We start from the raw sequence: 72,089 nt of genomic DNA, 5'->3' as shown, positions 1-72,089 counted from the left end.
GCACCTTTCATTAAAAAGATGCTATCAACGAAATACTATAAATTAAAATTATACAAGTTATCACTGTTTTGATTTATGTAGTAAAATGTAAATGAAGAGTGTAAACTAAATTATTGTGTGCTAAATGAATTGGATTATGAGGACTTCAACTTATTACCTTAAATCATTATCACCTTAAACAAGGTTACACAGAATTTATTTTTCCATCCAAGGCTTTCATGCTACTGCAGGATACCTCCAGAATCAAGCAAAAATGGGAAACTATCTGTTAAGTCTTTAGTTCATAATGTATTTTGGACTATATCTTGAATGACAATTTTTATTACATACGTAATCAATAACCTGAATAACAGTAAATAATTATTCGAGTCTATCTGGTGTAAAGCTCTATCCTCCACCCCTCATTTTCAACTGGGGCCTCAATAAACATGACCATTGGAGCCATGTGACATACAGTATTATAACTAAAAGCACAATGCAGAGCTCTTCCAATGCATCCAGCAATTAAACTTCCTCGGACAAAGTCAGAGACCAATCCATATAATACTGTACAACAAATTTCACACTTGAAGGTTTACATGATTAAAACTCGGAATCTCTACCTCTTAAACTGTCCTGGTTCTCTAAATCAAACATCTTTAGGTCAGAGACACCACCTCACCCCCCATCTCAGATATATTTACTGGCAATTACACAGAGAACTACCCAATACATCATCCTTCAACAGGTCTTTCACTTAGTTATGTATCTCCCCCCAAATTTGAAACAAACTAGAGTAAATACACTTTCATCAGGTTATATCAAGCAAAGGAATGCTGCAATTTAGTCACTTTAACTCACATACAGGGTGAGGGAAAAGTAGGAAAATACAATAATTAATAACAATAGGAGAATAAATTGTTTTGCGTATTCACAACTGTAAACATACTTTTGCCCCACCCTGTACTGAACAACACATAAACTCTACTCATTTTTTTCATTAAAACGGATCCAAAAAACTCAAGGTTTTGTTTTTGTGAATTGCAAGTAACATTTCAATCCGAGGACTTGACGATACTGACGATAAAGAATTTACAAAACCAAGATTTCGATTTTTTCATGGTTCCATATGCACTTATCAAAGTACAGTATTAATGAAGAGCCTAAGAGCGGCCCAATTATTAAAGCACAAAATCAAAAGGCAAAAGATTTCACAAGGTTCCCCATTCCTGCGCCCCTCAGTCCTGTATTAAACTATTTCCTCTGAACAGAAAGCTCTGAGTTTGCAAACCAGAGTAAAATCACTTCGCGGATATAATGGGCGGAAACGTATTTTTAAAAAAGATCGCGGAAACCAGGGTGCTCCGGCGCAGAGCCCGCACGTCGCCGGACCCCGGATGCCAGGAGTAAGTAAGCATGTGCTGACGACTGCCGGACGCGCGGCCCTCCCGGGGGTGCAGGGCCTGGCCCGGCCTCGCTCTCCCGGTTCATTCATTCTGAAGCTGGGCTGGCGCACCCCTGCGCTCTCGCCCGTGCCGAGATGGGGATCCCGGACCGAGAGACCGTGTCAGGCCACAACCTCCGCCCAGAGTCCGGGCCCCGCGGCGATTCCCGCGCGCCCGCGGTCTCCACCCGTGGGCGGTCTGAGAGACCGCGGAGGCCCGCACCCAAGACCAGAACCCAGCAACGCCACCCTCCACCTGGGCGCAGGTCAGACCTTCCCCGCTCTTAGGGGACCGCCTGGAAGGCCAAGATCTCCGCCGACTGGCTGCCACACCGCGCCCGGAAGTCTCCCCGAGCCCCCTCCCCAGCGCCAGACTTCCCTCGCTGCCGTGGCCAGACCCTCTCCGCGTTGCCTCCGGCCTCCTAGCGCGGGGCGGCGGAAGCGAGAGGCTGCGCTGCCATATCCGCCAAGCGGTAAAGAGCAGAGGAGGGAGCCGGAGGCCGGCCTGGGCGGTTACCTTAATAATCCTGCGGGGCAGCCCGGCCATCTTGTCAGATCCCAACTTCGGCCATATATATATGTATGTATATATATATATATATATATATATACATACATATATATGTATATATATAGACATATATATATAAGTATACTAAAAATAAAAATAATTTGAAAATTATTCACAATAAATATTGAGATGTAATATGTGCATAGATTAGAAAGTTAGATATTATTGATATAAAGTGTCCACAATTTATCTATTGATTTAATACAATTTCAATTAAAATCTTAGCCAAATTTATTGTAAAAATATACAAAGATATACTAAAACAAAATTATATATTCTGGCTCTGTGGAAGGCACTGTCAATAGAATAAAAAGATAAGCTACAAAAGAGAAAGCTTAAAAAGTGCATGTATACAAAATATGTAAAGACCTCTCAAAGTAAAAAAATAAGAAAATATAAAATATATTCAAAAAATATTTTGTTTTTGTTTTTTTGAGAGGGGAAAAGAGAGGGAGAGAAACATCAATGTGAGAAACTTCAATTGGTTGCCTCTCATACTCTTGTACATGCCTTGACTGGGGATTGAACCTGTAACCTAGGCATGTGCCCTGACCTGGAATCAAACTGGTGAACTTTTGTTTTGCAAGATGATGCCCAACCGAGTCACACTGGTCAAGGCCACAATCCAATTTTTTAAATGAGCAAAAATCTTGAGCATATACTCCTCCTAGGATATACAGCTGGTTTAAAGAATGTTCAATTATCAACCACTAAAGAAGTTCAAATCAAGACCACATTGTAGCACCACTATATACCTACTGAAATAGGTAAATTAAAAAAAAAAAAAAAAGAGAGAGAGAAAGAAACAGACAATACCAACTATTGACAAAGATGTGTAGCAACTAGAATTCTCATATATTTTCAGCAAGGATGTAAAAATGACATGGTCCTTCTGAGGACAGTTTGGCAGTTCTTTGTGAAGTTAAGCTTATACTTACCATATAACCCAGAAATCTTAAGTTAAGTATTATCTCTAGAGAAGATGAAACTCATGTTCACACAAAAATGTGTACACAAATTTCAACAGCAGTTTTATTCATAATTGCCAAGCAATTTAAATAACTCAAATGTCCTTTAATGGATGCATTTTCCTTAAATCAATTGATTATGACAAATCCACACAATAGAAAGCTGCTCAGCCTTAAGAAGTAATCAACTATTAGTACATACAAGAACTTCAATGAATCTCAACATCATTGTGTTAGGTGAAAGAAGCTAATCTTATCAAGGATATGTGGTGCATGGTTGTATCTATAGGACATTTTGGAAAATTATGAAAATATAAGGTAAGAGAATATACCAAAATTCATAAAAATAGAAACAAAGAGTGAAGTTTACTGTATATGAATTTAAGATTAAATTAAAGCATACGTAAGTTAACCAATTAATATTTCTCATATCAATGCCATCCCTTCCTTCCCTCTTTCCTTTCCTCTCTCTCTAAAAGCAGTGAAAAAATGTCCTTGGGTGAGGATATTTTAGAAAGATTAAATTTAAAATGAAAGCAAGTTAAATATAAAAATTAAATAAGATGGCATGAATAATGTCATGCATATATATGAACACACTTATGTAGGTTTACCCTCTTAAAAGTAAAAATTAAAAAAAGAAAGGGAAAAACTCATTTTGTTAAAAACAAGAGCAAGAAAGGATGAAAGAAGGCAAAGAATGATTAAGAATATAATCAAATTAATATTGTAAAAATTGATTGTCAAAAATAGAAAAGGAAAAATGAAGCTATTTCATTTAATACAAGATGTACTAAGAAAAATGACAGAAATACAAGAGAAATGGATACATCTCTTAATATTTTGGGATAACATAAAACATCATCCAAGAAACTCATATCAAAGGAACAAGGTTATGAAGTTAATTCTAATATATTTTCAATGCCACAAGTTAAGACAAGTATCTTTTTGATCATGTAAGTAAACTATTTTTCAAAAGCAGAAATCATACACTGCATTACCTATCTACAGTCAAATGAAGCATAGAGACTGACAAAATAAAGCAAAGCAATCCAAATTACTTTCATAGAAATGAAAGTTAATGACATCACTACCTAATAAAACACATGGGAAGCAATCAAAGTGGTGCTTTAAGAAATTTTACTTATAAATGCATTTATTTGGAAAGCACAAAGAATAAATTTAACATTAAAATACAGAACCTAAAAAAAGAAAAACATAACAAATAAAGAAAGTAGAAATAGTTATAAATATAAAAGGAGACATTAGTAATATTTTTAAAACATGAAATTGATCAAAAGCAACACAATTAATTTTTAAATAGTTTTGAAATAATCTATCTATTCCTTGACAAATTTGATGTCAAGACCCATAAGAAGACTTAAATAGACAATCAGGAATTTTAAAAAATTTAAGTGATGAAGAAAATGTACGATTATGAGAAAGTTCAAAATAGAATTTTACAACAATGAATCTGAATATTTTGATGAAATTAGATACTTTAGGAATATAAATATATATTTAAATGACTCAAGAAAATATAAAAAGCTGGACTAAACAATGTAGAATACATTTAAATTGCATTTAAAGTTCTATTCTAAGAAACTGTCTTAAGTAATTGCTAGTAGAGTTTTTATATTTTTTAACTATTGCCAAGAACACAAAAATATAGAAAATCTCTAACTCATTTTTTGAGGCAAGCAGAATATTGAGAGAAAATTCATGAAATGTTAACAAATACACAGCCATACTAAATTTTGTAATCTCACTTTTTTATATGTACAAGGCCCTACATACCCTTATTTAGGTTCTCAAAATATACTAAAAGAATATTTCAAAATAATTAAGTTGGGCTTCGTTAAATGATAAAGAGAAGTGGATGTTTTTAGTAGGTTCTTTGTTGTATATTTAAATTTATATAAAATGTTATGTTTTCCATATTCAATTTTTCTACTCAGAATTAAATTTAGAAACTTTTATATTCTCAAACTTAAATATTTTAGTCTTAAAATTTTAATTTATCTTCATATTGTAGAAAAATGTTTACTTCTTAATAAACGTATGCTGTACCTTCACCAAATATTTGGAATTTCTATCTCAGAAATGAATTCAAACTAGAGTGTTACTTAAAGAGAATTTATGGGGAGCCCAGGATCTTTTATTAAAGGCAAAAATATTAAAACTTACTGTTTTGGTAGTGGCACATCCTTTTCAGTAAAATGTATGAGTCATGTGTTTAAATAGGATTCTTTAAGGCACAGGTTTTAATTTTTGCTTGGAAATAAGACTAGAGAAAAAAAGTATTTCTAATATTATTCAGTGATGTCAAAATTATGTTAATGTAAAAAATAAAATAGTAAATAATCAAAATTGAGAAAATATTTCAGTAAACGTTTATGTGCACTTACCGAGACAAACATTTCACTCATCTCATTTAATACATGTAAAATATATACAGACAGTGTTACTATGTGATCTAAACCTTGATAGACATCATTTCTTAAACTATTTTATATTTTATTGGAAGCACATATAAGGTAAGTGCATAAAAATCACAAACAATAAGAATTAAACGTAAAAATGTTGGGTGGTGTCATGAGCCACATAACATTGAAAATCAAATTGGCAATTTGTTGCAAAGTGGGTATTTAGATACACTGTTTTCCGTTCCTGGAAATCACTGGAAAACTGAAACAAAGTTAATGAAGCTGTTCATGCAGAAGGGTTACTGGAGGGGTCAGAGCTCTGAAGCCCATTCTCCTGGATGAAGACAAAGGACAAATTCTGAATGGTAGAAAGTGGTGTGGTCATTCCACAAAAATCAGTGTTTTAGATGAGTAAGATGGATTGGACAGCTCAGATCTTAAGAGAGCAAGTAAGTACCCATGACAAGATGCATTACTTTGTTTGCATGGTTAGATCTTTCTTTCAAGCAATTTTAAAAGCATTCTTGTTGTGAGGGGTGTTCTTTTTAAAAATTTTTAATTTTTACTTGTATTTTTCCATGACCATTTATGCCCCTACACCCTCTTCCCCCACTATCACCACACTGTTGTCCGTGCCCATGAGTCTTCATTCCTTTTTGATCAATTTCTCCATCCTCTAACTCCCCTCTCCACGGCAGCTGTCATCCTGCTCTCCATCTATGAGCCTGTCTCCATTTTGCTTGTTAGTTCAGTTTGTTCATTAGATTCCGTCGTCGTCGGCAGCCGTCCGTCTCGAGAGACGATGGTGTAGCTTCTTAAGAGTCTATCTGCACCGCTGAGAATGGCTGTGCAGTCCGACTCGGGAGTGACACGGTATCTGTCTCCTCCCGTGTTGAATCGACGTCTTGCGATGACGCTGGAGTGTCCTCTCCAGTGGAGCTGAAGCTACAGAGCCTGGGCAGGGTGATATGGAGGGTCTGCTGTTGCCCATGCAGCAGACCCCCCCTCTCTTCGCAGCTGAAGGGTCCAAGGGAAAGACGGAGTCGATACAGCTTGGCTTCAGGTGCGCCGCAGGAGTTGCCGGTGTTGACTACAACGTCGAACCGCCTTAGGGACTCCGGCTCCGGATTTTCTGTCGGGGTTTACTCCCTTAGCCTTTCCCCTGAAGAGGTATGCCGCAAGGCAGCAGAGGTTTTTTGGAGTCAGAGTTTTCCTTCTCTGATGTGCCCTGACTGGAAGATCGAACCAGCGACACTTAGCTCGCAGGCCGACGCTCAATCCACTGAGCCAAACCAGCCAGGGTCATTAGATTCCACAGATGAATGAAATCATATGGTATTTGTCTTCATTTGACTGGCTTATTTAACTAAGTATAACGTTCTCCAGGCCCATCCATGTTGTTGCAAAGGGTAAAATTTGCTTCTTTTTTTATGCCCAAGGAGTATTCCATTGTGTAAATATCTCATAGTGGTTTTATTCACTCATCTACAGATGGGCACTTGGGCTGCTTCCATATCTTGGTTATTATAAATAACTCTGCAATGAACATAGGGGTGCCTATGTTCTTTAGAATTTGTGTTTTAAGTTTATTCAGATATATTTTCAGAAGTGGGATCACTGGGTCAAAAGACAGATCCTTTTTTTTGAAGTATCTCATGCCTGTTCTTAGTTGGTGGATCCCTTTTTCTAGTTAAGTGTGATAAAAGATGAGATTCTGGCATGATAACTAGTTACATGCCCCCGAGAATGTTCTGTTTTATCTGGCAACCAACTGAAAATAGAATTTTTGCCCCTCTCCAAATTTATGGCTTCATTATATTATCAAGCAAGCTCTGGGATGACATTATGCCTTGTACTGAAGGATTTTGTTAAATACCATCCTCACTATACCATCAATCTCTGTGAATGGTTTATTGAAAATTTTCTTCAAGGAAAACACCCATTTTATTTATTTTGCTTACTAGGGTTCCAAGGGAATATAAATATGTGTGTAAATATATATTTACCACCATTTTGTATACTTTAAATAATAAATTTGATTAATTTTGTTGTATTTCTTATAGATCTTCTCTTTACTCAGTGTGTATTATTAAACCATGGCTATGACAAACAGTTATATTGAGTATTTTGCTGAATAAATGCATGAATGATGAATGAATGGAAAGGAGATCAAATATTTGAATTACATAAAACTGCAGTAGACACTGACAGCCTAAATAATGATTATTTATTATAGCTAGGGAACTTATTCTTAATTTAAAGGAAATTTTCACTGTACCTATTAATGATGTAACATTGCAGTAAATAAAATTATTTTGTTACAGGACTCACGAATTAAATTCAATAACAGTAAATATTTCAGTTTATAGTCTCTCCTTCTCTCTCCCCTCCATAACTGTATATAACTGTATACATAGTATGAATATATTATACATATCATATAATGTGGGGTGAGTATTTATATATATGCATATCTATAACCACAATGTCTTTTACATAGAGCATGTATGTATATATCTATTTTACTTATATATGCATACATATGCACACACACTTTTTAAATAAAATTATAACAGTAGAGGTTGGAAACATGTTTTCATGTATATTATAATCTATAATATATCATTAAGCATTTTTATACATTGATTATATTAAAACTGATCACATAATGGTTGCATTATATTTAATCATAGAATTATAAAATTATTTGACTGGACACAGACTTTCTCTATTTTTTCTCTGATAAACTATTGTATGACTTCTGTAATATATTTAAATTCTAAATGTCTCTTTATTCAGTGTTAAATTTTGAGGGGTTTATATAGAATTTAACTTGGCCACTATTAAATATGTGTTAGAGATTTTTCCCCTTTTGTTATAAACAAACACTTTTCTCTCAGACTTTTTAATAAAATTTTTAAAAATTTATTCAACTCTTTTAGCATGTTCAATTCATCCCTCCCATTTAAACACAATTCTTGTAAACTAATCAAAACTCTTTTTGTTTTGACATAACTCTATAAAGTCAAATTAATTGTATTTAGATTCAAATCCATGTGGCTGAAGTTATAAGTAATTTAATTTTTAGGATTAAAATCATTGTTATTAAATCACTTACATTAGTATTTAGAGGACAGAAGCATCATATGAATATATTGACAAATTGACATATGCATACCTCCTGTCCCCATCTCATCTCTGCTAATTGATCTTCGTTTTCACCTTCCTACCCAGCTTGAGGGTTTAAAGCTTTCCATACTTTTTTTCATGCCAAACTGTCAGTATGACTGAATAACTAAGTCAAGATCTAGCCTCTTTCACAAATTATTTGACTAAAGGGAATAAATTTCACACTTTCACAGGTATTTTGGGCTCAGAATGGGACAAAATAATTACAGGTAATTTAAGAAAATTGTTTAGAGATTTTAAACTATCAAAACATAAAACATATTGTCAACTTAATTTTCCATAACAAAAATATGATAAAAGGAAAACAAGTCAGGATCATTTATTGGACATTAGTGGACGCTCTGTTTTGCCTGGATGTTGAAGAGCTACAAAGCATGAAATATGCTTTTGCTTCCAGTTAAATCTTAAAAGAAGAAAGTCTCTGAGAGAAGTGCCTTAAATAGAAAAAAAAAAAATTAATGCACTGTACTGACAACCAGTGGCATAAAAGTCAAGGATTGGAGAGATTCAAGTAACTCATTTCATCTTACCAAAAAATCATTTGAAAGGCTTAATATACATGTAATCCTCTCAAATTGTGATTAACAAATGAATATTTATGGAATATATATAACTAAATGTTACATTTTTCACTTTTTTCATTTTTTAAAATTTAACATTGGTTAGACATTCTTAAAGAATACATGATATTTATATTATAACATACTCTAATAAAATAAAAGCGCATTTTTGCAATTTAAAAAAATTTATTCTAGATAAAGCACATAAAATTCACTGAGTTATGTGGTAAATCTTTATTTTTTGGTATTTAATTAATGATAGTGGCTTTATTCACCTATTTACTATTTTCTAAATCAAGCACATTACATATGTTTTTTTCCACAGAATTTTTTATGATTGAGCATACCCAGTCTGAGATCATATAATTTACACAAGTTCGTTTGTTAGGTTGCTAAATCAACATTGCATTAAACATGTATAACCCCAAGTCTTTTCCTTAAAAATAATGTTATACTGTAATTATTCCACATACATTCATGTTTTTTATGAGAAAATACTTCATTACTTTATGGTTACTATATTCCTTTCATGTTATAATCCTAGGAATATTATTTCTAACAATGCTAGATAGGATTATAAATCATATTACAGAGATTAACTAAGACTCACCAATCACTCTGTGCCTTAGAGCTGTTATTTGACTGTGGATAAGATCTTTCGAGTAACAAGACTTACTGTGTTGTTATGTAGATATATGATGCTCCACATTTTCATACAGAATAAGGCAAGTGGCAGATGTTCCCTCTATACGTGATGATATCAACATGACAAAATCCATATCAGCACAACTCATCTAAAATTCCATTACCTTAGTATTGATGAATTATTTTGACTTTAAATTCACTTGAGATAAACTTGACTTATATGTCAACTTTATTTATTTATTTCAGAATGTTCTACTGTCAAAAAGAAGGAATCTGATGATGTTCTTTCAATAAGAAGAGTACTTATATTTGCACATTTGCTATTGATAATAACACAAATAGTAATATCTTATTCTAAAAAATATACATTATGCATGTAATAATTAAGCATGTGATTATTTCCCTGTAAGTAAAATAATAGAAGTACTTTAAACTCCATAAATGTGTTTGATGCCCTTATTCTATTTTCTATTTATTTATTTGTTGGTTGGTTCATTTATTTTGGTTTAAACAAAAAAACTATAAGGAGTAAAAACCACTGTGCCTTAAATTTTGTAAGCATTTTGAAAATTCCTCAAGAAAGATACTAAAATACCTGTAAGCTATGTTGTAACAGTACTGACATGGAATAGTAATAGTCATTTGACTTTTTAGTTTATAGCTTGAAAAAATACAACTATATATCCTTTTCTATGATTCCAAAATTATTAGATTTATCTATGTAAATATAGAATTCTAAGTGTTTTGCATTGTCTTACATATGCATCTATTGATGCATTTCTCAATAAATTTTAGGTTACTTATTGTCTTAACTTAATGAATGATAAAGTCCTAAGTGATTGAAAAATTATATTGGTTAGACACTTATTTATCAAAAATATTCTTTTTTTGAGGGATGAAGAAAGACTGAAACGTAATAAAAAGTTTAGTATACTTTAAAAACATGTTAATCAGGAAGTTACCCATGAGGAACTAGAATGTCTCAGCAAGGTGAATTACTTATTTAAAGTGTGATGTTCAGAAAATAATAAAAAAGCATGTTCAAAGGAAGACATACATATATATGATCCAGTGTTACTGAAGAAGAGAATTTCACTTGGCTAGAAGGGGCATGTCACACAAACTTAGAAAGTAAAATAGTAAATTAGGTCAGTGGCTGTGAAAACAAAATAACACATTCAAGCAATACTTGTTATATGTTCACTTTGCTCAATGCATTTCTAATTATTTAACACTTTAGCTAATTTAATCCTATAGGGATCATACTAACTAAGAGCCACATAACCCCATTTCACAAAGGAGGAGGTAGAGACAACCATCATTGTTTATACTACCACTGACTGCTATTACCTTATTCCACCGCCCCTACCACTCCCCCTACTGCACTATCCAAGACTACTACCACTGTCTCTTCCACTGCCACCCTAGCCCACCGTCCTCACTGCTACCAGTCTAACCTGAGCCATCATCAACTTTTCATCCAGCTACAACAACCTTATCACAGTTGGTATTCCACTGCTACTAACACACTCCTACAAGTTTATTTTCTATACAGTAGCCAGTCTTTTTAAATATAAATTTGATCATAAACTTCCTTATTTAAAAATTACTGTCTTCCAATTCTATTTAATAACAGAGCCAAATTTGTCACCATGTGATGTTATACCCTATACAATCTATCTTTTCAAAAATATGTCCCTCAACAGTCTCCTTCTTTTATTTTATCAAGTAATTTAGCTTTTCTGCTTTTTCTCAAATATACAAAGCTCACCTTATCTCAGCAACTTTTTAATCAATACTGCTTTTTCCTATAATAATTTCTCCCCACTTTTTTATAATTAATTTTCCCAATTTATCCAAGGGCCTGCTAACGACTTATTTATGACAAAATTCTTCTCTAAAGAAATGCTAAAATAATCCCGTTGTCCCAGAACATGTCACCCTTCTTCCCTTTAATCCTTGACCTGCTTTAATTTTCTTTAGAGCACTTATAATACTATGATTTAAACAACTAAGTTGTGGATAATTACTGCACTATAAGAGGTATCCTAGACTGGAGACACAGCAATCAACAACTGAAAGAAAAATCAAAAGAAAAAGAGTATGAAAGTCTATCTCCAGGAAACATATATTCTAGTTTCCTGAGAGAAGAAAATAAGTAGAAAAAAATATATAATTTGCCTTATGTTAGAAATGAAATTAGTATTATTTTTGTCTACCTGTGTCATTAAAATACAAGCATCATGAAGCTGTTTACATGCAACATTGTGATGGCAATGTAAATGTCAAGTTTTCTTGGACTTCCTGAGTCACTAGGGCAAGATCACAGAACTGTTTGCATTGTTTGAAAGCTGAGTTTGTTGAATTAACTCATGTTTTGTTGGAGGCCCACTCATTCCTGACTGAATTTCTCAGGCTATAGACCAAAGCAGAACATCCCAATTGGCTTGTGTTGCTTTCAGTTTCCAAAAAGGTTCATCAAACAACGGCTTTTTTAAAAAATTAACTTTATTTTTTCAGTGGAGGTGTAATTAACATGCAAAAAAAAGGTTATACACATTTAATGTACACATCATGGTAGTTTGAAGGTGAGTATATACTTGTGAAAGTGTCATTATATGTAATGCCTTAAACTTATCCATCACCTCTAAAATTTATTTTTCTTTTTCTTGATTTAGCAAATAGCAGAACTGCTATATTTTGTTAGTTACAGGGGCTATAAAAAACAAGAAATTACCTTTATTTGATGAGGATACCCTAAAACAGTGACTTTCAATCTTTTTTTTATTTTATGGTACACATAAATAAATTACTAAAATTATGCCATATAGAAGCAAATTATTTTTAAAATTTTGATTATGACAATGTTTAAAAAACATTTTTTTCAGATAAATAACTATCAAATTCCAGTTATATTTGTTCAAGTTAAACATACACAAACATACACATACCCAAACACATGAAGAAGAGTAGCTGAATATGTTTATGATAATCCATTGCAATTACCTAAAAGTATCCGTCTTATTCAAAGGCAAAAACAAAGTAATAACAAATGGCATACATTTTTTCCGACCAGTCACATCTGATATTGGAACTAATTTTTACAACTTCTGTAAAACGCATAAGTTTTGATTTACTATTTAGGTAGGAAAAGAGAAATCCCAGGGCTTCCACTTGACTCTCCCTAACCAGGAACTGTGAAAAAAAATTTGGAGTTTCTGTTCGTTGGTGGACTCAATAATTATAGGTTTACAATTAGAAACTGGGTAAATAATTACAGCTAATGTTCAGCGTTCAGGTGGATACACTTTGAGTTGGACTCGATTAAAACTTAAATTAAATGCCTGAACCCTAGTAAATGTTTATGTTGCTTGATTGACAGTAGCATGTTTTGTTCCCATATATTTCTGTTAACTAAAGAGAGTCTCTGATAATGACTGATTTTTCTAAATAGTTCCCAGTCTCCTGACATAATTATTCTGGCAATTTGCCATAAATGTCTTTAAAGAAGGGTAGAAGGAAATTTACAGCATATACCTCTGATGTTCTCACAGAGCTCTTTCTAAAGATAATAGCTTTACGTACATTCAAGAAGCTTTAAGACTGTATAATAATTTAAATCTGAGAACTGGGAAAGAGGCCATGATGATAATTCAAGTGTGGACTACCTTCACTGTTTTTGCAACACATGAATCCCCTTCCTCGATTATACATCCAGTACACAGTAGGAGCTTGGTAGATAGCTTGGTAGTTTCAGAGATTCTGTGGCCAATTCATCTCTAACCAAGTCCTTGAATTTCTTCTTTTATCATTTCAAAGTCATTTACCTTTTGCTTATTTTGGAGGAAAGATTTCAGTCAACCACGTGAAAAAAATATTTACAATTACAGATAATATATAAGCTAGGACAAGGGTCAGTAAACTATAGCTTGTAGATCAAACCCAGCCTACTTCCAATTTATATATATATTTAATTGGAACACAGTAGCTTCTGTTCATTTACATATCATCTATGGCTATCTTCTTCATGTAGTGGCAAAGTTGAGTAGTCATGACAGAAATAATGGTGTTCATATAGCTTAAAATATTTGCTATCTTGTGTTTTACAGTAAAATAGTTTGTCCATCCCCCTAAACTAGTACATTGAATTCAGAATCTCTGGTATGAATGTGTTTATTAGTTCTCATTTTATGTTATATTCTCAAAACCTTTAAATTGTCAGAATTCATTCCCACGTGTATTGTGTATATGCTTGGTAATATCTTCTGGCAAAAATCTTTAAATTGTTTTGCCAGGAAAACTTTATTCCAGGCTTCCGAACCTCATCCACTCTCAAACATATAGGTTTTGACTTGATTATAAAACTAGAGGCATTGCAATGAGGCCATGGGTGAGGACTGAAGAATATTCACATTTCCGATAAGGCGCTTGCCTGAAACAGATTATTTTAGGATATTTAAGAAAAATAGAAACAGACACATGAAAGAGAAAAAAAATAACTATTGCTGACAATGGAAAGTCAGTAGATCTATGCTGCCTGGTACTACAATCAGGCCAGATAACCAGGCCTGGATTTTCATTTCCTTAAAGTTTTATTGCCTGTAACTATGTTGGCCATTAACTTCTGATATAATGAAAACTTTTAGGTTAAAAAAAGGAAAAGAGGAAAAAGAAAAAGAAAAAAAATAAGCCAATTGAAGTGTAAATGAAATTTATTAAAAGATATTTGGATCTTTGTGTGGGTTATCAAGTCAGGCATAAAGATTACTACATGGCCACATATTTCAACATGGGAACATTCTAAAAGAAAACCTTACAACTAGCAGGGTTGGACAGAGTCACTATATCTTAGATTGTTGATGTCAGCCCTGTATGCTATAAATCTTTTTTAAATTCTGGCTCTAAAATAATCCAGGTGATTTGGAGATTATTCTTGCCAGACATGAATAATGCCTGGGTTTTGCTGTCTTTGTTGCTCCTTTTCAGGATTGGAAGTGTTATATTTAGAATGGAGAAGATGAAGATGGAACCACTGGGAAGTATTCTAGCTGTATGAGAAGCTAGAAGGGAAAAACTCTGATTTTACCTTGGCGAGAAATAAGTAGTGGTATATGAATTTAGTTAAACCTAAATAAGAGCCTTCCAAGCTTCCTGTGTGATGAAAAGCATGGCAAATCATTACTACGCCTATGAAAAAAGATGAAGCAATGAAACGTAATTTTGACATCTTTATCATTGTTTCAGAACATGCACTCTAGAAACAACAATGTGCTTACTACTCTTGAGTGAACCATAAAACCTGCACATCTGTTACTAAAAGGACTTGACAGGATGGATCTGGCTCAGTAATTTTTGCACAGTGATTGTTGTTGTTCTTCAAAACACCAGCCAATACATTGTAATGCACAAGGTACTGAATGTCTATGTCTGTACTATCTATGGAGGCACTTAATTTGATTTCACATTGATTACAGATAGAAGCTGCATTTCAAATTTCAGTAACAGAGAGTGTTTACATCCATATGGCTTAAGGACTAATTAAAAAGCTTTTTTGTAAATCTTATGCAAATTTCTTAAACTCACAACCAATTATCTAATATTCTGTGTGTGTGTGTGTGTGTGTGTGTATTTCTACCTCTCAATTTTATGGCCTGCTAAAATGTGTGCTAGTAATAAATATTTTTTAACACTTGACTTTGGGTTTAACTAATTATAATAAAGAATATAAAAATATTACAGAAGAATTGAAAATGTGGATGAGGAGACTCGTCAATTCAGAAGGAACACATTTTCTTTTCAAGAAATGTTCCTCATAATGGGCTTACTGGGTAATAAAATATAAATAAATTAGGGTATCTTTGACTAATTATTGGATTATTATTTCTCTTTTTTAAATTTAATGTACACTTTAGTATCTCATGGATTGTCATTCTCAACATACAGCAATGTTTTGTTAGAAAGTAATGTGATATATTTTAGAAAGAAAAGTAAAGTTTTTAGTTGCAATTTTTGAATATATATATTTTTTAAAGCACTGGCTATGTATGAGCTTCAGCTTAAAATTTCAGTTTTGACTTATGAATGGGAAAGAACAAGGATATAGGGCTTTTGCTTGTAAGTAACTATTTCTATGTAGAACATATTTTCTTATCTCATGCCTTTATTTTTCACCTGACAAAGAAACGACAGTTGTTCAAATAAGTATAGGGCAAGTGTAATTGCTTAAAGTTAAAATCAAATGTCAACATTTTTTAGTATTATGATACATTTTATCAGATCATTAGATTTAAAGATAGAAGTGCCCTGTCAGCTTATTTATAAGCAATGTTGTGGCTGGACTGGCCCTGTGGCTCTTTGTATGACTGAAAGATGCCCTTCAGCAATGACCTGTGGAAAACTTTGAAATGATCATGTTTATTACTACACGTCCTGAACCATAGGAGAGAAGCCTAGGGGCAAACTGTCAGGTCCTGGGGGGAGGGAAGGTGGAGGGAGAGCTCAGGGGTGTGACGGTCTACTTTTATTGGACCTAAGGTGGTGCTGCCACAGCCTTTATTGGTTAATTTAACACATATAAGAATGGAGATTTAAAGCATGAGAAGAGATAATGCAAGGGGCCCATATGGTCAGTTGTGAAAATCAATCAAGTTTTCTAAAATGGAGAAGCCTTGGTGGGGGGAGGGGGAGGGAAGGTCTACTGGCTCTTCTTTACCTGGGCCTGAGACTGCCATCTTTGAAGCGGATGTTTCCACCATCAAAGCTGAAACCAGTCTGATAGTCATCAAATTGGACAAAAGAGAGTCCTAGTCCTAAAAGGAGACAATAAAGTCAGCGTCACCCACCCCTATCCCATACACATACCTGCATCTAAGTCATTGAGTGGAAGTTCTTTTATATTGAGCTGTTAAAAATGACTGGTTTTTCATTTTAACATAAATAAACATTGATATACTATGGATCAATTTAATAAATCTAAAACCATGATTTTCTCATAGCAATATGATAATCATTATTCCAAATTAGAAGCTATCTTTACATACTGAAACTATGGCTACAGTAAGTAATAACAATTAAAGAGCATTTTTTATAGGATAAGACATTTCACATCAATAATTTCTGTTTTAAATGTTCTTTTACCTGTTTACTGCATTATGCACTTATTCATTTTTACAAAGAGAACAACATTTCTATCACTCATGTGTTCGTGCTTCTCCCATTTTCTGTCAGTAAATAAAATTTACTATATGATTTCCGCTATAGTAACCCAGAGAATAAATACTCTGTCTGATGGTGCAATTTTAGGAGAAATGTGCTTACAAAGGGAATAAAAAAGACAAAGGAAGTATAAAATTGAGATTAGTTAATTTTGATAGCATTTTCTAACATGAAACATAAGAAAAGATATTTAAGGATAAGTCACCACAAACAACTTATACTTTGTTCGATGTGGGAACAAGTTTTTGTATGATTGCATTTAAAATATTGCATTTTTTAAATAATTGGCTTAACCATATCAAAAATTTTTTTTCTAACATCTCACTATATTTTTATTTTCCCCATGAAAGAAAAATGAGATATTATCCATAATATGCTGGTTATGAATGTGGAAACAGTTGTTTGACAACAGGTCTCATGACCAGTAATGTTCTGAACTCAACATTCCTCTGTCCCCCTCATCTATTACCAACTGAATTTCATATTTTGTCTCTATATTCAGTGTATTTTTTTAACAATCAGGGTGCTTGCCTATATGTGGCTTCTACTAAACATTTTCTTGCAGTTTTGTTTTATTTGGCCTCTGCTGTCTGGTCAGGTGAGTTAGACTCATTGATTACAATACCTGCCATTAGGAAATGTGTTTCTCCTATGTGTGTCCAGCCTTATGAATGGTAACCAAAGTGAATAATTCTTCTTGGTCTTGTATCATCCAAGTTCCTGTGGCTTTATTAAAGTTAATCACCTGATAAAAGTATGGGCAAGAAACTTATCAGAAAGTGCTCATTGGCATGACTAATTCCATACAATTTCCACAATTTGTGCCATTTCCTGGGCATCTAGAATAATATCATTGAGAGATTATAATCATTTTCAATTATCAGTGTAATTTAGCTTTGAAGGAACAATGAAAGATCGATGGTTTCAGTCTAAGTGTACCTTATAATTTGGACGTTTTGCAATGTGCAAGAGTTATCCTTCTCTTTCATAGCCCCAGAGAGGCACCACTATTCAAAGCTCCTGATGTTCTACTAAAAAAAAATTTCAACATAAAACTGGTTTTCACACTATCTTCATGTCCATTGTGGTTTTTTTTTTTTTTTTTTTTTTTTTTTTTTTGTACTATAGGGGAAAACTGGCTATTTACAAGTGAAATGTAATAATTGTAAAATGTCAGGTTGTTGTACCTTAGAGGAATAATCACATAGAAAAAAATGGGAGGTTCAAAAAGACTGTAAAATATGAATTAAAGTCCTTATTATAACGATGAGAAAAACAAAGTAAAGCCATTTCATCAGATTGGCAGAATTTATCACAGTGTGATTAAAAATACGTTTTTTTTTCACATCACATTCAAATATATTATAGAATATCAGAGCTGTCAATTTGGTTACTTTAGATTCTTTCAGAAAAAAAAAATCCAGTTTAATTTAATTGTTCTCTGTTTACCTTTTGAACTGGAAACCTGGACTTGGTTTTATCTTGCATCTTTTTATCTGCTTCCTTTATTTATCTGCCCCGGGGCTATAGCCAGCTCTTCCAAGGCAAAGGATAAAAGCTAGTGGAACCAGCGAAAATAACACTTATTCTCAAATGACTGGTGCCACAGTGGTTTGGCCATCAGCATCATTTTATTTTATTTTATTTTTTCATTTTTTAAATTATTCTATTACAGTCATCCCATTTTCTCCCATTGCTCCCCCCTGCCCAACTCCCCCTCCCCCCACGGTGAATCCTCACCCTGTTGTCATGTCCATTATTTTTAATGGTAGCCATGAAAATCCTGTAACTCTTTTTCTGTCCCATGCACTGAGTTGAACTCTAGCTCTACTACTTATGTTTATATCCCCTAAAACAGTGCATCTGCAGCTTTTTTCCTTTAAATTTTCTCCACCAAAACAGACAGTCTCTGAGGAAAACCTTTTCCAGATGACTTTCCACTTTATAAGTCTCAGAATCCACACGTGGCTCAAAAGTAGCATCATGAACCCGTGTCAATGAAAAGGGCAGAAGTGAAAGTTAACTAATTCCTTCCCTGAAGTCACACATAATTCTAATTAGCCTGTCACCTTTAAACTTTAAACTTTTGTATTCCAAAAGCAAAAACTGGTACAATGATCTCTGACTTCTCACTAGTTTCCCTCCCATAGAATCAAGGGTGGGGTGCTAGATTTTCCTTCTGAAAGTCATTCCTATTTTTTTCTGTAGAATTTCCTTTGATCATTTGTAGCTTGAAGTTGAGAACATTTCCCTGCTCCATGGAAGCAGGAGGATAACAGCAGTCCTCTCTGTTGTGATGAATCCCTTCAAATAATCGCAACTGATTTTCAAAGAGCCTTCCCTTACATAGGAAATTCTTAAGAGCTACTAGTCTGAGTTTGCTGTTTGTGGTAAGTCTTGCACAGCTTGTCTAACTTTTTAAAAGGTAGATCTTAGCACACATTTTCTCCAGCTTTTACAAACTTTACAAAGTAAGTAAAGTTATTTTCTATGTCTTGTTATTCAAGAGTCAATCAGAGGTGGACTGATTGAAAATAAGAACATAGAAAAAACTGAGCATTTAAAGTGTGTGTGTACGTTTTGACTGTTCGGAGGAGGGAGTGGGTTTCCTGAAAATAAGAACAAAACAGCAGCCCACTTGGAGCAATGGAAGACCTCTGGAGAACTCGAACACATTAGGGTAATCTCACTCGGCAGCACTAGCTCTGCCGAGGACTCATCTACACCTTTTAGTTTTGCATTTCTTTCTGTGCACCAACCCACTTCATGATTTTAATTTGGATTTTTATGTAGATTAGTTGACATGACAGTGTTTGTTGATCACAGACCATGCATATGCAGTCTTCATGAAAAATATATTTTTATTTAAATAAGTAAATTTTAATTTTATCCTGTAGTTAGCACACTTTGATCTTGGTTAAAGCTCCTTTGAGCATATTAGACTATTCCAGGTTGATACCCAATATTGCTAAACATTTTTTATTCTTCAAAGTCAACTATTTTAATAATGGATATAATTATCACAAAGAAAATTCAGATTCCATGATCTACATATATATACTCCTTGACATGCTCAGTTCATTGTACAAGAACATAGTTGTATGCCCGTAAGTTTGACTGATATTAAGTACTAGAGGGAAACTAAAAAAAGGAATCCATATTAAATAAAATTCAGGGAAATATTTCTAAGACAGGTTATCCTTGAATTGTATTTGGGAAAGAAATACTATCTACCAGATTAAATAGCTAGAAATAGTAAATATACTTAAAGGAAATATCCTGAGTTGCAAATATTCTAGGAATTTCAAGTTATTTTTAAACTTTATTTTCAATTGTTTAAATTCTTCACAGTCAAAATAATGGTAATGTCTATTCAGGCTTCGGTTTTGTACATGATAAGCAATTACTACCTTAAATCGTGTGACTATCTAAAAATTTACTAGTGCTGTCATTACATGCTAAAGGAAAATTATAAGCAATATATCTATATATTAAATATAAATCATATAATTATTTGTGTATCAGTATCGATTATATTTACCTTTAAGGGGTTAGAACTGTCAATCCAGTCTGAAATTCCTCCATATAGAGTTTTATAATGCTGTTTTCAAGTTGATTTAAAACTTTTTCTTTCTTGTAAGAGCATCAATATGGTACTTAAAAATGTAGCTTTAACTGCAAATAAGGTAAACTCCTACAAAAGGTTCAGAAAACATATTTGATTATATATCTTAATATTGATCTATATCTTAATTAGTTAACAAAATGAAAGGTATTTTGTATCTGTAAAGCAATCTACTTCTGACAGATGTATATAACATTAATTCAGTGTTCACTCATATAAAGAGAAATATTCCAGATATGGTGTGTTCACTATCATTAGAATTTTTAAACTATTAGATTTTAAAGTAATTTGAATGCCTTCTAGTATAAGTCACTCATATAAAATTGTGTATGATAAATGTATAATTTTAATGCCATATTACTATAATATCTAGTACTTAATATGAGTCAAACTTATGAGAATACAAATATGTTCTTGCACAATGAACTGAGAATATCAAGGAATATGCATATGTAGATCATGGAACCTGAATTTTCTTTGTGATAATTAACTATATCCATTATATATCTATGGAGGTATGTAAAAGTCCTGAATTTTAAATATTTAATAAGTCATGATTTTCTAGGAAAAAAAAGCTATTACAAATAAACATTTGTTTACATACATAGTTTCATTAAAAAAAGTTTATCTACCTAATTTGAATGACACCATAGAAAATAAATTTGTTTGAAAACAAGTTGTTTCATACATTAAATATTTTCACTTGGGTTAAGTCTAAATTATTAAAAAATAATGGTTTTTGGATCTCAAAAAGAAAAATTAAACTGAAATTTATAATCTTACAAAGAAACAACATAATTGCTTAGTCCACAACAAATTTTTATGGAAAATTAATTTGAATTAATCATGTGTGAATAAAATCATAAAAGCATATGGGAAAACCATTGCCAATAAGAAACTCAATATGTTTAAATGTGAATATATACCTAGGATTAATTTGTGGGAAAATGATCTCATGAAGTACAGTAGTCACTCCTTATCCAGGGCTTCACTTTCTGTAGCTTCAGTAATCCATGGTCAACAATGGTTCGAAATATTAAGTGGAAAATTCTAGAAATAAATAATTCATAAATTTTAAATGTCATACTGTTCTTAGAAGCAAGATGAACTTTATCGCTCTCCTGCTCTATCCCACCCAGCACATGAATCATCCCTTCTGTCCAGCATATCCACACTGTAGCTGTTCCTCTGGCTGTAGTCACGTGTAGCCCTCTGGGTTATCAGATCACCTGTTGTGGTATCACAGTGCTGGTGTTCAAAGTAACACTTCTTTTACTTAATAATGGCCCCAAAACAGAAGAACCGTAATGCTGGTAATTTGGATGTGCCAAAGAGAAGCCATACACTTCCTCCATTAAGTAAAAAGGTAGAAGTTCTTGACTTAATGAGGCACTTAATTCTCACATCAACACAGGAAGAAGAAAAGGTGAGAACAGTACAGTAAGGTATTTTGAGGTAGAAACTATATTCATATAACTTTTATGATAGTATATTGTTATAATTATTCTACTTTATTAGTAGTTATTGTTATTAATCTATTACTGTGCCTAATTTGTAAATTAAACTTTATTGTAAGGATGTATTTATAATAAAGAAAAACAAACAGTGTATACAGGGCTTGATTCATACTGCATACAGAATATGCAGTTTCAGGCTTGCATTGGGATCGTAAAACATATCCCCTGCAGATGCAGGTAAAGTGGATGGACTACTATAGTAGCAATTGGCAGTTTTCATCTGGAGGGGAAATTAAATCATGTTTTCTAAAACATATTTTATTCTCATTTTTCTGACTCTTGAATTTGGTTCATTTTCTTTATATTTCTCTAATTATTTCATCTGTTTGACATATGTTTTCATCATTTCTATAGAAATGTGATAGAGTGAGGTATGGTGGAAAAGATGTTTTCTTGCACACAATCGAAATGAGGCTATTTTGTTTCTTTTTCAGATTTTTAACAACTTATACTAGTATTTTACTTCATCAGAAAATTAACAATGGATGAATTCTTTTGACTTTACTTTGTACAATAATATACTTGACAGGTAAAGTATACAGAAATATGTGACAAGAAATATTATAGTTTATTTAGTTCAAAAAACCCACAGAATTTCAATTTAAATATACCTAATAAATCATTACATGATGACTGTAACTTAATTTAATATCTGTTTTAGACTATCTTTAATCAAAATCCAGTTGAAACTTTACTAGGAAAGAATTTTTGTTATGTTATTTTATATAAATAATTTGAGATAGCACATTAATATTCCTGAATAACATTTCTTTATATTCATAAATATAGGTTAGATATAAAATTCAAATATAAACTTTCATTACAAAATAAAATTATAAAGCCATTTACTTAAAATTATCGATTAGCAATACATTAAAAATGCATTAGGTAGCATTTAAGAAAGTCATTTTAAAGTAATTGGATCTCAATTCATGTATTTCTATTATTTATGAATTTTTAGATATTATACATCATGAATAAACATGCCACTTAAAATAATGAATTATTCATCTGGATGACATAGTAACATTGGCTATGTACTATACCACGCTACTAATGAAGTGCAGTAAATTAGTAAAACTAGATGCTTTGTTATCCAGATAGCTTCATATGATGTATAAATGTTTAAATACATCTCTGCGGGATTCACTTTCTTCTATTATTATTTTCTTTTTCTCATTAACCTTTTATCTATTATAATGTGTGTCTATCCTTTGTTATCTTGTTTCAGCATGTGACCTCTCTGGACAGTGAAAAAATTAGATACCCGCAATAATACCTAAATCAATTTTGACTTTTTTTTCATTACACCAATTAATAATACTTGTCAAATTATTTTTGGCAAAGTTTTACATATGGCAATTATTTATTGATATTCTTAACATAACAGCTAAAAATGTTAATCCAATTGTAATTGTATCATTACAATAATGATGTAACTAGCCACTAGTTTTCCAGGTCTGCATGTTAAATAGGTATACATACAAATTGTTTACAAGAAAATATTGAAGGCCTTTAAAATGGTAATCCAGGAATCTTAAATATGTCATTTAGATTTATCTTTTGTTATTCTTTCACATAAATGCTTAATTATTCTGAGAATTTCACTATTACCACACTGCAAATCTTTGCTTATACTCTTCTCCTTTGCATAGACTCAGACAGCTTCATCTCTTTTATATACATATATATATGGCATCTAACCATCTAAGGCTCTACTTCCATTTTCATTGTAATAGCTATTGTTATCCCAAAAGACCAAGGTTCCAGACAATAGCCTTTTTACTGCAGCTAATTAAGTTGGATGAGTTTAACATACAAGAAATAATTTATTTCTTTTATCTACTCTTCAGATGTTATCTCTTCCTATCTTTATAAACTCCTTTAACTCTAGTATGTTCAGTATTTCTCTTCTTTAGAATATATATCTTAAACCATTAATACAGTGGGATATTCAAAATAACAATAACTAAATAAATTAAAAAATAAAAATTTTAAATGTTTTTATTATATATCATATAGTCCTGGCATCTCTTTGCATTACTTATATTCCGCTCTGCATATGTAGTCATATTCCTTAAAAAGATAAAATAAAATGTGTTACGTGACTCTACTTCCTTACTCATCATGTGTATTTGAGCCATTGCAATCTGGTTCATTACTTCAAAAGTAAACGTCAACTAATTGTCAAATTTAAAAAAAATAGAATAAAGACCTTTTAAATATTATTCTCACTGGAAATCTGTTCATCATTTTATACTGTTTTAAATTCCATTATTGAAGCCATTCCTTTCCATGATATTAATGACACCTTTCCCTTCATGATCACATCAGCATTCCAATAATATTATTATTAAGGGTGGAAGTGGGGTTCGTCCAGTGTCTAAAGGGAAAGAATTTTCTGAGACCCACCCAAGAGGATGTGGCTGTGTGGTATGGTTTATTAATGTTGTACATTTAAGAGGGTTCCTCTCCTAATTCTCCAAAGCCCCATTGCATTCAGCTTGCCATAGACAAGATCCAATCTTGTCTTCAGTAGGGTCAGGATGAAGGCCACAGCCTAGTTTCTGCTCTATATTAAATTACAGTGCAGGCCAGCATCCACTAGTTTTGTGTGCATTTCCAGCTGTAGTGCATTGTTGTGCTCCAATATTCAACCTCCATCCTGAGGCCTTGGAAAAACAGATGCATGCACCACGGGAATATGAGTCACAAGAAAGAGAGAGATCTTCTTTGTTCCCCTGGGGTTCTAACCAGGAGCTTGGATTTGGGACAGACCAGGTGCTTTCTCAAAATGAACAATCAACTTCCAAAGACTTTGCAGGATTCAAATAGAGTCTATTCCCCAGTTAGACTGACAAGCCTCTACGGTGCAGCATCTCCCCATGCATCCCACAACAGTCAGGTACTGAAGCAAGGAATGGAGAAATGTCAATCCCTTTGGCAGAGCACAATGCTGTGATCCCCTGGTATGTGAAGCTGCAGCTTCCTCGTGAAGCAAACCGTCTCCTGCTTCCCAGTTTATTAAGTTCACTGTCTAGTCTCTGCTCCCCTTCTCAATATCTAGCTGAACACTGATGGTAACAACTCTACATGTTCTAGGTAAACGGTCTTTCTCTAAACCTCAATTTGCAATGGACACCTACACAAATCTGATATTAAATCTTTGTGTTGCCTTATTAATATTTTTATAACTGCTTTTAACTCATTATGTAAAATGTCTCAATTCACTAAGTTTCTTACCAAACATGTCCTCCTGTGTATTCTTAATATGACGACCATAGACTTAGTTCTTAAAAGCAGAAAAATATTAAATATCCTACGATACAAGTATTTTCTGTATATCCTACAGACGAGGGGTAACATTTTCCCTAGAAGGCTCTCACTGCTTTCCAATCACATTCTTTCTGCCTCAGTTCATGAATATGCCATTTGTCATCTATTGCAATATCCTCCTAATAATTCCTGCCATTTCCTCAACCTCAGCTCTTGACTGCAATAAATCTGTCATTTCTTCCCATACATTCAAGCCCTTTCTTGATCTGAAATATTTCTATGCTTCTACCCAACCTCTGATTATTTCCCACATTCACCCTTAATACTTGGTTATAGAAATATCTAGCCTACCTAACTGAATTTGCACATGTTTGAAATGCCCTTTCTTTCCTTTTAAATCTGACAGATACACTCATTCTATAAAAGTTAGTTCAAATGACAACCTTAATGGGGAGCTTCTACTGTCCTTTCAAACTAACAAGTGCTTCCTCTATAATTCCAAGGCACCATATTTGTCTCCATTAGAGCAATTTTAAGTGACAGTTATCGAGGAATATTCCCATTAGAAATTAAGCCTTAAGGGAAATTCCAATAACACTTTGGGGATCAGTTTTCAAATTTGAACCTCTGACTAAAACACAGATACACACACATGCACACACTTTGGCTTACCACTAAGCTGCCCTGATGCTTACTTATTGCATTGCTGTGTTTTATTTGTCTGGGCTCTAATTATCTCAAGTGGTGAGGTAGAATTATAATTAACCTTGTTTTATCAGCACCTACCACTGTTACTGTAATATAAAGTTTTATCTTTGATCGAAGAATGAATGAATGCATACATTCCTGGTATGCACTCAATGAGTGTTATTTTGAATGACTAAAATACAGATATTTATTGAGTGAATAAATATATTAATACATAAATGATTAAATGAAGAGAATGAAATCAATGAAAGAATGTACTTTGATTTTTCTCTCATCTGATATTTCACAGTATTTATAGTATGTCATTGAATTCTGGCTAATGCTTTCTATGCTTATTTAAGTATTCCACATATGTAAATTTATATGCTTAATTAAATTATATTCTCAGTGAAGACAGAAACAGGAACTGTACAATATTTTCCACAACACTAAAATATGCAATGTACATAAAACTTATTGAATTACTAATATAAAACCAAATGCTTTATATATTTTAATTTTAGCTATTTTATGAACTTTTGTAATTAATTTTGTAACACATAATTTAAAAATATAATTTTATATTTCCCTGGGTGGGGAAAATTGCCATTACAATAACATATAACCAAATATGAACCAGAAAAGAGACAAGGTATAACTACATTCTTACTATAAAGTTTACATCTGTTTTCACTTGCTGGGTTTTATTGTCTTTCTTTTCTTTTGGAGGGTGAAACACACCAGTAACATTTATTAAAGTAGTCAAATGATCTTAATATGCCCTCTATGTATCTGATGCATCATACATGGGTGATACTTTAAATAGCACCAGGGAGTTAGTCAGATGTCTCAGATTTATAAATGGAGAAAATTAGAGAGATAATGAACTGATAAATCAGTAATAGACTTCTCATAAAGATTGAGATATTTTGACTCTCTTCCTTAAGATTTGTATCTCTTCAAGAGAAAACTATTTCTTACGGTGAAATCCTCTTGAACTTGGTGGGAACTATTTCCCAAAACAAAATATTAAATGATAAATAAGTGATTATAAAATAAAGGTTTTATAAAAAGAGAATATAATACTTTTATCTTACTAGATATTGTTAAAAGCAAAAAAGCAAACACAATATGTTATTAACATCTGAATATATTCCAAGGTAACATAAATGTATCAAAATCATAGCATATACATGTATTAAAATTAAATGGAAATAATTCCAGATGTATTCTACACATGTCATGCTGAAATAGTTTCAATTTTCTTCTTGATGTTTAATTCTGCTAAAATTTGTGCATTTTATGCATTGTTGCTGTGCTACCATTATTGCTGTGTTGATGTACTGGCATTACATAGCAAAAAGCATAAGGGGGAGGATTTTTATGGAGATTTTGATTTGATTAACAAGGCATGTCTAAAAAAAATGATCCAGAATGAACAGCATTATAAGTAGCCAGAAAAAAGAAGTGTTTAAAATAATCAAATTTGTATCCTAGTATTTCAAAAAAGTACATTTTAAATTTATTAACAAGCATTAATTTAAAATGTTCACGCGGGCATTGATTTAAAAGAAAAGGGGACATTTTAATATAACTAATTTGACAAGTGAATAAAATCTAGTGAAAAAAATTAATTAAATACTTGAAAGGAAATATAATCAAGAAAAATTTGTAATTATCCATGAGTAGTTACAGACTGTGTATCTGGCACCACAAAGGTTAGAACCCGTTAATAGTTTAAGTCAGTGGAAAATAGCTGAAACCAACAAAAATTATCACTTACTTTGTTTAGAGCAAAGATATGAAGGAGAATGACTTGAACTACTCTTTGGGAAACGGTTAAAATCCTGAATTAGTAGGTATAGCTACTCCTATTATTTAGTTACATTTTCTATGAAAAGGAGAAAAGAAGACAACCTTTTGTAAGTAAATAGCTTGCGGTTGCCCTGGTGTTTATAATTAGCATCTTAATTTAAAACTTTCTAATTTGGATTAATTTTTGCTTAATTCAATGGGATACACAAATTACCTCATTATTACTCCCCCTCCATTGTACTCTTGCCACATAGTCATACAATCAAAGGGACTGTATCAAGGCAATCTTATATTTCTTTATGCTGTTATTTTAAAAATTAGAGAGAAGAGTTACGAAAGTTGTATTTATTCTGTTTTAACTTGCATGTGTAATTATCCTGATTGGTGCTTCTTATTTATGTGAATTCAGTTACTCTCTAGTCTCCTTCCATCCTGAAAACCCCACTTAATATTTCTTGTGGAGTTGGTGGTGTAGTAACACAGTTTCTCTGTTCTAGTTGGTCTAAGAATGTCTTATTTTTCCTTCATTTTTGAAGGATAGTTTTACTGGATACAAACATTTTGGTTGTCTACCATTTTCTTTCATGTTTTGAAAAGGACAGCCTACCACCTCTGGCTTTCATTATTTCCTGTGAAAAATATTTGATTACTTTCATTGAGAAGCCCTTATACATAATGAGTCATTTTTCTTATGCTGCTTTCAAGATCTCTATCTTTGGTTTTTAACTATACGGCTATGATGTATCAAGGTGAGGATATCTTTATGTTATTCAGAAATAACTGAGCTTCTTGAATATGTAGATTAACGTTTTCCTCAAATTTGGTAAGTTTTCAGTCATTATTTCTTAAATATCTGTTCTACTCATTTCTCTTTCTTCCAGAAAGGCAAACCCCCTCAAAGATTAAAAGTAACTTTTTAAGCATAAAATTTGTTGTGTTTACTTGATGCTGGCCTGATCGTTCCTTATTGTCTTGTTAACTATGTGATAATATTTTAGTTAATGTTTTAATTGTGTCTCCCATTTCCTTTAATTGTCTGTAGTGGTAGGGATGATCCAAGCTAGTTTTGGGGAAAGAACTTTCAGTTGTAAGAAATTGTGCGGTTACTTACTTTGTATATATACTTTGTAAATATTATGAGATTAATTTTATCCCTCTGAAATGTACAGGTTAAAGCCCACAACCTCAGTACCTCAGAATGTGACTGTATTTAAAGAAAGGGCATTTTAAAGAAGTAATTCAGTTGAATTGAGGCTGTTATGCCCTGGCCGGGTGGCTCAATTTCTTGGATTGCTTGGAGCATCATCCCACACACCAAAAATTTGCAGGTTTGATTCCCCATCAGGGTATATACTTAGGTTGCAGATTTAATCCCCAAATGGGGTATGGAAAAGATGTAACCAATCAACGTTTCTCTCTCTCTCTCTCATTCTCTCCCCTACCGCCCCTCTCTCTCTCTGCAAAATCAATAAACTCATTCTTGGGTGGAGCTTTACAACGCTGAAGCTGTAACGGTGAACTACAATTCAGTCTGACTGTGTCCTTGTAAGTGGATATTACGGCACACAGGCTGACACAGAGGCACGCACAGAGAAAAGTCCGTGTGATGACAAAGGGAAAGGTGGCGTCAGTAAGCCACGGGGAGAGGCCTCAGAAGCAACCGACTTTAGTCTTCAACTGTGAGAAAATACATTGTTGTCATCGAAGCTGCCCACTCTGTGATACTCTGTTGCGGCAGCCCTAACACTCTAATTCAGCGAGGACGTTTGTTTCCTGTGTTTTGTTGCGTAATTATAGTCACAGTTTTTGTGAGTTTAAATCTATTGTCTTTTGTGTCTGCTGGCTAAGTTCAATGCGTCATTTCTTTCTCATATGCCTGGTCCGCTTCGACACAGTGTTAGCTCAGGCACTTGAAAAAAATGGGAATAACTTTAAACTTAGGATAAAAGGACCAAACGACATAAAAGAGTTGCCTTCTCTGTCAAATGCCTGGAAAAAAAAAAAAACTATGAAAGGACCAAGTTAGACTGATTTCAATATTTTTATCCTTGTACCACCCAATCAATAATAATACAAATGGGAAACATGAGGTCTGGATTATTTAGAATTTACCCATTTTTAGCTTATTTTAATTAATATCTTCCATTAGGCTATTGTGCAGGTACGTTTTGCTTTATTTTTCATGTTTTCAGTAGTTCAAAACCACAAGATTAGCAAACACTCGTGACCAATACAGCTAAATAATAGCATGATAATTTCCTCTATTTAGTTGATCAATGTTTTTAAAATATTATAAATATTTTATTGAACTATTTTAGTTCTATTTGTTTACAGTGTAAAAATTTTGTAATGTTTATTTATTTTTGTTTTTTATGCTATTACAATCGTTCCCAATATTTCTTCCTCTCCTCACCTCCACCCAGCCCCACCCTCTCCCTAAGTCAATCCCCATATCCTTGTCTGCGTCCATGGGTTTTGCATAAATATTCTTTGGGCAATCCCTTCACCATCTTTCATCCCTGTTCCCTTCTCTCTAGCAGCTGTCAATCTGTTTCATGTATCTAAGTCTCTGTCACTATCCTGTTTATTAGTTGATTGTGTTTATTAGATTCCACATAAAAGTGACAGCATATAATATCTACCTTTCACTGCCTGGCTTAATTCACTTAGCATATTATTCTCCAGGTCCACCCATGCTATTGCAAAATGTAAATGTTTCTTCTTTTTTTTACCACTGCCTAGTATTCCATTGTGTAAATATACCACCACTTTTTTTTATTATCTCACATACTATTATTGGATATTGCAAGTAATAATTCCATTATCTGTTTTTTCTATTGTACCTTTATTGATCTTTTTCTATTTTTTATAAAATCCTTCTGCTATAACATAGAGAAGATTCATTCTAATCTTTGAAAATTATTTTTCATCTTTGACTTATTTTTCCTTTCTGTATTTAATATCCGTTCTCATTATTGGGTTCCCAGGTGCCCCTATACACATACACTAAGGGACTTGATTACTCTCTCGTGGAAAACTTTACTCTTGAAAAGTTAGTACATCTGCAGGGAAAGAGAAGTACTCATTGGCACATAGGACAAGCTCAGTAATCTAGATCTATGTCATGGTAGAAATATATGGTGCGTTCTTTGCACCGTGGCTCTTACTGAATATAGATCAACCACAAGTCAGATATGGTCACTTTATGTAATGTCATAAAATTATTCCTCAATGGCTTCAATATTTATTTTAATCATTTTAAAAATAACAACCCTTACTTTCATTGCTCTCCATCTTCATTGTGTATTGACCGCTTGTTATTATTGTTCCATACCAGGCCATATAATATCAAAACATTAGTCTCCTTTTCACCAAACAAGAAATTTTATTTGCTGTGGTAATAATGCTAAATTCATAGTTTAATGCTTTCACCTAAAACATAATAAAATAAAATACCCATTTAATTTCTTAAATTTTTAATCTCTAAAATCAATAAAACTGTATTCTACTCACTCATCTATTATTATCCTTAATTCATTTTATGTCTTTGTTTAAATATGTCATTTCCTCTTAATTGGAAAAACATTCTAAATTATCATGCATTCTTAGTACTTAAAACATTGACATGTAGCAGATGCTGTGTTAATAAGTATTTTTATATTGTTGGTTTTCTTCATTAGCTATGCATGTGATGTATGCCCTAGCTATTTAACAGATTCTACTCGTGAATATTTTTGAACCCTGATTTAAGCTATCTAAATGAAGTGTTTATAGAAGTTTCATATTCAAAGAATGTACAATACTGCTCTAAATTCAGATTTAGAAATTGTAGGGTATGTTTTTGCAGCTGCATCTGTAGATACCATATCACGCTGACCTTTTAGCATGCAGTTCTTATGGCTTATTATAGAAACATAGAATTAAGCTATTTATCAGTTAAAACTGCATTCAATTTTGGATGAATCAACTAATAATGAAATATTCAAACATCATAATTTATCAAAGTATTAATTTAATGTGTAATATGATATACTTGAGAAACCACAAGTTGGTTTATGCATATAATAGGTGAGAAATTTACTCTATATTGCACTATAATAATAATACTAGGTTTTAATTGTCCATTGCCACACAAACATCTTATACCCTATGATTACCTATTTCTAAGTAGGGTTAAAATTGAGTGCCAATAAAGACACATGAATTTCACAAGAATGAAAACTATTTTTTATTTTTCTCCTTGTTGTTCTTCTTGACATACATACTAATAAGAAACTAAGTGTTTCAGATATAACAATCATCTATTCTTGATCAGGAAAGATATCTTTAGAGAACAGGGTTAGGTGGCCAGACTTTCATAGATTGCAATAATAATAAGATCTATTTTTGATGAATGAGAACTGGATCAAAAAATAGAACAAATCAGAACAACTGAGACCCTTTGAAATTTTAACATAATCAGTGATAATTACAGAAAAATTATATATAAAATAAATTAATGTACATTTCACAATATCTGAAATAACTTGTCAATGGTACAGAAAAGCTATTTGTCTAAATCAGCAGTGCTTATATATTCAAAACTAATTTACAAAGTAACACTAATTAAATTTAATTTTATCAATATATTTAACATGCTCTGTTTCTCATGCCATAAAAAGTTAAGAAAAAAACATGATTATGAAACACTATTTTTTCTTGTCCTATCAATTTCTCCCCTTTAAATCATTTTATAATATTTTATTGTATTAAAGCACTATATCACAGGAATCTTGCTCTGAATGTCACTTTAAATTTACTGAATAGGATACTTTTGCTAGAAGTAATAGAAAATAATATAAAATGTGACAAAAATAATAACTGCAATATATATTCCTAAGCCAGGCCAGATTATATTGATAGGATACTTGAAGATTTTAAAGTGGTTTTGGAACTTTTTCCATTTTATAATTTAACATTATAGAAGAAGATGTATATTAAGCAATAGTATTCTTACGACCTACTTCTATGTCACTTTCAAATACCCTGGTGTTCCTGCGGATCTTGGAGCAAGCAGCTCATGACTTTATGATATCAATTCCTCAAATCCTCCTAATTCTGTTTATTGTATAGCCCCATCCTTAAGTTTACCCTCAAATTTGAATTTATTCACTCAACTTGTTAAATTTTACAGTTAGAAACCATACTAAGGCTGTATTCATTTTCTTTACCAGTAGAATATTCATTACCTTTGGAGGTCATATAAATAATTTTTTTAGAGGCAGTAATCATTAACTCCTGCACAGAATATTATTGGTGAACATTATCAAGCAGCCTTGTTATTATACTATATGAAAGGGTTGATGGTCTTAGTAAAGTTGCTGATTTATCTGGTAAGCCCTATAAGAACTGTTGTTATTCTTGACAAATGAAAATGTGGATATTTTCATCTCCTCCAGTGTCAAAACAGAAACTTTGATGAGCAGTACCTTTGAGAAAAATAAACATAATGGTAAAATTGTTTCACTTTCACATCTTCTCTAGTCTTTCATTTTTCTAAAACGTCTTCTTCTGCTTGTAATCTTGCAATTTATAAGCATAAAATTGACCTTGTTGACCTTGTTAATTAACCACACTAGTTGAAAACAACAACTAACAACAGGAGTGTGGATGAATTAAGAGTTCTTGAGAACCCAGTTGGAATAAAGAAGAATTCTGATAACTAGCAAAAACCACCTTTATGTCACATTATTTTCACTTTAGGAAAAATAATACTTTTTGAGTACACTTGTGGTTATACAAGCATTTGTTAATAACGACAGGTTAACTCACAGATATATCATGTGGCAGATTCTAAAATCTAGAATATAAGGAGCTCTTTATAAATTTAGAATATGAAGAGAGCTCGTGTATTTGTATAAACTTGTCATTGTCCTTAATATACAAGGTCTGTCCAGAAGGTATCCAACCATGTAATATGAAAAATAGAGACATTTATTGAAGATACAAAGTACAAGAAACATGGACATGGGCAACGGGGAGGGATATGATTGCGGGAGAGGGGGTGGGTAGGGTGGGGGAGAGAAATTAGGGGAAAAGGGGGTGGGTTGGGTGGGGGAGAGAAATTAGGGGAAAAGGGGACAACTGTAATTGAAAAACCAAAATAAAAAAAAAAACAAAATACAAGAAACATTGTATATAAGACAATGGCATCTCAGTTCCCTTCAATGTAGGCACTTTGGGACCTCACAGAGTTCTTGAAATGTCTCTTCCACTGTTCATAACACTCTGCAATATCCTTTGTTGGAATTGCCATCAGCTGCTCCATCATATTTTCCTGAATCTCATCTACAGTCTGAAATTTCTTCTCTTTCAAAGGTGATTTTAGTTTTGGGAAAATCCAGAAGCTGCAGGGTGCCAGATCTTGGCTGTGGTGGGGAGGGATCCGAGTCACCTGGGTGATTTGATGTTTCACCAAAATTCTGCATGAGGCGTGATGCCTGAGCAGGCGCATTGCTGTGATGAAGCTGCCAATCACCAGCTGCGCATAGTTGCAGCCTTCTCAATCATCCAGATAGTTCCACGGGGGAATGCTCAAGCTTAATGCAAAATCTGATGCAGATTTGTTGCTCTGCTCACTCAGTCAGTTTGAACAAGATTATCACACAGCACACATGTTCACCCAATGGCGTCTACTGCCCCTGCTGACTAGTACAGTGAAGTTATCATTGTTCACACATGCACATTCCAGTCCACTTTCTTTGGCTGCCAGGTTACATGGATGCCATGCAAACCGTTCTTATTATATTAACAATAGCTGGCCTTTTTCCAGGCAGATTATATGTACACACACATTATATCTAGGGTTGTGTAAGGACAAGAATTTAAAAAGTAAAACTTTAGTAAAATTGCTATCTAACAGTAAAAATAAAGTTGCTCTGATTTTCCAAACAGGGTAGACCCACAATTATTTGCAGGCTTGTAACAATTACTCATGGGGTTTTTGTATCAGAGTTCCCAAATCACAGTTTACTTAACACAAGAAGTTCATCACTTTTAAAGTCATTAACAGTTTTATTTTACTTCATAATCTCTCCTTTTCCTGTACATACTTATTATTATGGTTGTCAATTATCTTCTTAACTGTATGATTTTAATACAGGTAGCTCTACTATTAGCAAATTGCTCAGAAGCTGCTAATAGCTCTCCAGAGAGTACTTGTCTCCCCCTGTATCTCCCACCTTATCAAAAGGTCACATTAATTATATCACCCTTACTGAGAGGAAATCAACATGTCAGTCAGAGGGCCTCACAACTGTGCTTCAGGTAGAACCAGAGGAATGAATCTATTATATTTAGTGTCCCAAAGAAGCCCATTTGCATTGAACTCTTGTAAGTGCAATTAATGTAAGTGAAATAAGGAATCATACATACACTTATTAGCTTATTTATTTTTTGAAAAATGCTAGTTTGACATTATTTTATGTTTATAGTTGTAAAATATCAGATGTCAGTTAAAAATAATTTTAAGAAAGCCTTTTAAAGTAGTTTCAAAAGAGCAAGTCTTTCATTGTGCAAGTAGAGAGCTTTCATTTATCATTTGAATCTCCAGGTAATTATGCACATAAATTTATTTCTGATTAATCTTCTCTTGCTTTCATGTGCTCCACATTCTTGCGATCACAGCCCAGGAACTAATTCTGAGAAAAGCCAAGACAACAGCAAAGAAAAACTAGAGGAATCTCGAGTGTTTAATTATTATTAATACATTTTATCTGGGTAACTAAATAGTTTCTATTCATTTTTTCAAATAAATTCAACATGCCATTTGCTAATTTTCCTGGTCAATATCCTTCAACCATTAATAAATTATCCCTCATGCAGAAACAATTATCCATTTTTTCATCCGGAATAGAATATGGTTGAAGGACTTATTGATGATTGAAATTGTTGATCAAACCACTATTTGTAATTGTTTTTGCATTATTTTGGCCAAACAATGGACTACATGTGTAAGTTATGGCCCCAGAGGATACAGGAAGCATACATATTTAAGACAATTTAAAGATGGTTTTAATAAAGGGACCATTTATATAATTGGGGAGGTAAGGAAAATACTGACAGTTAATGCAGCCTCCCTAGTGAAATAACATTGTCTGGGCATTTAAGCCCCAAAAGGTCACGGACTAAGCTAAAGAGCAGTTATTGTGACCATGGTCCTGGAACATAGTCCACTCCAATAATGGCAGAGAGAAACCTATGGGGTAAATACCTTCATCTCACCCTCTTCCCTGATTCTAATGTTGGGCTGCATTTTGCCAACACTCTCCCCAAAGCAGAAGTCCAGGGAGACCACTGACATAGTCCATATAGGTCAGCTGCCCAGGGTGGACAGTGGAGTAGAAAAGGTTGAGAATCGGTCAAAAAAGTCAAAATAAAGATGTCCATTTGGAGACTACATTCATCAATTTCTAATTGTCAACTGGAATAAAACTTGGCATGATACCATGAAAATTTGAAAAGTGCAAAGAGTTAAGTAAAAGCAAGAATGTAGGCAAAGTTGCAACCTTTGTTTTTTTTTTTTAAAGAAAAGTAAAATGTTTCAGAGAAAGCCCTAACTTACAAAGGGGTTACCGGCTAGCAAAAATAATTATAGACTTGGCGGGAAAACAGATTAAAAATCCCCCAAAAGGTTAAAAACCCTGAGCTTTAAACTAGAATAAAATTTGATATCAAGCATACAAACTTCAAATCGAGGTTGTTGAGACAAACCTCTCTCAGCAATACCAGTTGTAAACTGTACTACTGGGGAAACTTAAATTGTTAAATATATATAAGCCTAATTTTCCCCATCAATTTGTATTGAAAGATGGAAGTGAGAGTCCTGAATTTAAGCTGCATGCAGAACTGTTGTCTGTTATATATATTTTTATTTTTAAAATCTTAAGCTTACTTTTCTTTCATATATACTGTTGTAACACTCCCTTCTTCCCATATCCATTGATAATTTTAAAATGATAATTATAATTTATCTGCAAATCTAATAATTGCAGGGCATAGCTACTCTAATTTTCACTCCCTTGTAATGAACACTTAATTATATCCTAGATTAAATGATTTACAATTAGCTTTTGATGTATTAGAGACTCTTCTTTATATGATATCTTGAACCCAATTTTAACTAGGATTTTATTCATGATACCATATTGTAAGAATGTCTTCATTAATATGTTTAGCCATTCAACTTGAAGGACATATGACTCCCCACAGCTGCGTGGACACTCATGCTGCTCTGTCATTACTCAGATGCAAAACTTGCAACAACAGAAAACTGAATGGAAGAGCAAAAGCTCCATTTCCAATTCTTCTGTATGTGAAAGGAAGCTTACAGCATTTTAGAGTGATTTCTATAAATACTTGTTGGACAAAGTTCAATTTACCTACTTGTGAGCATCATATCTAATTTTCTATTATTAATTATATTTCCACTAAGAAATATTTTTATAAAGGGTTTCATTTTAAAAAGGTTTTGTTCCTAAAATAAACCCACTTGATAAAATGAGAAAATTTAACTAAATGAATTCTTGCACTGCATTTAATAAACATTAGAAACCAAGTTAAAACAGTTTACAAAGATACACTTTTGCCATTAAAAATACAATTATATTACATTATTTCATTTGTATTTAATTAAATGTCTGCTCTGTCTCATTATTAGGTAGTAGTTTTCTTTGCAGGTCAGATTTGTCAGGCTGTGACCAAGTAAATGTTTGCAACCACCTGCATCTTAAAATTTAAAAATACTGACATTTAAAAATAGAAATATTCAATAGTGATACTAGTGGAATATTAAAATGTCATATTAGAATGCTTCAATCATTAAAAATTTCCCGGATTAACTGTAATTTTTTAAAAATTAATATGGTTATCTACGGAGAAAATATGCCAAAACTTTTTTACAATCAATTTTTATTTATGCAAGTGTAATTAACATAGATATGTATAGTCTTGAAAAGTGAGAAAATAAGATGTCTTTGTCTTATTATATATTTTTAATTTTAATTTTACATAGAATGCCAAATCATTTTTAATTTTAGAATGTGTTAATGAGATACTTCACTGCTTTCAGGCCTAAAATAGTAATAAGTCTTTTTTTTTTTAATGGGATGTACAAATATATACAACTATATGCCATGAGATATTACATAAAATAAATGTAAAAATCTAGTTGTTAATTCAACAGAGGGGAGAGAATATACTGTAATAAAATACTGTATCCACAGTTTCACTCTAATTTTAGAATTTAACTATAGTCTCTAAGTCCTGGGAATACTTTTATGATACTATTTGATTGAAGTCATATTTTCCCAATATTTACTTTCACATCTTATTAAATATAACATGGTTTCCTGTTTTGTTCTCTTTGCATTTGAAATTGCTTCTAAAATGAAATGGATATAAAGTTTCTCATTGATAAAGAAAAGCATTTATTAAATTAGTAAATCTTTTAAAAAAATATTCATTCAGATAAATAAAGATGAACCCAAAATTTAAAGCACAATAACTGCATGAGATTTTCACATCGTTTTTTAAAAAGTTTTTTTTCCCTTAGGCCAGAAATTAGAAGTCATTTAACTTTGTCAAGGTCTAGAATTTTATTCTCAAAGATATTTGAAACTAACTTATAACTTTGAGTGTCCATCAAACTTTTACACGAGACATGACTTGAAATTACCTGTCATAATAATGAGTATTTATCAAAATGAATTTGGATAGCTTCTTTAATTTTAGATTTATTCTTTGTCTCCAACTTCCAATGTTTTCTCTTCACTCCCTATCAAACTTGTCTCCCTTCTATTTTTGAAAGTACATGGTTTTATCATGGTCTAATGTGAGAGTATTATTAGTCTCCCCACATGTCTTTCTCTGGGAAATTAGGACATTTTTTAAAGAAAATCACCAGTCTTCAATGTCTCTTCCTGATAGGAATTCTGAAATAGAAACTAGGGGTCATAAGACATATTTTCTTGTGTGCTGGATATTTTGTTTGTCCTTCCAGGTGACTTTTTACTCTTCATCATCTTTCCAGTGACGTGGTCCACTGCCCTTGGTGTTAAGACATTATTGAGCTATTTGCTCTCTGGCTCTCATTGAATTCAACAGTTGGAAGAAACAGTAAGAAATTAGAAAATGAAGAGTAAAAACAGAGAGTTGAGGCTGGGAGCCTCAGACTCTTCCTGCTTATTGCCATGGGTTTCTGTGTCCCTCTCCTGGAGGCAACATCCCTTGTTAGATGACGTTTTCTCTTCAGCTACCCTCTCCAGCTTCCGCGATCACTCCCTCGCCTCCCTCAGCTCCTTATTGTTACTAGCTCTAACTCTTTGCTATCTTTTGTTGCTATTCTTACCCACAACTTTGGAAGTAGTCCATGTATTTGACTTCCATCAACTATTCTGTTCCATAATTAATCTTCTTTTAGATGCAGACTCACTGTTGCAACTACTTAAGAAAACCTGTGATGGATTTTTTTAAAAGAGTTTAATTATTTATTTCTAGAGAGAGGAGAAGGGAAGGAGAAAGAGAGGGGGAGAAACATCAATGTGTGGTTGCCTCTCATGTGCCTCCAACCAGGGACCTGTCCCGCAATCCAGGCATGTGCCCTGACTGGGAATCCAAAAAGCAGCCCTTTCATTCACAGGATGGTGCTCAATCTACTGAGCCACACCAGCCAGGATAGATTTTTTTTTTTAATTGAGTCAGTTAAACAAATATTCTCAGGAGTTAATTTTATATGACAATCTAAAAACATTAGGAAATATACACAAACTCGATATTTCAGATTGAGAAGCTTTTATAGCTTGTACAATCTGAATCAGGAAAACAAATGCTGCATTTTTGTTTGTTTTTGAGAACAAGGTATCCTGTTTAGTTTGCTTGTTGAATATTCTGTTTTTTCCTTTAAATATAACCTCTCTCCTTTTCTATTTTTCTCGGTGTCCCAAGAGGCGAACACAATCATAATGTCCCATCTGGGTTCCCTTGTCTTCTGGTTTCGAGTTGATGGTGGCCAGGGGATGGCTCGAGCATGAGATAAAAAGAAAGAGAAAAGATAGCTTTGGGGTCGTTAACTCTGCTGTCCGTCCCTGTTGCTCTTCAGGACCATAAACAGTAAAAGTTCCCCCTATATCTACACGAGAGGAACTTGACCACCTCTGTGTGGTTTCCTTAGCTCTACCCACCCCTTTGAAGCTATGTTCTTAATAAACATTTTTCAGTTATCAATTTGTAGGAGCCATTTGTTTCTTGCAAGAATTTTGACCAATTGAGCATTCAGCATCTGACTCGGTTAAAAATTTATATATATAAATAAGTCTGCATTTTGTAATAGAGTAATTGTTTTATTTTTTCATAGTACCAGAGTAGAAAATTTTAAACTGACAAAATAGACACATGTTCTATAATTCAGTTATTGAAATGATTTAGAATTTTAATATAGCTAATTTAAAAAACAGTAAACAACAAAAAAGGAAATCAAAAATAGCTGGAGCTGAGAGCCATACCATATCAAGGGAGTTGAAAACCAGACTGACTATGTCTAGTACATCAAAGGAAACCCCAATGTATACTTATTGGTAAGATTAAATTAATAATAGAGTCTCCATTCATTTAAAAATCCTGTTTGAACAATCTGTTTTATGACCACTCTAGTCATATCACGGTATTATTTTAAGTTGTTAGTTAATATGAAAAATGTGTTGTATAATTTAGAGCATTTTTAAACTAAGATAATTGCTGAAGTCAAAAACTGAATTTGTTCAGGTAAGGAAATTGCCAGGGAAGCTGTTTTAGATTTCATGTAAATTCTTCTTCAACATGTATGAGCCTATAACTCAGGGTGAAACATCTGCTTATAAAGATATATTTTAATATCATTATCCTGTTAATTTCAATTTCTTGCAAAAAATTATTCAGCCCTCTGAGTCACACAATAAATTGTGTGTCAAAGTTTGTAAGTCTCTGACTGTTCATTTCAGAAAGAGGTAGATCTTAGTGGAAATTTTAAATGTCTGCAATAAAATTTCTAAAGATATAGTAGAATTGATATGTGCTTTTAGTGAATATTAAATAATACTGTACTTGAAATGTATTTCATATTGAAAAAGACTGTAATTTAAAAGCTCAGATCCATTTGCAAAATTATCATAAACTTCAACACCACTGTATCTGAACTTTCAACTTACTGTATTTTATAGAAAAACAAAACAAAACAAAACAAAAACAAAAACTTAGCATTCCTCCCATAGTAATATCTGTCAGCACATTCTGCCTTTATGGAGATTGTTCATGCCTATAGACATCATTTGGATCTGCAAACAATTGCACTTAGGAGTCTTTAATAATTAATTGAATTTGATTGGAGGAAAGTCAATGTTCCTGATTTAACTCAGGAATAATTGTGACAAGTACCCTTTGCCACATTATATTTAGGAAATGTCTTAAAATATTTGAAGTGTGTCAAAATATATCAATCTCTTCAAATACAAAATCTCTGTCAAGGACTAAAAATCTAGTGGTTAAGGAGACTCAGTTCTTGAAGTTATATAGCAAATTGCCTTCACTTTTTCAATTTTAAAATCAGTAGGGGTATATCTTTAGATGGAACTCATTAATACATCTTAAAATTAAATACTACCATTGTTATATTTGAAAAACTTATTCCATTTCATTACTGGTAAATTCATTTTCTCATTTTAGGTGAATAAAATTAGTCAATACTTTTACATTAATTTTTATTTTTTTAGTTTTTAGAGAGGATCATATAAATAACCTATGCTATATTAATATAAAAAATTCAAAATAGATAAAAGTACCTAATATCATTTTTATATGGATAAGGGTGTTGGTCATCAATTTATTGTCTCTTAGCTCTAAATTTAACTCCCTTTGTCTGATCTGTTAAAATAGATTTGGTCCTTTAAATATTTTTTTCTTTGCCAGCTGACAATGAAGCTCTGTCAGTAGAGAGTGGTATTGAGATATGGAAAGCTAGAAAACCAGAACTGTTCTTCACAGTTCTAATATCCTCACTTGGTAAATTTATGTGTGTCTTCCTTATGAACCTGGTTCCTCAGAGACTATAGTTCTCCTGGCGCCTGGTTCATCCAGTAGTACCAAGTGGCCAACATTATTCTGGTTCCCTGATTTGGGCAGCTTTGTAGCAGAGCGCCTTCAGCGAGCATCTTCAGGACGCCCAGCTTCTCCTCAGCTGCATGGCAGCCAACAGAACCCAATGGCCAACACTCCCCCTAGTATTTCAGTTTGTTCAATTTTACAGCAGAATGCCTTCAGAGAAATCTCTTGTGAGATTCTTTCCCTGGCACATTTGAGGGTAGGATTCTGGTACCTAATGACTACCATATCATTTTATTTGATACAAAAGTAACAAGTGTAAATACTAACTTGGAATTACAATAAGAATTAAATTTAAAAGGTGGAAGCTGATTTCCTTTTAAATATGAAAATATTCTGGGCGCAGAAAATACAAAGGCTGTTAACTTAGTTTAGGTTTCATTATTTTTCTGGTGTTCAGCAAGTTTGAATACTAAAGAATCATTTAATGGATATTAAATATGGTTCATATGTCTGTGGATTTTACTTTTATGTTTTGTAATTGGAAGATCAAGCAGGGTTTGAATTCACAGTAAAATTTAATGTACCTTTATGAATGAATGCAACTGTTTCTTAATTGAACACGTTAAGATATTGAACTATTTTATTGAAATAATAAAAAGTCTAATATTATGTTGAGCAATATGTCATGGTGCTTAGAGAAAGAGAATGAATAATTTGATTTAATATGAACACATGTATTACAATGTAAAATGGTCATTATTGTTGATTAGAATAGGCTAGTGCGTTTTACATCTATTATATATATAAATGTCAATTATTCTAAATATGATTAGCAGAAAGGTATATATATATATATATAATGTCTATATATGTTTTAATATAATTAATCCTTTTTGTAAGGCATAATTACTTTTTTATTATATATGCAACATATTGAGAATTTTATATGCTAATTCCTATTTGGTAACATTATATAAATCATTTAAACACTCTTAAACAGTGCTTGCAAAATATGAATTAATTAGATTACACCTAATTCACTTCAACACAAAGATTCAAAAGTCATAGAGATTGAAGAAAAATATTAAAATATTCATAATAATTCTATGTGGTATTTTTCTCTAGATGTATTCATAAAGATATTTTTAATTTTGCAAAAAACATGAACTATGTACATATCTTAGAATATTGCAGATAAATAGTTAATTTTGATGATTCTAACTTGAGGCTATCAGGAGGAAGACACTTATAAATATGAGAAGGGTAACAATAACGAGAAAAAGAGAGAGAAGAAATTGGATCCAACTGATAATCCAAAGTTGACTAAAATAAATTATACCACAAACAAAGAGGCACAGATCAGTTTTTGCAGCTTTAAAACATAGCTTCTGATTTAACTTTAATACCTGCTGAAATGGACAATTGGCAAGCCTTAACCCCCCAGGGCTCAAATTTCATTGATATCTGGGGAGCAATCTAAATTTAAACAAGTTGACACTATAATCTTAAGTAAGGTGCTAAACATAAAATAGAAAGCAAATACGTATGCCTCACTTTAACTATTGTCACTATTACCTTAACTAAACTTCCTATAGTTATAGTACCCATTGCCCTGAAATACGCCATAGTACACATAGGCACTCTATCCAACTGCAAGTTGACTTGACAAAATAAGACCCCATGGACACTACCTCAGAACAAAATTAGTTAATATGACTTAATGTAAATTCTATCAGGACTGAATAGAGCTGTTCAAAGGAGTGATTATTTCCACTAAGTCTTAATTTATTGCATAAGCAGACCTGTTCTTATGCTTAGAAAGATCTGATGGCACCTCACAATGATTGCCACAAACTTAATGTCACTTAATGCGATGATCCCGTCCATTGAGTTTCTTATAAGCAATGTTAATGAAACTACTGATCTATCCAATCAGCACCTGGTATATATTTTGCTATTACAGTTTGGGCTAATATATTCTCTCTTGGGTGCCCATTTCAGCATCTTTTAAGGTGGCTAGATACCATATACCTCAACACTTCACACAATCTTTGCAGACAAGAGCTTCACCACATCCAATTTTTTCTAGGAGTACAGGTGTAACATTGAACTGATTACATTGTCCTCTGAGGAACTTCATTTGATATATTCATTCAAGACATAAAAATACTCACAATGCAACTCAAAAAAGGAGGGGGATTGCCCTACACATAAACTAAGGGCTACTCTATCCTTGACATTGTCAAGAAATAGCTATTAACTCTCCTTAGCACCCACATTGTTAAGAAAAGTGAAGCATCTTTTAGTATTTTGGGAGTCCTGGAGGAAAACTCTTACTATGAATTTTAAATAAGATCATTTGTTCTATTAAATGTATATCAGCCCAGCTTGAATGAGACTTTCTTCAACAAAAGTTCTAATATGTGTACAAATTGCAATTTCACAGGCAATTCCATGAATGCCCACAGAGCCTCCTTTTCTGTAGAAGCTATAGAGAGACTTGGTCTCATAGCTCATAGAATCTTTAGCCTTTAAAGTTTGTCCGCAGAACTTGCCCATGTGTTTCTGATGCAAGAAACTGCCACCTCTTGACCCTCCAATATATGTCATTAAAGCAACAACTGCTGATCCTTCATACCAATCTACCCACATTGGGTCATGGAAGCAGCAACCCACAAACCCAGCACAGCTAACAAAGCCTCCTTGCTACAAGATAAAGGTCAACATACATCTTCTTGTGTATCCCATATGTAAGAGGGAGTAGTCTCTGCTATCTTCGACAGGCGTCATGTTGCCAGAGGAGGTCCCTCAATTTCCAGACCTCTTGGTTGCCTAAGAAAGCCCCCAAGGATCAAATGAGTAAACAGAGAATGGAGTTTATATAATTTGCAGATGGCATCACCATCATCACACATGATACAGCTCAGTGGGAACTTGCTGTTACCCATCCGTTAACCAAGAAAGTCTAATAAAAAATAAGACCCAAGAGTCATCACAATTAATTAAAATTCAGGCAGTCGTTTTAGCACTGGATGTTCTGGCTCACCACCAGCCCTATCTGCTAATTTTTACAGATTTTTGGGCCATTGCCAATGGTAAAGTAATTGGCCAGTCAATGCCAATTATAGAGGAATGAAGGACAGATATAAAGATAAAGTGGCGAGTAAATATTTGATAAAGTAAAGTAGAATATTAATGGTATCATTGGTATGTATAAGAATATTTACTGTAAAGTACTTTTAATATTGCTGTACATTTTTTAAAAACCACAACAAGATGTTAAAAGCCATAAACAAAAAGAAGGGGGAAATGTAGACTAAATAAACAAAATAACATCTTGCAATACTTACATTTTGATAGAATACTGCTTTATAAACAAAACAACTATAAATGTTTTTGTAGTGTTGGGGACATTTAAATGTGGAATGAGATTTATTTTTAAGTGTTTATGTGTAATGAGGACATCGCTTTTAGGTAGGAAATATACCTGTTCTAAGGAGATCCATGACTAGCGTGAAGTTTTATGTTATCTACAATGTACAAAAAATGTGAAGTGGTTCTAAATGTAATTGCATGACTAAATAAAGGATACAGACTTTTGAATGCAAATAGCAGCAAGTGTAGCCCCCCAAAATGACAATGATTTAACTTAAAAGTTATAGTCATTCTGTTTTTAAACTTTACTAACTACATTTTTTTCTTAAAGGAAGGAAATATGAAAAGTGATCAGAATCAATGATTGATTAGAAATGAGAACTCAGATAATAAAAACTTGTACATTTGAATAATTTTACATTCACTTTAAAGTGAGATATTTTAGATTAAAAGATTCATTTCCATCACATTTTGCAATGGTGCTAGTCTTTCTTTTAGATCGTGTAAATCACTTCTAATAGAGACTTTTATATGTAATGATTATATTGTTTCATTTTTAGTTTTATGTTTTCTGTGTCTTATATTTATCTTACCTTTATCTTTCTTCTACTGTCTTCTACATATAAAATGATCATTTTTTGATATTTCTTACTTTTGTTCAAAGAAATTCACTTGCTGCTTTGACCACAAGAGGTCCCCTGTCACCATCTACTTTGGTGAATGCAATGCAAACTGTTATAACAGTATGCCTCTTAACATTATATTTAAAGGATCCTATATATTGACTTAAAACAGAACCTAGAGAGACTTCTCTTTCTGAAATGAAATTAATTGATTAGAAAATACTTAACACTATACAAACAAACAAGCAACCAAAACAGAAGTTTAACTTGCTTTACAGCTAAGCCTCCATAAATTTAAGATGAAAAGTCTTACTAGATGTTCATGTCAAGCATGGCTATGAGCTGCTAAAAGGAACAAGGGAAATCCATTTTCAGGGAGAGTAGGTATGTCCATATGGCATGAACATTAGCATGTCACCATTAAACCCAACTATTCTCTCTTCTTTATTTTGTGGTATTTTATGGCCTGAATGCTGATGTTGTGTCCATATGTTGAAACCAGAACCTCAATGAGATGATATTTGTAAATTGGAACTTTGGGAGTAATTAGGTTTAGGTGAGGTCGTGAGTATGGAGGCCCCACAGTGGGACCAACGGCCCTTTTAGAAAAGAAAAAGACATCACATCTCCCTCTCTCTGTCATGTGAGCATACACTGAAAAGACATGTAGGCTACCAGTTTTTCTTTTTGGTTATAGCACCCCGAGCAGATTAAAACAGTAATCTAGCTCTCAGGAGAACACAAATATTTCTTAAAGGCATTCGCATCAGCTAATATTTTACTGGAGATTAGCAAAGCATTTTATATAAAAAATAATAAAATCAGAGTCCTTAGGAACAAGTCAAGAGCATATTAAAAAAACAGGCTAGTTTTAAAGTATTGGGTCTCAAAACTCACCCTTCTCTCTGCACTTCGTGCTGGCGGGGGGGTGGGGGGGGAATTCTGCCAATGCATGCCCTCATTGTCAGCCGGCTGTCAGCCTCGCTCGCCCGGCAGCCACATGCATGGTGCGCTGGAGGAGGAATGAGCCACGTGCCCTTTGCGCTCTTCTGCTTGGCCGTGTCAGCCCCACTTCACCAATGACCCTCTCAGTGAAGTCCTGTTAGAACTGATCCCACATTACCATAGCCAGTCCCATTAAACCGCCTCAGAGGAGGCCTCAGCAGCAGCGGTGGGCAACCCAGTCCCAAAGTTGGGGTCAAGCTGGCCCCCGTGCCACAGTAGAAAACCCTCCATCAGATAAGCAAAGTGCCACAGGGACTTGAAGTGGGAAGTTGTCAGTGAGCGTGAAAATGTCTTCCGCAGCTTCAACTGGACTCAGAGGGGCCCAAGGAGATAAGGCGCAGTTCATCAGTCCTGCCATTGCACCGTTTAAGTCTGCCTCTGGCCTCCCATGAATCTCTTCTACTACGAATGCTTTAAACTAATGGCTAAACATGACGTCTAAAACGGATGTGACACCAGAAGTAAAGTGGAGCAAGCTATGGTCTTCGACGCAGCCGCTATCGCCAAGGCTGTGGTTAATGCTGACCAACTTCTTTCTAGCAACTTCAGCTGCTTTGCTTCCCTGTTCGGTAGAGTGGTGCAGACACAGATCCTTCATGGTGCCGACCATCTCCTTACCTAGCCCTGGGTCCCTGTAGCTGTCACTTGATGGTTGTCACCAAGTTTGGAAGCCTTCAGAGGAAGCTTAGTATCATCGCTGCGTTCCAGGCTTGTTCTTCCCTGTCCCCAGAATGTAGCAATATCTCTAGCACCTCATTTTACTCCAGGCAGTTTACAGACTGCTAAAGTAATGTCTTTCCTTGTTTATTGATCTGTCTGCATTAAGGACCCAAAATGGACTGATGATGTCAATAGCATTAGTTCACAGAAGTGGTCTTTTCTCTCACCTCACAGACACCAGGATCATTAATCCCTCATAGAATGGAATGGTTAAAAAAAAAATACATTTTTTTCAGATGGTGACTGATATTGATGGTAACAGAAGTTAATTCTACTATCATATCTTGATTTCTATAGGCAAGTCTTCTAGTTATTGACTTCTCAGTAAGATATTGAACCATTGGTTCAGCATCTATACCATATCTTGTCTAACATACCACTCGAATAGGTTTTATAGCCTATTTGGTGATTTAACTGAACTTTCAAGAGAACCTTCCAGTATTCTACTGGACACTGCACTAATATAAGTATAGCAGTGCCTTATCTTCCTGTTCTGAGTCTCAGTTTTTCAAGGTATTTCATCTAATTTTTAAAATCTATTAGTTTTAATTTGATCCATTTGTTCCTGGTGGCTGTTTTCTTCAGATACTGTTTCTCTGATACGGTATCTGCTCACCCCATTTTTTCCCTTTCAGCCCCCATTACCTGTTCAAATAACTCTTTACCTGAACTTTATTAAAACAACTGGTGTGGTTTCTGTCTTCCTGACTAGTGCTGAAGAGGGGTAGAAGAAGCTGGCGAAAAAGAAAATATACCAGAATAACTGTAAGTATATTGGGGCAGTAGGTTAAATTGAAATTTGAGTAGTCCCAAATTTTTCTGAAGTCCATGAGAATATAGTACCTTGTAATTATTGTCATTGGAAAATAAGTTGAAACAGCAGAGACAGACAAAAAAAGCAAAAGAGAAATTAAACTCTTGAAAAGGTCATTTTTGGGGGTGGCCTGAAGAAAAATGGAGAAATACCTTGAGAACTCAGCAATATTAAAAAGAATTTTGCTAGATGATGTGGTCCAGGATAGAGTATATGAAGGTTCAAATAAACTGTCTTTACCAACAGTTATACCAACAAGAAACATTAGTAACTGAGTGACATAATTATTGGTAACTCCAATGATTTAAGAGTTGCTGCTGTAATTTAATGACAAAGGACTGTGATAGCACATGTCCTAGAATGCAGGGGACTCTTCAGGACATGGAAAAACTGTCTCTCCCCAGGGCCAGGAGCACTCCAATGAAGAACATTACCTTGGATACTATTTTTAGTGTTTTTTCTACTGATAATTTTTTTCTGAAATCATTTGCTTGCATTTTATCTTATACACCATATGGTTCAGGTAATACTTCAGCAAATGAAACATTTAACTAATGAATCTAAAAATGTCAACTGAAAAAATCTTAAGCACAAGACTCTTGAATAGTGTAATATATAACTTTCAAAATTGCACAAGTACTTTCTATTAATATTATTCAATTTGGAAAGGCACAGATATTCTCAAGATTTCAAAATTATTTATGTCAAAACAGTACTAAATGTATGCAGATCTTCTCAGTGAAATCAAGCAGTTTTGTAAATGTTTTGCTTTTTAAATAGTATAAGATTTTGAGCTCATTTCTTCACAAATTTCCTGCTCATCCTTCTTTCCTTCGTAAATATTTAGATGAAGTAGTCAGAATATAAACTTCTCGGTACAAAGAACAGCTGAAAGACAAAATTGTAGATTATCTATGGCAGGGAAAAAAATAGCACTGTGACAAAGCTGCCACCTGAAAATACCAGAATTATAATATCTTATGGTCTGTGTCTGGGCCAGTTGTGAATGTGAGAACTTCGCATACAGATTTGAGACCAGTAAACAACACATGATCAGGAAAATCAGAACAAATGACAGCTAATTTTAAAATATGCACTTTATTATACACAATCCAGTGTGTAGGAGAAAAATCTCTCATCTCCAACCTGGTCTGGGACTAAATTATGCTTGTCTGATGTAATTTATAGTTTCCTCTAGAGAGTGAAAAACATTCTTATTAAAATGCTCAAGTGTTTTTATGATTTTAAAGAGATTAAGAATTCATTTTAGAAAATTAGAATTACCCACCTGGCTGACAGACCATCTATCCTTATTATCTGCAACCAGCTACTTCTTTAATCCACCACATTTATTGTTGTTGTTTGTATTCATTGTTTTTATATATAAATGCCTTTATGAATAGTAAAAATCTTTTAAATGGCTTTTTTAAGCACCTCTTCCCTTTGGCAATTTGCAATAACACTCTGACAAGTATAGACAAGTTAATGTACATGAAGACAATTATGAGCAGAAACAGTACTTTCATGTTGGAATACTAATGAGTTTCAAGAATTGAAGGTTACTGACTTCCATGTAGCCATGCTGAAATTTCTTTCCTGGCTATTTCATAAGAGAGGTATTGCTTCCTGGAGTTTTGGGGACAGCCAAATCCATGATGCCTAACAACAAGAAGATGAGATCAACAGCAGTTTATTAACCACATATACTCATAAGTTATGAAAGAATGGCATAACATGCCACCCAAAGCCGCAGGGCAATTTTACTTGCGAACCAAATGAAGAAGCAGAAGCCATGAGAGGCGAGCTTTATACTATGGAGGGGGTGGAAAGCTCCCATCCCAAGAAAATGGGGTTGCTTTGTTGGAACGATTCTAGGGAATGGCAGGGGGATGGATCTTTTTACTGACAGTGGTGTTAGGAAGAGTTCCAAAATGAAGAAAAGTGTATTTAGAGTCAAGGAGATCCAGACTTGAGTTTGAGTTACCCCACCTATGCATCCCTGCTGGCTTTGGCTGGTTCCAAGCACCTGAGGTGAATGCAGACCATTTTGAGAAAAGTTCTACTAAGCCAGTGACCCAGGAAGTAATGGTCTATTGCTAGAGTTTCTCTTGCCCAAATGCAGGAGGTTCAAAAGAGAAAGTGGTTGGCTGATGGGCCTCTCATGAACTCTTAGCTTGAAAGAATTTTCAGATAATTAAGTGTAATATTGAAGTAAAACCTAAGTGTATTTAAGTTTCAAATATGACTGTGTCAACAATATGGTAGTTTGTATAATAAAATTTTAGAATTGCTATAAAATAGTTCATTTAACATTTTACTTTTAAATGTAATCAGTAGTATCTACTGTTAAGTAGCTATTACTTGAATTTTAAGTAGCTTAGATAAAAATTGTGTATTTAGAAAAATATATTTCAAATCATCAAAAAATTTCAGAAAAATTAAAATGAAACCTTGGCTGGGTGTCTCAGTTGGTTAGAGTGTCATCCAGTCCAACCAAAGGTTGTAAGTTAGATTTCAGGTCAGGACGCCTACTTAGGTTACAAGTTTAATCTCCAGTTGGGGTGAGTAGGTGCATATGGGAAGCAACTGATTGATGTTTGTCTCTCTCTTTCTCTCCTTCCTTTTCTTTCTAAAATCAATAAACATATCCTCAGTGATAAATAAATAAAATCTTTAAAAAAGAAAAGAATACTGACGCTTCTCTCTTAATGTATTTCCTAAATCTCTAGGAATAAGAGGTATGCTTAGGAGATACCAGAGCAGCTTGTGAAAAATAAATCCATTCAAATGGTTCCAACTCCCTGAGCCTTCAGATTTCTTTCTCTGCAGCATGCCAAGTAGCTCATCTTTTGACCTTTTAAAAATTGCAATCATCTGTTCTATTTTTAAATATGTCTACACTACAGTGAGTACCAACACAGGTGTGACCAAGAAACCCACAGTCCTGTACAAGCAAGAAAAGCATCTGATCAGTGACTTGGGATAGGAAGACTTCTATTTTTCACAGTAAAGGAAAAAAGAAAGGATAGAAAAGAGGAAATAGTCAGTATTTCTAATTTCTTTTCAGAAATCTTCATGATGAAAATAAAGGATATTAATTATAGGCTACTAGTTATTCCATATTACAATTAACAAAAATACTAGAATAGTAACTCCAGCCCCAGCTGCAGGAATCAATACAATAATAAAAATTCTAGGCAACAACATCCATATTAAAGAAATTGGCTGTACTAAGCTTAATATTTCCTCTTATTTGACTTAACCCTCTTGAAATTGATTCCCACATAAGCTTTTCAGAATCCTAGTAATATAAATCAGTGTGGGCATGGCCTTTCAATGTATAGACTCTCTCTTTCTGGAATAAATCTGGAATATTTATGTTTAAGATTATGTTGAAATCTAATTCTTTCTCTACTTGCAGGCAATGAGATGTGGTGGTTAGGGGCGGAGAGTCTGGACGAGCATCAGTATCCAATTTTGATAATGCGGTTTTTGAAACTATTTTAGATGGCACTCTAGGACTGCTTCTTTCAGTGGTATGGTGGAGCTGTCTCCTCTTGTGAAAAAGAAGGACTACACAATACTACTTTGATTAATCTTAGTAGTTGTTGAACTCAGCTAGCTACTCTAGCCTGATTTTTTCCTCTCTTAAAATAAAGTCATGTGTTAGACATTTTTTGGTATATTACTAAGGGATATGCAGCTTTGGTTCCCATGTGAAACTAAGAAGTGGCCAGGCCTCAAGACCCCAGGAATTCTGACAAAACAAAAAACAAACAAACAAACAAACAAACAAACAAACAAAAAGCAGGTGACCATAAAGATCCATATCAAAACCTATGGAAAAATATCCTACACATCATCCCCAATTTAGAGAGCAGGATGTATGCCTTAAGACAAAGGCTTAGTTACTCATGCCTGCCATAAATCACTAACAACTTTTTGAGCATATTACAGGAAACTGCTGTTGGAACCTGGGCCTGGGGCAGCCTGATCACAGGAAGTGCTAATGCCAAGATTATTTCTGAAGCTGACCAGAAACTTGACTGCACATCTACCCCCTTTTCTCTGCACAACCACAACCCCTTCCCCTGATTTCTTTGTTGTGCTTCACTTCTGCTTCTTGATAAAAAACCTTTCCTGCGTTAAAATGTTAAAATGATTTTTGGGGACAGGAGTCTGCCATCTTATCCAGTAACCAGTACTTAAATATATGGCTTTCCTTCCCACCAGAACCTATCTCGTGAGTTTGGCTTTTGTTTCAGAAGGGATCCAAACTTGTGTTTGGTTATGCTCCAGAAGAAGCTCTTCAGAGAAATTTCAAGATTCAGAATTTTCAGTCTCATTCACAATTTCCAAATGACCTTCTTCTATGATAAAAAATTCCAATCTCTTTTTAAAAGTATCTTTGTACCAAGAAATAAAATATTTCCTCTCTTTTGACACTAAAAACTGACCAATCTCTTAGTAATAGCCTTTAAAATAATTTATACTTTATTTTATCATTGGAAGTTATTAACTGAAATATAAAATTAATTTAATGAGTTGACAAAATATATTTTTAAAAATGAAAAAATTGGGCCTAAAAGAGAAAATGTCAGAATGTTCTGCATGTAATAAATTATTGATTTGTTAAACTTTAATAGTACACATTGACACACAAATACAGACACAAACAGGATTAGATTTAGATTTCTCCTAGATATTTATAAAAATCAATTATTTAGTTTTCATTTAGGTTTTAAATTTTGAAAAGTTAATAACTGTCCCTTATAATGTTAAGGTCATTCCTTGCATTTGTGGAAGAATCAATGATCCATTGACTGTGTAGGATATTATCATATTTAATCAGGATATAACAAGTAAGACATGCCATTCATATTTACTAATAATATCTGAAACACTAGCTAAGTTTAGCTAAGTTTTCTAGAAAAAGGTCTGATTGATATTTTGAAATTCCATACACTAACTGATTATAAATTGTAGATATTGTCAGAAGGAAATAATGTTAATAATAAATGATTATTTTAATACATTTAATTATAAAATCAATTATAAAATAATTTTAAATAGATAAATAGGACAATTTATTTTAGTTTTTGTATATGATGGAGTATGTTATATAGATATAACTAATAGGAAACACTACAAATTATTTATAAGAATTTAGATAATATTACAAATAAAAATATCAATTATATAGCACATAATTTTGATTTGTATAGATTTGTTTGGTATAATAGCATTTACAATATTAATGAAAAGAACAAATGACCAAAACTATATTTAACTTTAAGTTATTAAATTTCATTTAGATCATGGGCCTTAAAGAATTTTAATGATTTTAATCTTGAAAAACTAAATAAAAATTTACTTTGATGAAACACAAGTGGGGGAACAATTATAAAAACATGTTTAATAACATCCATGGAAAATCATTTCCAATAATATTTATGAAAAATAACCTGCCATGTAGCCATGTTAAAATTATCAAACATTTGAAGAAGAAATCATCAATCAAAGCACAATGAAACTTCAAAGAAAAGATTTTACAAGGTTTCTGTTTAAAGACATTTAAAATTTTTATTCTATGGAAACCATCTTAATGAAATATTGTCAAAATGACTTCTCAATATACTCTGTCCCATAAAAGAAAGGAATTTGGAAATAAGCACAAAAAATGTCTCCTCATTCTTCAAGTTATCTATAACAAAGTCGCCAATGCTCCTCACATGCTCATATCTAATAGCTCATCTTCAAACTCTTTATTGAACTCATCAAAAATTTCACCTGTAGCTGATTATTCTCCATAAGATTCTATTCTGTCTTGAATTCTGAAATTCCCCAGGACAGTTGTTCTCTGTATTGATTATCTTACCTTCCAAGTGTCCTTTGTTTAATATTCCTGTGTCTCTCTTTCACTCACACAAAACATACAATTTATTGGTAAATTCAAAACCTTTTAAAGAAATATCTGTTAAATCCTATATGATCAAGTTGCATCACTCAGGTCAAATCTACCATTATCTTTTTCCTGTACTGAATAAACCACTGTTAGTATCTCCACTCCAGCTTTCCTCCAGATCACACTGTCCACACAATTCCTGTCCCTTCTCGGTTAAAACATTTTGAACTTTACCACCTATCTTTAGATGTATGCTAATTTAGAAGCCTGGACCTCAGGCAGCAGCTTTTAAAATGCACAAATAAACTCCTTTCAGGGAAAGATTAGGAGGTGGGTTTTTGTGGCTGTTCCATCCGTTCTGAGCCCTGGGAGTATAGCCATGGCCAGAGCTTGTCCACCGATTTTAAGAACTGCTTCTGTGTTTACTATAGTCTTGTGCTTCTGAAGACAAGAGTGCCGTTGACATTTAGAGCTAGGGATTTTGGGGACTCATCCCTTGGGTGGCTGTCCTATAAGTTGGTGTGCCAGATGTGGGGTCAAACCCTTCACTTCTCATGAAAAACCTGGGAGTTGGGGGTTCCCTCCCCATTTTATGGCACAGCGTTGGAGGTGCACTGCATAATGAGAATGTGAGTATTTTCTCATTGGCCCAATGTGCAGTAGATCAGCTAGTTTCTGAATCTCTTTCAGAAGAAATGTCTTCATGTGTAACTGTGTATTTGGTGCCTCTGTAGAAACAGGAATGCTCAGAGCCACCTGTGTTGTTATCTTAGTCAATATTCTCTGTACTTTTAGTAATACAGCAGCCAAATTGAATGCAATAAAAACAAATCAGATGGTGCTCTTCTGTCAAAACCCTCCAACATTGTGAAATCTATAAATAAAAGCAAAACCAAACAAACAAAATTTTGATAAAAAACTCTACAACATCCTGGAAGACCTTACTTATGCAATATAATGTCTTATTACCTTTGGACTCACAGTAAACATAATCCCACCACATTACCCACCCCCGTCCCCTGTCCCCTGCAGTAACAGGACTTTCTGTCTATTCCACGTACATTTCTATCTATTACATGTATGTTTCTATAAAGAACTCTGATTTTGTTATGTAAAATACTTCCAAACACACCATCTTCCATCATGATTTAACTTTTATTGGTTTAATATTTATTGTCTTGCTCTGGAATATAAATTCCATAAGTACATGGCCTTTATTCAGTTCACTGTTCTACTCTAGCTCCAATGACAGTCTGTAGCATCAAAATGGGTAGGAAAGGGCTTTATCAAGCAAGAGATGTCAAAACATTGATATAACAATTTAATCACAAAAGTCATTAACGTGTCTAAAGCAGAAAGAATACAATACAATACACATTTTGGCAAGGTTTTTCTTACTGAAGTCTGAAATGGAACAAGTTCGGGAAAGAAAAATGATAGAATTCTTTACATAGGCAGATAAAAATAATAAAGATTTAACGTAATGATGGAAATCTTCATACACAAAGAGAGAGACTTAAATGGTGATAATAAAGTATGTTAAAGCAAACTTTGATAGAAAAATAAAGTCTATCCTAAGTATTTTCAGATTTTCAAACAACCACGGATAGAAAATATTTTTGTTAATGTTACATTGTTGGCATGTACTATGTAGTTAGGCCTACAATACTTGGGTCTGTAATGAAAATGTACATACCTTTTTTTTTCTTGTTGTTAGTTCATAAACAAAACAGTATAACAACTATATATTCAGTATTTACATTGTATTAGATATTATAAGTAATGTAGAGATGATTCAAAGTGAACAGGAGGATGTGCATAGGTTATATGCAAATTATACAGTTTATGTGAGGGTTTTGAGCATCCCCTGCTTTTGGTATATGCAGGGGGTCCCGGAACCTATATCATGCAAATACAAACAAATAACTTTAATTGGATATAAACCTTGGGGAAAGGAAGAAAACTGATATAACTCATATTTCTGTTTTGTGTAAATGGGTAGATGATGGTATTAGAGAGGTACTTAAGAATAATGCATGGTTGCTGAAATAGGTAATGATATGATATATATAATTGCAGTAGATTGAAAGGAGGTTTGCAAGTAAGAAGTGGAACAGTAAATAAAGGACTGTCATTTCAGAATTTTTGAAGTGAAAGCAATGACATAATATTTTATTTATTTTTAAGTAGAAGAAATTTAAACCACATTTACGTCAAGGAAAATTTGCTACTAAAAAAAAAAAGAGAAAAGTAAAAGACGCAAGAAGAGAGAGCCTAAGAGGAGAGGTGGAATAGAGGTTTGAGCCCTGGCTGGTATGACTCAGTAGAATGAGTGCTGGCCTAGGAACCAAAGGGTCGCTTGTTCAATTCCCACTGAGGGCACATGCCTGGGTTGCAGGTTAGGTCCCCAGGTGGGGACACTCAAGAAGCAACCACATGTTCATGTTTCTTTCCCTATTTTTCTTTTTCCCCTGTCTCTAAAAATATATTTTAAATACTTTTTAAAAAAGAAGTTCAAGTACAGATGATAGAGTTAACTTCCAGGAAAGGCAGGATGCTATTCCTCCTCAGAGGCAGAAGACCTTCAGTTGTCTTCAAATAGAAGTAAGACCAAAACTGTTATAAGTCAGTATGTATATGCAGTCCATAGTTGACCAAAATATCATTATGCAACCAAAACTATATTTACCCCCATTACCCACATGTCACCTAGACAGAAAGTAATGGATGTAAATTATTTATTATGAAGCCCTTTCAATGTGTATTTATTTAGGTGAATGCATAATAATAGAAATTCTATCATCTGAAGTAATGTTATATTTTGTATCTTATTATTTTCAGAATGCTATATATATGTAATTATTCTGACTCTAGATAACTTAATTAAGTTTATATCAAGAAAATATTGATACTGTAAAGACACTAAAGTGTATTGAAAATATTAATGCTAATGATCACTTTGAATTACAAGGAACGTCAGGATAAACTGTACAAAAAATCACACGGTTTCTATACCAGGTGATTGTAGAAAGCAGAGCAGGTTTAGGAAGGATAGGCCAGTGAACTCTGCAATAACCAACTAAAACAAAACCCTAAGAATGTAAAGGTAAAAACTGTGTAAAGGGTAAAATCAAAGACTCTTAGATTGCATTATACCAAAGGTGAAAACAAAGATATCCAAACACCTTGTCACTACGTCGACAGCTAATGACTGATAGAGTGCCTTCCATTTTCAAGGAAGACAGCTTCAGGTTTCAGTTCAGTGATATAATCAAGTAGTAATTACCAACATTTAATCTGACTAGAATAGGCTGCATCATAGGTATTAAATGGAGAAATAGTAGAGAGATAGAAAATAATTTTACTCACCCTTTTTGTATTGTTTCTTAGTTATGTAGTGCTTCAACTTTCATGAATAAATAGATAGATGAGAGATCAAATTTATTTAGCATATTTTATGATCAAAATATGATTAGTAAAATATTTGTTTTAAGAATAAGTTTAAAATGTACCAGCCCTGTGGTATTCTGTAGATCACAATTCTAAGTAAATATTTTTTATAGGAAGACTTTCAAGAAAATAAAATGTAAATATAATATAATAAATATAATATAATATTGTTTTAGGCAACATCTTAAATCACATTATGGTTCCTATAGACACTTAGAAATACAATATTTCTCTCATCCCCATAGATTCAGGAGACACGAACACCATTATTCTGACATCTGCACTGTGCAATCTACCCACTATATTATTTAAACATATTTCTAGTTTTTTAATATGTAAAGTAATATAGCCCTTGTAATAGCCCTTAGTAATTCTTAATGTCTAATCTAGAATTTTCCTTCTCTAGCTTGTGGTAATTGTCCTTTTTCTGCTGCATACAATAGTTAGAACTGGTTAAATAAAAGACATTTTTTCCTCCCAGGATCAGATGTCAGAGTCAAGGGATGTGTCTTACAACATAAAATAACAAGGAAATTATGATGGGTATTTGGACATATTTCTTAGTATACGAGAGACAGTAAACCTATTTGGAGTTTCCTACAAACTGGTAGGACCCGCTCAAACAGAATAAATAGATGGCCATTAATAAAACAAAAACACATCTCCTCTGCATAAGAATGGTATAGATCCAAGAAGTCATGCTCCCAGAATTTCTCCAGCCTGGTACTAGCATCCAAGGCAAAGACTATATTCTCTGTGTTTGTCACAGTCAACAATAATGTCCACACAATATATGTGGTAGAGTATTGAATTTTGCCAAAGTGAAAGGTCATTCTGTGATGAACTACTTTACTTTTAATATGTTATATATTTCTGAGAAGTGAGTATTAGCCAAATAAAATCATAGAGATTAATATGGATATAAGCTAATGTCACAGTGAAAACAAGCCTGAAAACAATTACGTAATAAATAATGCATGTGTATGGACAGCAGTTGAAATTTTCTAACTGTCCCCCCTCTCCCCACTCCTTCATTCTATGAGGACCTTACCCTTTCACATAAATGCTTTGGCTGATTATATACTCGTACAGTAGTTGGTAGGGAGACAGCAAAATCTTTCATTACATGAAAGTTATTCTCAGTTCCTGAAGAAAAGGAAGTCTGTGTTTAAAAAGAACTTAGTGACTTACAGAATATTTTCCTCCAAACAACTTGTTGCTAATGAAAGGATGACTGCTGGTGTCAGGTTCTTTTCAAGATTACTCACTTTTGTAGAGCCTGAAGGAGACTGTTTAAGGAAGATAAAATAAAAGCTTGGATGCCACACAAGATTACCTTGGCACTAGAGATAAGAGCAACGAATCAAATGAAACCAGCTTCAAGGAGCGGAGATCACAGTGACTGGAGGAAAGGGGAATGCACAAAGCCCATGAATGATTGCTATTTACCTTTTGAAAACATTGACAGTAATATTTTGCATTTTGATAGCTACTTTGATCAAAAGTTTCCAAACTCTTAGCATATTTTAACATATTGAACCTTCTAAGATAGATAGCACTTCAATCAGAATTTTATAAAGGGATAGGCTCCTTGGATTTCTGTTGGAGAGAATGAAGGTTGAGTGGAGATTACTTCTGGAAACATCCCACAGCTCAACCCTTTGTGAAGTACAGGCTTACATTTTATGTGAGAGCCAACAGAATTTCAAGATAATCAGACTCCTTCACTAGCTATTCATATTTTCATGTGGACAGAAATATTGTTGTAAATGAAATGTTGTGTTTATCACTGAAATAAATATAAGTCTTAAGGGAACAGACAAATAAATAGCAGTAAACAGGAGTAGAAAAATAACAGGAATAACAGAAAATGGAATCAGTTTGTATATAATTAGGTAGTATGTGGTTATATTATGATGAATTAAGCACCTCTATGTGGAGTGGTTATATATATATACTAAGAGTTATTAGTTCTGATAAGAAGTTGGCACAGTTATGTTAGTGGAAATTCATTAATATCACCTTCTTTAAATAAAAACAAATTTCACACTATTTGTAATTTCACATGCATAATTAAAAATAAATAAATTTTACTTCACTATAAATACAGGACATACACCAAAACTTTTTAAACTTGAATGAAAATTTACACTTTATGAGGCCCAGGTCAAAAAGGGGAAAGCATGGTGTAGTGGAAAGACATCTTCATAGTCCTGTGTTTTTCTAGTAAATGGCTGAATAGATTGATGGATGATAGATAGGTGATAGAAAGAAAAGGAGATAGAATAGACATATAATTCCTCCCTTCCTTATAACTTCGATTAGGGACAGATTTTATATACACTATTTTCTATCTCAGCTGTGTATAATATCATGTTTAATTCTTTTTAGGTGATCTCGGGTGAAATAGACTGCCCATTTCTCTGCCCTGATTTCTTTTGTGTATAGTATTTTTGTAAAAATGTGTATCCAAATAGTATACTATTCACCTGCAGTGATTAGAACATTTGTTTTGAATTTATTAACTAGTTTGAACCGATGTACATTAAGCCCATTATTTTATTATTACCAACACTCTTATGACAAATAAAATGGATTTTCAGGAAATTCTTCTACAATGAGGAGAAACACAAATAAGTTAAATTATCTACTATGCAATTAAACCCTTGACTTAAATCTCACTAATGATCTAATTAAAAGAGCTAACTTAACTTGTTGCAGAATACAGCACCAATCTTTTCACGGCAATTTATTATAAGACAAAAATAGTTAATCGATTTTGAAAACATAAGTAAAAGAGGAAGCAGACCGAAGAAAGTGACCCTATCATTATTTAAACAACCTTAAATATTGGGAATGTAGTCAATGCTAAATGGATGTTCAAAGCTTAACAATGATGTGCTGACTCTGCATATTTTCTATTTCAATGTTGCAAGCCAGGGTCAGAGACTTCATGGAGGGAAATTATTGTGAATGTTGTAATAGGGTATTAACTAAGGGATTCTAGATAAATTTCCAAGAATGCATCAAGCAAAAAAAACAAACACACACACACAAAAAAAAAAAAAACAACAAAGAAAAAACAATGTAAATTGCAGATACAGTCAACACTCATCTCTCATTTATTAATGGAAACTTACTTTTATGCATGTTTTGGGTTATCATATGTTTTAAGCTCTTTCCAGGGTATATAGAATTGTTATTTTTGAACCAGTACATAAAGTAAGAATGGAAGAAACTCATGTTTATATGTATCACTAAAACAAGTCTGGGAACATATTCTATTTTTGGTGTTGGAGACCAATGCTTGTTCCAAGTCATTGCCAATTAATTGTTAGTCTATGTCAAGTCAAGAGAAAGTGACTAATGTTATCCTTCATCATAAGGAATTAAAATCTATGAGTATATCTGAATTTTTAAAAACATTCTTAATAACATATATTCTATGTAAAAGAAAAGGTAGTATTTCTAATACATTTATATAGAAAACTCAAAGCATGCCCATTTTAATATAGATCTTTAAAATATAAGGCATATTTTATTATTACAAATTGGGCTCAAATAGTGATGAAGCAAATTGTAATATTTTGTCAGTTTTTGTAAATATATAGGATTTGGGTTTTAATTTTATTTTCTCTGTTATCTGTTTATCTATTGATATACTTTGCAGTGTATTTCAACATATATATATACACACATATGATACATAATACATTATATGATGATATGAATTAATAAAACATGCCTATATGTTAAATACTATTAATTTGAGAAGATTGACAGGATATAGTTAATTTTTATTTATTTTTATATCTGGCTAAAAAAATTGTACATAAGATTGCCTTTTAAAAGATAACAACAAAGCTTATTTGGTTCAAAAAAACAATCCAAAGATGCCATTAAATTTCTCAGAATTGGACAGTCTTCATAAAAATAGAATGAAATAGAATGGATCACTTTATTCCAAAACATCTATCTTTATTCATGTATTTACCAGTTACTTACACTTTGGCTCTTGCTAAATAAAAGATACCTATTGATATTTAACTGCTTTTTTTTTAACATAGATAGCTTGGACATGAGAACTAACTTTTATCAAGTGTCTTTATTATTATAAAATCCAAGTATTCTAGTTTCATTAGAGCACTAACACTTTTTAAGGGCATGAAAAGTGTTAGTGTATGTCATCTGAAACATATATCTGTAAAACTAAGTACTGAAAAATCCTATAAATCTATATTAACATTTTTTATTACTAAAGATAGTTTTTACTGAATTCTCAGACTCAGTAGCATAAGTAACTGAAATTAAGTTGTTTCCAAAAAATATTTACAGCCACATATTGAAAACTGATATTAAAATAAAGAATTTTATGTTTTGCAAAACTATTAAAGAATAATCTTGTAGAAATAGAATCAAAATAATTTTAAAAATAAATGAAATGCTCCTATTGAAAATTCTACCGCATAATTTTGAGACTTTCAGAGATATAGTGAGACATTCTTAGGGAATAATTGTATATAGATATTTTAGATAATGGTGGATAAATAGCTATCAATATTACAAAACCACAGAGTTATCCATAGATGTAATTAATGTTGCCACATACTTTATAATTACACATCTCTAGTTGATGCTTTTAGTCACCTACTGTGATTGAACTGCACCTGCAAAAAGGTTTTCAATACTAAGTGTAAAGTATTTTGAATTACAGAATTAAACAATACGTTAATAGAATAAATGGAAATTTCTTAAAAATATGTTTAAGTGTTTAAAGCTATAATCATTAATAATTTTTACATTATAATCTCAATGATAACAAACTCTTGAAAATGAAAGGAGATAATTTAGGACTTCTATAATAAAAATATACACATCATGTGCTCTTTCAAATACATTGTTTCATACAAGTAACTCTTCATTTACAATGTAATCAGAATGCTTGCTGGGCCAGTTATTTGACCTCCTTAATAGTAATTGCTTTAAAGTGATTTTATTATTGTAGTTTCAATCCTACTAATATGTCATTCAAATTAGGTCTAGAGAAAAACAATTATGTCAGATAATGACATAAAATTATTGAACAGCCTCTCATCACTACTAGAAAAATAATTTCTTAGATTAACTGGTATTATCTATATATTCAATAATACCACCCTGGTATATCTCTAATTTAGGCTTTGGCTATTCTACATAAGTATATCAGTTCAAAAATCTATATTTGTCTCTAAGACCTTTTAAATCAACCTCTTCTATTTGGTTAACTTTTACTTATTTGCCATTTTTCAAGTTCAAGGCTCTTCTTCCAGGAGTAGTGCTTTGGATATCTTTCCTCTGCCTTAAAATCGTATATGTTACCTATGTGACCTAGAAAAACACCATATTTTCTTTAATTTAACTTGACTTATATTGGTGAACTCTGAGGGAAAAAATAGCTAGCTAGTCTTTTTCTCCCAAAGCCTGTCTTTGACTACATACATGGCAATTCAGAATCTCCCTGTATTCTTGAAAACATGCTTAAGAGAATTAAACTGTATTATTGAAGACAATTCAAATGTCTTCCTTTTATCTAACATTATATCCACATTGTTAAATGTTTACCTTTGGTCTAAAGTAATAATTTTCCATTAGAATTGGCTTTAAAATGAAGGAACACATTGGATAAACAATTATATAAAGCATTAATGATTTATTTATAAAGGTAAATTGCTGACAAGAATCCAAGTGTTATAATTTAAGGATATGCTTTCGCTTCAGTTTCACATTACTTTTAAACCATTATATATTAACTAATAAACAAAGCCTGCTAATATTTTAGTTTTACTATTTTCTAATTATTATTTTTTGGATGGAGCATCTATGTACCGTTTCACACACTTCAATTTGCTTTGTTTATGAGGTTAAACAGTCCAAATGTAGAATTATTTAAGTTTTGTAATATTGCAGTCTTTAAAAAATAACCATATTACTCTTTTATTTACCACTATAAATTATCATAACAATTGGGTAGCCTTTTTTTTTATTTCCACATCTTTCTACCTATTGAAGCTATTTTTACGTTTATGGGCAGTTCATTTATTTTTTTTTCTTCATGGAAATAATATTTCCATTTTACTTATATTAGAGCATTGTTGTAATATAATACATTTTCATACCTTATATATGAAGTCTGTCCAGAAAGTATCCAGCCACATACTGTGAAAAATAGAGACATTATGGAAGAAGATACAGGATACAAGAAACATTGTGCATAGGGCAATGATGCCTCAGTTCTCTTCAGGGCAGGCACCTTGGGACCTCACATGGTTCTCCCAATTGCCATCAGCCGTCCTGTTGCATTTTCCTGAATTTCATTGACAGTCTGAAACCTGTTCCCTTTCAAAAGTAGTTTTAGCCTCGGGGAAAACCAGAAGTCAGAGGGTGCCAAATATGGGCTGTAGAGGGATTGAGTCACCTGGGTGATTTGATGTTTCCCAAAAAATTCTGTGAGACATGATGCATGAGCTGGCAGTGTTGTGATAAAGCTGCCAATCACCAGTTGCCCATAGCTGAATCATCTGAATAGTTTCTTTGGTGGAATGTTCAAGCTTAACACAAAATTTCATGCAGCTTTGATGTTCTACTCACTTTGTCATTTTGAATGTGACTGCTGCACAGTACATATGCTCACTCAATGGGGTCTACTGCCCTCACTGACTAGTGCAGTGAAGTTGTCATTGTTCACGCATGAGCATTCCAGTCCACTCTCCTTAGCTGCCAGGTTACACCAATATCATGCAAACCATTTCCAATGGTTGGACTTTTTCCTGACAGACCTCATATTTGAAAGTTTTCAATTTATCTTTTTCTTTAATAAAACTCTTTTTCTTATTCTATGTAGATATTGCATTAGTCAGAGTTTCCCATAGAAACAGAACTAATAGGCTATGTGTGTGTGTGTGTTGAGACAGACAGAAAGACAAAGAGACAAAAACAGAGAGATATTTATTTTTAAAAATTGGCTCTAACTGTGGAGACCAGCAAGTCCAAAATCTCCAAGATAGATCAGTAGGCTGGAGACCAAGAAGAGACTCAGAGAATCACAAAGCTTGACTCTAAAGAAAACCTGCAGGTAAAATTCATTATATATACATTTGCTTCCAAATTTCCTCTTCTTATTAGGATACTAGTCATATTAATTATTACATCATTTCAACTTAACTACCTCTTTAAAAATATTTCCATATACAGGCATATTCTGAGGTACTAGAGGTTAAGACTTCAACATAAAAATGTTGAGGGAACTTAGCCCATAACAGATACATAAGAAAACATGAATAGATGCTTATAGACATAGATGTAGATGTGGATAGATGAAGAGATATAAACTAAAATTTAATTTTACAGTTTTATAAAATATATAAATATATATTGCGACATATATTAAAAATTCACCTAAATAAGAGTAAATGAATTTTAAAATATTAATTGATATTTATATACAAATATGCTGTATTTTTTAGAATTTGAAAATACCAACATGGCTTGCCTTTAGGTCTTGTATATTGAATAAACAAAAAGATGGCTGTATGTCTGCGTCTACTTCAAAAAATTAATTTTTGCATATAATCAAATATTCTAGTTAATGAAAGCAAACAACAGATAAAATTATTTCTATATTATTTTTTGGGAGATATAGGATTTAAAATCATTAGATTTGTAAATGGTTTTTACTTATTCACTAGTATAATTCACCTTTTCTGTACAAACATGATAATTGGAATAGAATATACTTGGTTGTTTGCAAAAGTTTACCTTATTTGCATCACAAATAAGATTCTGGATGGATGAGAGAGATGAAAAGTGGGGCCAGAATTGTCATGGTACTGGGCAGTTCACAGAAAAATTAATTTTGGTAAAACTACATATCAACCTTATGTATCTGGCATTGATTAACTTAGAACTCCCTGGGTTCTTGTACCCTTACAGTGTATTTGTATATAAACAATATAAAGAGTGATGTTATGAAGACTAAAATAATTAATGAAATACATGAATACATAAATATTCTACTCATATTAATGTTAACACCAAATAAGTTAGTTACCTTGGGTCATGTGTACCAGGCCAGTGCAGCATAGTTTATATGAGTTATCTTCATCAATCTGTTGCCAGTGGAAATCAGGCTCTTCCATGGGATCACGAGGAAGGCATTCTCTGGACCTACACACAGGATGTGGTGATTTAGCAAGGTTTATTCAGGTGGAAATCTGTCTTTGGGTTTCCAAATTCCCATTTTCCTTCGTTCTGCCATGGAAAAAGTCCAATCGTGTCTTCAGCAAGGTCAAAATAAAAGCCAATGGCCAAAGTTTCTGTTTTATATTCAAGCTTAGTCTTTCACAGCCTGTGAGTCTGCCATGGCCCCATAAGGCTGCTAGACCCACAAGGCTGTGTGCCTCAGGCAAAATGGGATGTGTGAACAAATGGTGTGAGTGTGGGTCACAAGGAGAGAGAGACAGGTGTTTTTTTAAAAGAACCAATCAACTTCCCAAGCCTTTGCAGGATTTTGATAGGTCCATTCCCTAGCTAGACTGGCAGGTCTCTATGATATAGCCCCACACCTGGTGCCTGGCAACAACCAGAGCAGGGAAGAATGTAATCCTCTTGGTAGAGCAATGATATGACTCCCTGGGGTGTGAAGCTGTATCTTCCTGGTGAAGCAAACAAGCTTCTGCTCCTCAGTTTATTAAGCTCGATGTCTGTTTCCCTTTGCTTTCTTTCTTATTAATAACCAGTTAACTAACTATGGTAACAAATCCTCACAATAATTCTTGAGTACTAGAAAGAAAGAAATCAGTCAAATTTTTACTTAACAAATATTGGGAATTGACCATGTATCCTTAATACATTCACTCAGTATATTAGGTCCTGGAGTCATAATGATAAATAAGACATAAAAACTCAAAAAAAAAAACTTATTAGTAAAAATAGCAAATATAAAAACACACTATAATGGACATTATATAAATTATTTCATAGGAGAAAAAGACAAGCTATTTACACATCTAATATAAGTTCCATTCCAAAGCAAGGGATATTTGAAACTCTCATGTAGATTTGTTAAGAATTTCCCAGGAAAGACATTTATTAAGCATTTCAGAAACTAATTCTAACCCAGAAGGAGAAACTCATCGGAAAAAATTACAAGTTTTGGAAAATTTTGAAAAATAAATGCTTTTACTTGTCTTGGATTTTGTCTTAAGAAAATAATCTGGAAGGACTCAGAGGTATTCCATATGTTATAGAAAGGAGTTTTAATGAGGTTAGATTAAAATTGAAATTAAGAATCAAGAATGATCTACCCTTAAAGCTAACTATAGTCAAATCAAGAAAGTAAAATAGTTTCTTAGAGATAAGCTTTCCTGTATTTTAAAAGTAAAAAAAAAAATAATGCTCTATATCATGTCCTGTTCAAGAAAATGTCAAGACAGATATCTTTCTGAAGAGAAAGATGTGAATGAACCACAAAAAATATGTTAGTGATAATTTCTCTGTCACAACAAAATTCATAAAACTTAGTGCTTCTTCCTTCCCTCTTGCCAGAAAGTCCAAGAAACTTTGTTCTGAAATGGTTATGTCAAACAATGGGAGTAATATAAAAAAGTAGACCCTTTACTGAAGAAACATAAAACCAATAGCAAAAATAGGTTCTTGCTATTGAGAAGCTATCGGTAAAACTATACACTCCAAGTTTAAATTTATTTGAATAGTACCTGAATGTGTAGAGCACTTAGAAATTATGATTAATTTCTTTTAATCATAATTTGGTTACAGATTTAGCAAGCATCTATTTTCTGTAATCTCCATTTGACAAAGTCAGAATAAGATAAGAACAAGCCAGGCCACTCCCCAACTACTTTTTTCATTTGGGGTATTATCACATCTTGGATTTCTCCTTTTTAAATGTAACTATCCAGCTGTTATCTTAATTAAGTCTGCCACAGGCAAGGGTCTGGTTTTCCACACCTGTGGAGAAGATTGTCATGGCATTTAAATGATTTAATCAAGCTTTCGGAATTGGAACCTAGTGTGAATGTGAGTAATGATTTGTTCAACTCAGTGCCAAAGCTGTCAATGTCCAATTAAGAGATGTGTTTGTTTCTCAACAATGCACTACCACAAATTCTGTGTTTGAACATCTTTGCCACCTGATAGAAATAACGCAAATGGCTCTCAGTAATCTCCTCCATGATAGAGACTTTTTGAAGTTAGGGACAGCTGAATATTAGGTGTAAAACCAAACAAAATAAATTATTTCCAGCATTGGAAATATATGATAATAAAAAGAATAATTATTTTTGGTAACATGCCAAATATAAGTTAATTAAATGCTGTGGATGTCAGAGTATGTATTTGTAAGTAGTCAATGTTCTATCTGATAGGGAATTCTGATATGGTTTACGTGGGAAGTATAGTGTTCAGTGAAAAGAAAACTTTATCAATAGAAGATAAATAAATATAAAATTCTTCTCCCAAAGAAGTACCAAGTTCTTTATTATTTTCTACATTTTGCTGTAGAAAGTTGGAAAGTTAGAGAAAATATGAAAAGAATGGATCAATAATAGAAAACATTTTAATTTATGGTATTTATCCTGAAAGAAGCAGTGTATCTCTGCTCTGCTTCGTAATAACTACTTGTTAATTACTACATAGTACGAAATAAGTTTTAAAATATGTAACCAAGAAAACAGGAAGAGCAATGGATATACTTGTGGATGTAAGATCATAATAATAGCTATTATTTATTAACTACTATGTGTTGACAATTGGGATAGGCTTATCTTTCCATGTTTCATTTAATCACCATGATATCCATGTGAGTTAATTATTAATATTATTTTTCCATTTACAGATTATAGAAGTGAAAGTAGGAGCAATTAAGTAAATTGACTAAGGTAAAAACAGTTAGGAAAGACTATGATATCTAATGAACCCTTATCTCACATGAATGTCCATGCCCATTTGTTTCAACTATCTAGGTTTTTGATAAATGTTAATTCTCTCTGTTAACACACGATGATTCACCTGCAAAGAACATAGTTTATATTTACCAATGATACTGTTCTTTTCTGCCACATAAACTCATCTTAAATCTTGATGGTTTAGGGTCTTGCAAGTCATACTGAGCTTGATTGGGATAGTTCGTCTTTGCTCTCCTTAGCTTTGGCTGGCGCAGCTTGGTTTGGCCTGCAGGACAGGATACCCTTTCATGATAGCTCACTCTCTTTGCAGGCAAGTTGGTGCCACCTCTTTGCTAGGAGCTCAGCTGGTGTCATTGACTGAAGGCCTCAGTTACCTGCATTGGATGTCTTCATAGAATAACCTGGTCTTCCCTACAACATCTCTGCAGTTAAATTCCAAGAAAGAACATTCCAGAGGACAAGCTCTAATGAGGGAGGCTGGTGTGCTTCTTTCACTATACTTACTTGTCCTCCACCCACCAAAGTGAGGAATATGAACAACACCACTGTCAAAGTGTGAAGTGGCTTTCCAAGAACACGAAAACGGGCAAGTATAATAATTTAACAACCCCATAATAACAATCAGAATATAATATCTAAAATTTTGATGTGGAAGTGTGAGACCTATCTATATTCCCTTTATTTCTGGATGGACGTTGAAAGGGGAATAGAACAAATTTTTCCCTTTCATTGCAATTACAAAATAAGCATTAAATAATTACACTTAAGACATCAATGATATGGAGAAAAAATTATACTAGAGGCTGTGCTGTCTAAAAGTAATATTTAAAAATTGTGTGAAGAGAGTATAGGGGGATGAGTGGTAATAGAAAATACCACAAAAATAATGTAAAATGCATAAAAAAATTAAAAATAGGTTATCTTGAAAAAATTGTTAAATATATATATATGTACATATATATATATATATATATTTATTTATTTATTTATTTATTTATTTTAAATCAGGAATTTATATCCAGCAAGGAGCTTGAGTACCTTCAATGATGATCTTAATGAATTAACAAGAATAAAAAAATCAAAAATAAAAGAAAAATTTTAAAAAATTCTCTTTAAATAAAAGTAATGAAAAGGCAAAATAGTAAGAAATATTAACATAGCAAAACCAAGTAAAATTAAGAATCCCAAATCTGACATTTTTGTTAAGAACATTTGCAAATGGGATGAACTTGAACTTTAATTTTCTTGGCCCCGAGGAGCAGAGGTGCAGTTGGTGAAATCTCAGGCCTGCCAATATAACACATGATGAAAAAAAGTTGGAAGTCAGTTTTCTAACCAGTCAGTTGGTTTCTAACCAACCCTAAAAACTGAAAGAAAAATCAATCGGCCAATATTATTGGGAGTAAATATTGATAAAATAATACCTTCTCAAGAATTCTTAATAGCATGTTTACAAGATAATATTTATAAGATTAGTTTATATCTCATTTGAATAATTCTCTACAAAATATAAAACCGTATTACTACCTAAGTATTGAAGGTCATGAGATTAACATTATAACAACTCTGGACTCCTTGAATTAAGTGAAATAAAAGGAATCTCCATGGAAATAGAATAACTAACATCAAGTTAGAGAAACTATGTCAGAAATGGAAAAAATATATTTAAGTAACAATGACTCTTCAATATATTTGTTTTTGTTAAAAAATATTTGAGTATTATTGTAGAGATTACTTTAGAATTTCATTACGCTTCTACTAAAAGTATTAATCCATTCATTTAAAAACATTAGTTTTCTACATATAATATTCAATTCATGTGAAGAAAAATACCTGAAGCAAAGATTTATTTTTATAACAAAAAAAGTTATATTAAGGGGTACTAAGATGTTATCCTAATTATAGGCTCTTTGCATTTGTACTTGGTGTTTTGGGGAAAAGTTTTCATTTATTGATTTACCTTTGATTATTTTTTAACCAAACCTTGACTTTGACTATATCTATTACCAGAGACCTCAAATCTCTGTCTTAGTAAAGAATATGGTATGCAGGAATGATACTTATAATTATAATAATGTGTTAAAAGAAAATGCAATTTTTTAGCTCTTTTATTTCCTTCTATGAAAAGTAACTTTTTCTAAGCTTAATACGAGACTCCTATGAGCTGCCTTTAGAATATGTAAACAGAATTTAATGGTAAATTTGGGAAGGTGGGAGTTGCTTTACATGAAGTTAACATATGTTAACCTTCACTCCCTCCATTCTTGAAGACAGTCTACATAAGGTCATGGTCTAAGTAAGGCCCTGCCAGAATGGAGCATATCTGCCAATTCTAGAGTTCACTTAGCTAACCCCTTTTGGTTTTCACACTAAGCTACGTTCCCCAGAACTGGTGTGTGGGCTTAATCTGCTATTTATTCAAAAAACAGGTGGAGAGGATTCTGTTAAATAAAGGGCCACTTATAGGCTCTAATAACATTAGTAACATTAAAATAATATTTAGACAATGTTAAATAAGCACTAAAGTTATAAGATTTCCTACTCTCTAAATTATTTTATGATTTTGTTGTTGCTTTGTTTGATTTAGGTTCTGGTTTGTTCTTTTATAAAGCATATATATCTTCTAGGCTAGAAAATTGATTAGAAATTTAAAATTGATCAACTAAATGTCGCATTTAATATCTGAATCAAGTTCTCTGAAAATCAGGGTAGCCTAGTGGAAACAGAACCTTTGTGTTAGAGACATTTCAAAACCCTTATTCTACATTTAATTTCATAATGATTTGCATAAATTATTTTAACTTCATTCCCTCATATTTCCTCATGTGTAAAATAGGAATAGTAACAATTCTTAACTAACAGCAATACCAAGGATTAAAGATACAGGACTAAAACTATGTAAGAAATGTAATAATGCTGGTTTATTTTTTTATGTTCTTATATACATCCCTTCTTCCACTGAATGTGACACTTTCATTTTGCTTAACAGAAAATCAGAAATATGGGAATGAAAAAAGAAAAAAAAAGTTAATAAAATTGTTGAGTCATCTTATTTTGGGAAATAGTCTCCTTAATCTGGAAAAGATTGTTCTATATTCCTTATCAGTAGAGCATATATCATTCGGAATGCTGCATACAGGAAATGTACTCAGTCTAAAGTAGATGTGAAGAGGCGGCTTTCTGATGGGAAGTAGAAATGTGTGCTAA

This window comes from Furipterus horrens, unplaced genomic scaffold (assembly GCF_987537825.1).
Source record: "Furipterus horrens unplaced genomic scaffold, mFurHor1.1.pri manual_scaffold_5, whole genome shotgun sequence".
Classification (NCBI taxonomy): domain Eukaryota; kingdom Metazoa; phylum Chordata; class Mammalia; order Chiroptera; family Furipteridae; genus Furipterus; species Furipterus horrens.
This window is presented reverse-complemented; position numbering follows the sequence as displayed.